Source organism: Rosa chinensis, chromosome 1 (assembly GCF_002994745.2).
Source record: "Rosa chinensis cultivar Old Blush chromosome 1, RchiOBHm-V2, whole genome shotgun sequence".
NCBI classification, from domain to species: domain Eukaryota; kingdom Viridiplantae; phylum Streptophyta; class Magnoliopsida; order Rosales; family Rosaceae; genus Rosa; species Rosa chinensis.
The window spans coordinates 11,145,209-11,199,815 of record NC_037088.1 but is presented as its reverse complement, the minus strand read 5'-3'; the positions used below and the strand labels follow the sequence as shown (position 1 = coordinate 11,199,815).

Sequence of the window (54,607 nt, the reverse complement as noted above, 5' to 3'; positions counted from 1 at the left end):
CTTAGGAGAAAAGAAAATCTTCTTTACCCTCGATGAAGTTGATTTTCTAGGGATAAACATCAAAAATGGAGTGATAAAACTCCAACCTCACATCCTTGAGAAAATCTGGAAATTCCCAGATAGAATTCCTGATGCTAAGAGTCTAGATAGATTCTTAGGAGTCATTAATTATGGGAGGGATTTTATTCCCAAAATCTCAGGACTAACAGCAATGATATCTCCTAAAACAAGTTCCAAGAGAAAATGGAACTTCACAGAAGATGATGAGAAAATTGTGAAGCAAATAAAAAATCTCTGCAAAAATCTCCATCCTCTACAACAACTAGAGGAAAATGATGAAATTATCCTCCAAATAGATGCGAGTGATAATTATTGGTCCGGTGTGTTCTGGCAAAAACGCCTGGAACTAACATTGAAAAGATTTGCAAATTTTGTAGCGGCAAGTTCAGCCCTGCAGAACAAAATTATCCCCGGGGGAAAAAGAAATTTTGGCTGTCAAGAAAATAATTTTGAATTCTCCAACTTTTCTTGGAAAACCCTTTACTGTACGCACCGATTGTGCTAGAGTAAAGAATTTCAAAAATTTTAAACTTGATAAACTTGCTGATAGAGTAAGATTAGCAAATTGGCAATTTTTTCTTAACCAATATGATTATAATGTTGAGTTAATTGCAGGAAACAAGAACTATCTTCCAGACTCATTAACCAGAGAAAGGACAATGTTTAGCAGAAAAGATGACGACGAAGGTCGCAACCCCAGAAGCAGAAGAACTGGGAAAGAACATGAAATTAATGAGGATCCCAAAGAAAAAATCCTTAGAAGGTTTCTGCTAGGTCCAAAAGGCTTAGCTTCAACTGATCAATCCCAGGGTAAAGAATTGGCTAGCCCGTCTCAAACTGCAGACGGTAAAGGCTCAACAAGACCGTTGACCGCTGTTGCTTTGCCAAAAAGAAATCCAACTCCAACTGGAGTTATAAATGTTTTTAATTATGAATTAAGAACCTTTGCGGATCCTGTGTTCAGAACTGGCAGGAGGCTAGCTTACCACCATAAGGCAATCTTGGATAACCTCTTACTTGCCTTTCAGGAAAGAAACAGTGGTATAATGTTCCCAGCTCTGTTCGCATTAGCTGAAGAACTCCATGAAAATGCTAGACCACAGCATGAAGAAGTTTATGTACAGCAGAGTGATGTTCGAAGTGAAAAAATTCACTATCTTGAAGATCCAGAAAGTGCTAGAGTCCCTATCATAGCACTAAAAGAATCAGATTGGTTTGAATTCCATAATCTGATTGGAAGTCATAATTCTTAGGCATGTATTCCTCCAACTCTCTTCATTATTGTAGGACCCTATGTTGGAAGATACCTAGTTAATGTTCAGAGTGAGCATCGTCAAGAACACAAGCTTTGGCTTGTTGAAAACGGTTTTGTCCATACTCTATGGACTAAAACTAATGATGATCTCAAAGGCCTGCCCCTTATCATTGTCAACACAGTCAAAAACAGTAGAAGAAATGACTGCACCTTAAGACTAAAATTCAGATCTACTCCATTAGAATGGATTCAGAAAACAAACGGTGAAGTTGAATACATTTCTCCTTATCACTATGTGAGAATTGTTCAAAAAAGATATCTTCAGCCCGCCTGTGTTGGGTACAATGGCCAGCCAAATTCAAGCATTCCATGGATAAAGGCCATGTCTCTCGAATATATCAAAAAGATCATCTAAGAAGATACAAGAAATACATTCCTGGCAGCAGGAGAGAAAACAATAATCACTGCTTACAATCATCCTGACGTAATGAGCAGTGACCTCTTCCTATCTCTCACGAGAAAGGAAATAGACTCGACACTGGCATGCTTACAGTGGGTGGAAAAGCTTGAAAATGACAACCACTACAAAATGTATGTAGATACAGATGTCGAAGAAAATGCAACTATTGCCAGAATGGCCCGGATGGATAACAACTCGTTTGTCATTGGCCACAATTTAGAAACAGACGAGAACATGTGAAGCAGCTGGTGTTGAAAGCACCGAAATCACCTTCGAACTTTTCCCAAAAGCTGCTTTTGCTTTTCAAAAAGAAGAAGGTGAAAAACTTTTCACCTAAAGGAATCTGTTTTCTCCAACCGACCTCCATCATCAGGAGCACTCACGAAAGCAGAAAATCACGGAGTTGTGCTGTACATTTAGTTATTTTGAATTCTAGTTTGAGGGTTTAGGTATCGGAAAAATTCTCGGATAAAAGATAGAGCAGGAGAAAAGTTTCCTCCAGCAAAACTCATAATAGATCCGAAAATTAGATCAAAAAATTGAGCAGAAGAGTCTTCTCTCAAGAAAGTTATAGTAGCAAGGTGCTCTTTCCTTTCTGTCTAAGTGTGGAGTACTTTCACTACAAGTAAGTATCTGTAATCATTCTTATGGATAGCTAAACAGTTTTTTAGCTGTTTACCTGAGAATGAGGCTCTGAATTCTTAGCTTGTAATTATGTTTATATAAATAATTTCAGTGTGTTCAACCACTTCATCAAGTCTTTTAATTATTCAAGTTTTATGTTGTTATATTATATATGTGTTGTGTTCAGCCTTAAATCCTGTATTACTATATATTAAGTTCAGAATTTCGGTTTCTTAGGAAGATTTGCCTCAGCTTAGGATAGAAACAAGTAGCAGTGATTCTGCCTTTAAAAGTAACCGCTAGACAGGGAGCCGTTAGGTGAAAAACTTGGGCATGTTAAAGGCTAGTTTTGTTTTTCTCAAAAGTTGGAACAAGTTTTTCCAGAAAAAGGAAGTCTTGAACCCAAAAGTCAGCATAGGATGCATTAGGCACTACTTTAGAAAGGACTACCCTTATGAGTCTTTTCCCCTAAAGTTTGTGTAATTGGGCAAAATACCAACTTGGTTGATTGATTGGGCAAAATACCTCATGATTTTGGGCAAACGGGCAAAACCCCTATTAATAAACCTAAGTATAGAAAGGCAATTAGATCATATCCAGACATCATGCAGAAGAGAGTAAGGCCACGTTTGGTTCGCGGAAAGGAAGCATTAGGAAATGAAACTTGTTCCTTTCCTACGTTTGGGATGCAAAAGGAAAGGAAATCATTTTCTGAAGGAAGGGAAAATAAGGGGGAAAGTGGTTCCTTCCAAATCTCAAATGAATCACTTTCTCCCCTTCTTTCCTTGCATTTATTACTCACAACATATTATTTTATTGTATTATTTACAAAATTTTTAACAACTTTCCTGATAACTTTCCTTACGTTACCAAACATTGGAATAGAAAGTTGTTAGTAAATTTCATTTCCCTTTCCATGGGAAAGACAAAGGAATTACTTTATTTTCCGTGAACCAAACGAGGCCTTAGAATTTCATAATTCCTGCAAGAATCCTAATTCAATAGAATTTTCAAGTTCCTAAATAACATATTATCATCTTGATTAGCATTTGATCTAGAGCTAAAATAATTTTCAACAAATTAAGTGTGAGTTGAGGTTTCAAATTCGCCATCTCTGCCCTTTTTGAAAAAAAAGAAAAAGGAAAAAAGGACACATCAAGATTTCACTGATAAATTGTAAAGTAATATTATTGGACTTTTATTCAATAATATACATAAATGATGCATTCCCACTGAACAAGAGAGAATTAGTTACCAAATAAAATTGATAAGCTAATTTGAGAATTAATCGCCTGTTGTCCACTTTCTAGCTAAAAGGCCTCACATTCTACCCTGAATATAATATTCAACATAGCCTATATCTTTGACAATCTTCAATTATCTATCTCATTTGGAGCTAACCCATTTGACATGCGTGGGTTTACAGTTATGAAAGCTTGTCATGGTTTTTGCATCTTTGAAATACAGTCATGTCTTTTTAATTTGTCCTCATTTTAGTGGTCTTCATTAGAATGGCTCCCTAATATATAATATTACAATCATTATTAATTAAAAAAAATTTACAATCATTTTGAAGCTTATAACAATCTCTTCAAATTCATATAAAGACGTCAATCAAGGCAATAACTAATATCTCTAAAATGACTTAACTTATTACCACCAGTAATGGCACCAAGGTAATAAAACTCACTCAATTCCTCTAAAGCAATCCATTTAATACATGTATTCAACTCAAGCAGCAACCAGTTTTTCCACATGACAAAGCACCATTAACAAAAGTCTCTCCTCGAACAACAACCTTGACAAAAAACAAACACCCGTCCAACATCTTGTATCATACAAAGCGATACCTGGATCCGAAAATAGCCCAACCACATAGCGATCCAATTTCTCAAATTAAACACCGTAGAAATATGTCACTGTATAGACAAACTGCATTACGTTTTACCCAATATATAACAAGAATTCTGGTTAAGCCTTCATTAGAAATATTCTTGGAGCCAACTGGAAAACTCGTTTCCTTAAAATTATTCCACTAACCACTCTCAAAAGATCACAACCTATCTGTCTAGCAAAAGCTCAACCAAGAACCTACCACAAATTAATCTCCAAGGCTCCACGACCCAAGACCCGAATCATACTCCATATCACATAGTAATTTCGTTTGAACTTCTAAGGACATCCAACGATGTTACTACCGCTACTCTTCGACTTATATACAGCCATTTCACCCAAAAACGTATAACCAAGGACACATCAGTACCACATCGAGTACAAAAGTTATTTCAAATCCCCCTAGTTATATACCGACAAGGCTCGTAACTCCATTGCAAAACTTTAAGCATCCAGCCAAAATACTCGAGCTTCAAACATAAACCTATTTCAAAAACCCAACCATGTCCATCTCCTTACTCATTACAATCCAAACTTTAAGAAGACCAATTATAAGTCAAAATATCTTGAATCAATTCCTTTCAGTCAGAACAAAACTAAATTCAAATATCATGGTCAAGTCAACAATCCAAGATGTTCAGTCCTATGATTCCAAGTAATCCCCAACGACTATCAATAATATCCCAAATGTCGCTTACATAACATATCACATCATGTAACACAACTCCTGAAACTTGGTTCAACGTCAGAACCACTAATATTAATTACTAGTTCCATCCATCAACAATTCTGATCCCAAAATAATTTATAGCAGTCGGAGACAGCTCAAAGCTATACCCACTCATCTCTAACAATCAAACACAAAATCAAACTCCAGTCTTGCACCTTAAACCTTGCCCCAACAAACTTGTTGACATCGAGGGAGAGATAACCACCACATTCCCTCGAATCACATTTCGTAGCATAACTCAAACCTGTAGAGTAATCTAACATTACCATCACCAGAAAAAGGTGCAAGACACGTAAACAATCTGATACGCAGAGAAATCCCTATGAGGTCGGCGTATAAGAGGCATAGCACCTAAAGGAAAATCAACTAACCATGTACCTTACACACTTGATGAGTTCTTCAGCACCGAAGAGTAAATGATGGGGAACCGCTGCAGTGGGGCCATCGCTCGAGAGGTACTGAGTAACATCAAGCATATAAGGTGACTAGATTGAAACAAGTCTACAAAATCTTACAACCTAACGCTCTGATACCAAGTTGACAGGACTCGCCCCAGATTTCCTCCTGAAATCTGAAGTGGCCCTGCTGGGTCCATCTTAGAAGAAATTCTACCAAAAAATAGGCGGAACCTCTTCTAAAACGGACTACCCAAAAACCTGTAGAAAAACAAAACACATCCAAACGATCCAACCTTATTCTTCTGGAGCCACCCTGCTCTCTAAATCACAACATCTCCTATTTCACAAAACAATTCTAAGCTTAAGAATATTAATCTCATGGGTTATCAGAGCAATCTAATGCACAGGGTGTACAAGAGGATAGAATACAAGATAAAGGACTGATACTTTTTATAATGCGGAAGCTATGACAGCTATGCCTTAACCCCATGTACGCTCGACCTCAAGCTAATCTGGCCTGCAAACTGGGCATTTGAAACCGAAGGGCCCAGCGGAAAAACATTTAAAAACCGTTAGAGTGAGTGGATGAAAAAAAATAACTAATCTCAAAGGAAGACAAATATAAGATTTAATGCTTTCCCAGATTATTCTCTTCAAAACGAAACATGCAGTAAAAATCTTGAAAATACTCTTACTCATCATCTTTACTGATATCTTAATCACGTAAAGTAGAACATCTCGAAATCTCTTTAAAATCTCAAATCGCTCAAATATATAATGATATTTCAAAAATCTCGTTAAATTACTCATATCTCAAAATAGACGATGACTAGAGGGGACTGCCGACTAGTCATCTCATGCCACCTGGAGGGGACTGCCGACCAATGACGCATCGGAGGGGACTGCCGACCGGACAAGGAGGTGATGGTTAGAGGGGACTGCCGACTAACCATAGATAGTTAGAGGGGACTGTCGACTAACTACCTCATGCCACCTGGAGGGGACTGCTGACCGGAATATTCTGGAGGGGACTGCCGACCAGAATATTGTCTCGAGGGGACTGCCGACTAGACTATTACCTAGAGGGGACTGTTGACCAAGAAATGCATGCATGCGCTGACTTATTTACCTCCTCAATAAACTGGAAATAATCTCTTTAAAACAATTGCTTTCGGAAAGAACCCGATATTAATTCAATAATTCAACAATAAATCCCCGAAAACATAACTCCAAAACATCTTGCTAACTCGAAGGCTCATAAAACTCAATATCTCAATAATAGAATTATGCTCAAATACTTGATAAATCATTCGTACTCGAATACTCGAAAATTCTTAATTCTCACAATATTTCCTCAATCAATCACTTTCCGAAAACCACTTCTCAATACTTCTCATAACTCAAAATCAATAAATGCTTCCGAAAAATAAAACTCAATATTAATTCCGTAAATCCTCAATAATCACCGGAAGCATATTTCAGTAAATCTCGATAAATCAAATACTCAAATATTATCAGCATGCCACTAAATATAATTTAGGAGTTTCTGATAAATCAACAATTAAAGGAAATCATTATATCATAAAATCATATATTAAATCTCAACCGGAACATAGTAAAATAAATCAAATACTGCATGCATAATTATTTAAAATCAAATATCCACTTACTGTACTGTTTGGACGACCACGCATACGGTTTTCTTCGTCGAGCAGTAACTCGATACGTGGCCCTGTACACAATTATATTTCATAAACTACAATTCACAAAATAAATACGACTCTAAAATCAATCCTCACAAAACAACATCTCCATTTTTTTTTCCCTCAGACTCAACCCAAGTTTCACCATTAACACCAATTCAATAATTTAAAGATTCTAGTGTAAAATCGAGAGAAATCCAAAGGTCGGATTCTCGTAAATCGATAACCAAACTATCGAACTTCGGAAATTCAAAATTAATACTATACTTCTCCGATTTCCACCAAAACCATATCTGCATGTTCTTTAATTCACAATTGAATTATTTATCCAAAAACAGAGTTTCAAAACTGACCCAACGCGCCTCCACGCGCCTCCACGCGCCACCAGCAGTGGCGGCGTGTGAACCCCACGTGTTGCCGGCCAACTCCAATTCCAGTCACCAAAATTCAACAGCATGATCATCTCAACATTCTAAACATCTTTCATACCTGCAACAAACTCAAATCACAAACAATTGGACAGAAATTGCCTCGACAGTAGCAAATCCGATGATGTCCACTGTTCACCATCCAATCTTCCTCCTCCGATCGATTCAAGCTGCAAGAAGGTTATCACGGTGCTTAACATCTCCCCAGCAACCAAAGCCCCCAAGATTTCCAACCGGAAATTGCCGGAAATTGGAGATCGAACAAGAAATTCCAATGAGACAAACCTGGGAATTTCTCTTCGATTCTCTCGATTCAGAGTTACCCAATGTGAAAAAATTACATGGATTGCAAGAGGAAGGCGAGGCGGTCCGAGAAAGTCAGGTTCCACGGCAAGAGGTGGCCAGAATCGCTGCCGGTGAGGTAGGGAAGCACAGCGCCATCTGCCCCCTCTCTCTCTCTCTCTCTCTCTCTCTCTCTCTCTCTCTCTCTCTCTCTCTCTCTCTTCGACTTCCCAAAATGGAAGCCCCGAAAATAGTAACTTCCCCTTTGGGAAACACCCCAATATACCACATAATCTCCTAAATTTACAAAATTGCCATTGTGTTTCAACCCTCATAACTCGTTCGTTACAACTCTGATTTTAACGTGCCACATGTCCACGAACTCGGTTTAACGTCCTCTACAACTCCCATGAAGAAAGTTTCCTCAAAAACTAACCCGAACAAAAAGTCACTTTTTAGGGCCATCTAAAAGATCGAAATAGAGTTAAAAGTACAAATTTATGTCGTTTACTGTCCGAAAGACTAGTAAACCGGTAACTTTAGGTTCTGGACGTTACAAATCGCCAATGGGGACAATGTCTGAATTAATATTAGAGAAGTTGAATTCTCTATTAAAATCTTTTGATGAGAAACTTTAGAATCTGATAAAAGAATTATCTAGATGTCAGAATCATCTAGAAAAAGTATAAGATATAATCTCCCAATTAGAAAAATTAGAATACAAAATAGAATATATCAAAGAACTTCCTAAAAGGGAAAAAGAACAACGAACAAGTGTTGGCAGAAAAATCAGTGAACATGAAGAAATGCTGGATTCTATGAAAAATTTACTGAAGGATAAGAAAAAGCCTCCAGTTTATTCCAAGAAATCTAATGGATTTAAACCATTACAAAAACGTGAGAAGAATCTTACTCCTAGCATGATTTTTCTAGAACCTTCTACTAGCATGACTAGTGTCAGGTATGAAAAATCGAAGCACTTGGTAGTGTCAAGATGTTGAGCATCTTTGGGAAAAAGAAAGGAGTACAGCTTCTAAATGCCGAAGAATTTGAATACGATGAAATAGAATAGGAGGTAAAAAACGCCGCAATTCTAAAATTAGATTTCAAACAAATCTATAAAAGAGGAAAATTTGAACTGATGGACAGTCATCATTTCAAATTATTAGAATTTACAACTCCCTCTACAATAGGAGAAACAGATCTCTTAATGATCACTCCTCAAGAAGTTGCCAAGGCAAAGGCAAAAAATTATCAATTCATGCACATTGGAGAAGTCCAAGTTGGCATAAAACTACTTGCCCGAGAAGGCATAAACTGTTCAATTCTATGTGTCTTACAAGACAATAGACTAACGGATTTTCAAGGTAGTTTGTTGGGAACACTTGAAGCATCTTTATGCAATCAAGTAGTGTATTTCAACTGTTTCCCAAATTTCTCAACGAGCTTGAAAGATGCTGCTCACTATCTAAGACTAAGAGTCAAGACAGATGGCATAACCATGAAAGAAAATATGCAAGAACTTGCAATAGTATACAGAATATACTATAAACTGATGAGTACCACAATAGAACCCAAGACAAGGATATCAAATATCCCTGGCCTTACTACTGGATTTCTCACCAGCCAAAAGATCCATTCATAACAAATTCATAAAGTTACTTGGAATGAAGTGACTTTTCCTATCGAATGAAAATTATCTGGTCCAAAGAAACCACCAGAAAGCGCTAAAGCAGGGATCTATGAAAGCAGAAAAACTAGAGATATCAGTCTAAAATTCGATGATCACAGAAAAAGTGATGTCGGTCATGAGAATATTAGGATAAATAGAAATTTCAGAAGATGCAACAGTACTAGAGAAGCAAGTACTAGTGGCACTAAATTTGTTATAGAAGAACCAACAGATCCTATTACAGAAGAAGAATAAGAAGCTGATCTAAATTGACCAGTAAATATGCTTAAAGCAAAAGAGCTATATGAACTCTATAATGAAGCTTGCAAAAATATTGAACGATTAGAACAATTAATCGAAGAAATGAAAATTTTCAAAGTAGGAAAGGTAAGAAAAATCCTTCCTTATCAAGATATAGAAATGGAAGATGGAGAAAGTTCCAATTCCAAAACTTTCATCATAAGAGAAAAGGGAAAACTGAAAGTCCCTATACAGAAAGCTTCTACGTACAGGCAAAAAAGAAGAAAGAAATTCTCAAAGATTTGTCCCAGAAGACAATATGCCTAGGGTGTCTATCACAAATTATGGTATATGGCTAAATCTAGACAAAGCTCTAGATAAAAGAAAAGCTATTGACCAATGGGTAGATAGCCTCATGATGGTTGCTGCTCTCACCCTTGAAAAATTTGAAGCACCAGATCTCCAAGTATATTTTGAAACTATCCTTACAGGAGTAGCTAAGAAATATTACTGGTCTTTCAAAGAAACTGCCAAAGGAAGAGACTGGTTAGAAGAAATAAAAAACTCGAAATCACCATATGATTTTGCAGTACCCCTGTACGATCAATTCTGCGGAGATCTCTCAAACCTTAGTGAAAAGGCCAAAGAAGCGGCCAAATCAAACATTTATGCTCTCAAAATCTGTGACATGAGATATTTTGAAGAGTACCTAAATGAATTCCAAGAATACTACTGTACAATAGGTGAACTAGAAAACACTCATCTAGTCAACCTGTTACACATGAAACTTCCTGAACCTTGGAGAACAGCTGTGAAAGAAAGTGTAGCCGAAAAACCAATTGAAAGATTTTCAGTTGGAGGAATTGCCAATAGAATTAGGTAATTACTAAAAGAATAATGCAAAGCAAATCTTAGAGCCAAAATGGCCAAGAAACTCAAAGTAGTTGAAAACTTCTGTTATGGAATATTGGATATGCCTACCAACTGTGGATGTCATGAATCTAAATTCCGTAAGAAAATAAAAGAAAAATATTACTCAAAACAGTTCAGAAAGATTGAAAACAAAAAGGATTGGAAGTTTAAGAAAAGCTTCAACTTCAAGAAACCAGAAGGAGATAAAAAAAAAAAGAAATTCTTCAAGAAAAAGAAGAATCACCAAAATAACCATTAGAATAAACCACAAAAGAAAGCATGCAGATGCTGGTTGTGTAAAGCTGAAGGACATTATACCAATGAATGTCCAGAAAAAAAATAAAAGATCTACAAAAGCTCTATTTGAAGAATATCAGCCTATAGTAGCAACAGCAAATATGAATGACTATGAAAGAGCTTATTCTGATGAAGAAGATGATGACAGGTCAGTATACTCTGCCTGGTCTGAAGAAGAAATTTCATCTACTCTTAAATAGAATACTTAGAATCTAGACAGATGAATGTTCTTAAAGTCCAAAACTGGGAAGAAAGCAAGACAGAAAAAATAATATCTTCATATCAGGTTAACCCTAGTACATTCATTTGTGACTATTGTCTCTGTCATGAAAAGGTTGGACTTCCTATGTTTTGTGAAGAGTAAAAGAAGACTTATCACAAAGAATGCTTCATAGCATAAGCAAGAAGAAAAACAAAGAATGGCCTTATCAGCCAATTAGTAGAACAAGAATATGAAGAATATTTCTGTGAAAAGAAAGATTCAAAAGTTCTAGATCTAGCATCAACTGTTCTTTCATCTATAAAAGATGAAAAGGAAGAAGAACAGGTAGATGAAAACATAGAACTTATTGAACTAGAAAACAATCCAGAAGAATGTAAACCATTCATACCAAAATAACAAGCTAAAAAAAATGAGCTTCGACAACAATCGAAAATCATCTCTACTAGTAAATACAGCAATTACATAGAGATTGGATTAAAATTCCCTGATCACAGAAAATATCATCTATATGCATTTGTAGATAATGGATCATGATTTACAATTGCAAAAAGATTTGCAATTCCAGAAGAACTCTGGAAAGAAGATAATAAAAGAATAGCTACTGGTGTCCAGTTTGATGAAAGCCATTTAACCATGAAAAAGGTAGCTAGAGATGTTCACATCACTATTAGTGGAGGAACATTTATCATCAACACTATTTGGCAATCAGAAGGCCAAGGGTCAGATTTCTAGTTGGGAAATGATTTCCTTCTCCAATAGAGATTTGTTCAAGATGAAGAAGCTATGGGCTTCAGAAAAGGAGACAGAATGTTTTGGGCCGAAAGACTTACCCAAGCAAAAAGTGTATTAGGTCCAAACTTTACTACTCAATATCAGAGATCGCAATGAAATAGTGGTGATCATAAGCCTTATAAGCCCAGATTTGAACCTGTGCTTCAAATTAAGCAACAAAAAGAATTGTTGATCGAAGATTCTTCTTCTTCTGAAGAAGAAGGATCTAGTGAAGATGAAGAATCTAGAAGCTCATAAAATCCTTGAGCATAACCTCAAGCACTTTCACAATAAGCTTGAAGCTCAGAAAATCCCTACTCTTGAGAAAATCAAGAAAATGCTCGAACATAATATAGATGTAGACCCTCAGAAATTTTGGGAAAAAGACCTAGTGGTCTGTGAATTAAAATTACATGATATAATTGCTATATGTCATGTCAAAGCCATTCCTCAATACAAAGAGGAAGATCAAAAAGAATTCAGAAAAGATATAGAAGATCTCATGAACAGGAGATTAATCCGACCATCTACTAGCCCTCATCATGCTCCAGCTTTCTACGTGAGGAACCATGCAAAAATGTTAGAGGAAAAGCTAGAATGGTGATTGACTACTGAGATGTCAATAAAAAGACCATTAAAGACGGTTATCAAATAGCTAAAGCGAGAGTCTTGATCAATCAGCTCAAATGAGCTAAAGTCTTTTCAAAATTCGATGCAAAGTCGGGTTTTTGGCAAGTCAAGATGCATCCAGATAGTGTTCCTCTCACTACATTTGGAACACCACAAGGTCATTACGAATGGTTAGTCATGCCCTTTGGCCTAAAACAAGCCCCCTCAATCTTCCAAAGAAAGATGGATGACATCTTCAAACATGTTGCTGAATTCTGTGTTGTTTATATCGATGACATTCTTGTCTTCTCCAAAAACAGAGAAGAACACATGAAACACCTTTATGAGGTTGTTAAATTGATAATTCAGCATGGAATTATCCTAGGAGAAAAGAAAGTCTTTTTTATCATCGATGAAGTTGATTTTCTTGGTATAAATATCAAGAATGGAGTGATAAAGCTCCAGCCACACATCCTTGAGAAAATCTAGAAATTCCCAGATAAAATTCCTGATGCCAAGAGTCTAGAAAGATTCTTGGGAGTCATCAACTATGGAAGGGATTTCATTCCCAAAATCTTAGGGTTAACAGCAATGTTATCCCCTAAAACAAGTTCCAAAAGAAAATGGAACTTCACAGATGATGATGGAAATATTATGAAGCAGATAAAATCCCTCTGCAAGAATCTCCCTCATCTACAACAACTAGAAGAGAATGATGAAATTATACTTCAAACTGATGCTAGTGATAATTACTGGTCTACTGTTGTTCTGGAAAAAACGTCTGGAACTAACATTGAAAAGAATTGTAAATTTTGTGGTGTCAAGTTCAGCCCTGCAGAACAAAATTATCCTACAGGAGAAAAGGAAATCTTGGCAGTCAAGAAAACAATTTTAAATTCTCCAGCTATTTTAGGAAAACCCTTTACTGTATGCACCGATTGTGCTAGAGTAAAAAATTTTAAAAATTTTAAACTTGATAAAGCTGCTGATAGGGGAAGATTAGCAAATTGGCAATTATTTCTTAACCAATATGATTATAATGTTGAATTAATTGCAGGAAACAATAACTATCTTCCAGACGCTCTAACAAGAGAAATGGCAATGTTCAGCCAAAGAGAAGGCGATGAAGGTCGCAATCTCAGAATCAGAAGAACAGAAAAAGAACCTGAAAATGCTGAGGAACCCAAAGAAAAAAAATCCTTAAAAGATTTTTGGTAGGTCCAAAAAGACTAGCCACAACTGATCAATTTCAGGGTAAAGGATTGGCTAGCCAGTCTCAAACGGTAGACGGCAAAGGCTCATCAAGACCGTTTAAGGCTGTTGCTTTGCCAAAAAGCAAATTAACTCCATCTGGGGTTATAAATGTGTTTAATTATGAATTGAAAACCTTCGAAGGCCCTGTGTTTCGAACTGATAGAAGACTAGCATATCACCAGAAGGCTATTTTGGATAACCTTTTATATGCATTTCAGGAAAGAAATAGTGGACTCATGTTCCCAGCTATCTGCCTCTGAACATCCCTCGACCTCTTCCTGTTCTTGTTCTGTCTTCATAAGCAACCTTTAGAACTTGCTCCTCTCCACCATGGCCATTCATCCTTTGTTCATGAACAAGCAAACTACTATGCAGCTCATCAATGGTCAGCTTATCCAAGTCATTGGATTCTTCGATGGAACAAATAACATAGTCAAATTTCGAAGTCATAGACCTAAAATTTTCTCATTGATGATGGTTTCACTCATTTTCTCACCGTGAGCCTTCATTTTGTTGGCTATAGTGAGAGTACGAGCAAAATACTAATCTATAGTCTCTCCTTCCTTCATGTGGAGAGTCTCAAACTCCCTTCGAAGAGCTTGCAGCTGTGCACGCTTGACCTTGGGCGGAACCTTGATATTTCTGCTTCATTGAGTCCTAAATGTACTTTGTTGTATCCCATTTAAGAATGGTCTCCATGATACTGCGATCCATAGCTTGAAAAAGGTAATTCTTTATCTTTAAATCTTTCAGCTCCGCATCCTTAATTGCTTTGAGTTGTGCTTTTGTAATTTAGCACCCTCTGCTGCTGCAAGTATCCCATTCTCCACAAAACCCCAAAACTTCTTTGAATGAAGGAAATTCTCCATTAACATCGACCAGTGGTCATAGTGACCATCAAATTTTGGAATTGCAGGCTATACGAAGTTGCTCTCTGCTGCCATCCCTTTGAACACCACACTCCCAAGAAACTGCTGTTCCTCTCACTCACACACAACCAGGCCCCTGTGATGGGGCTCTGATACCAAATGTTAAGAACACTCTGATAAACTGTATTGCAAGAGCTTGAATAAATGTTCTAATTGAATTGAAAGCAAACAGCCAGCTTATAAAGCCACTACAAGAAGATAGAATCAAAATAACAACTCACGTTTTGAACCCCTAGAACGTGGTAACTGACTAAGATGAAACAGTAAAAAAATCCTAACAACTAGTCCCTAATAAATAGGGGTTATTAACAGACTAATAAAAGCTAAACCCTAACTTGTCATAAAAGCTGTAAATCCTAACAACCAACAGACCAGATTGCGATATCGGCAATTGAAAACGAATGATGGAAAAAGAAGGATCTGCATCCCAAATACTCATCTGAATGCTTGCAAACAACTGAAAGCGCTGGAGCGTACTCAAGCCACTGAACAATCTCAACATCTTGAACCCCACGCCTAAAAATATAATTAAATCGTAAATTTAAAACCTTGAAACGAAAGCAAAGGAATGGGGAATGGTTAGTGTTTAGGTTTACCGATCAGACAAGTGAAGAACCAGAGGAGAATCAGGAGCCTGAGAGCTGAGTATAGCTCCATCAAAAATCTAAGCTTTCAGATTTTGGTAGTGGAGGTGTTTGGCTTTCTAGTGGCCTAAGTTTATTATTGGAGAAAACTAGTCCTGGACGCAATAGTGAAACCTTGTAAAGTAAGGAAAAAGAAAAATTAATACGCAATTTTAAACACAAATATGTTTTTGAAAGTATGGCTTTATGAATGTGTAAAAATCTCATACAAAATCTTATATGTTGTTTATTTCCTTAGAAATTAAGCAACAAGTTATGCACCTAAGAGCGGTGGAGCTAACTCAAGGATACCGCCCAATTCTAAATAGAATCAGACCTACTCAAGTGACCAACCCTGATGCCAACCTGCCACAAGCGGACGATCTGACATCTTAATCTTATTTGAGCCGAATGCTATTAGAATTTGTTTTAGACTAAAATGAACTTGGACATCAGATCGAGCAGCCAAATTCAGGCTAATGCAACAACTTTAAAAATTTGTAACAATTTATTAACATACATCAATATGTAGGTTAACAGTCTGCTAGCTATTCCAAAGATACATGAATCAAGTAAGGAAAGAAAATTTGGTGAACATGAGAATTTGGGTCGCCGTTCCAAGTATAAGTGCAAGGGGGTTGATCCTCTTGAATGTGGTGAATCTTTTGAGACAGAACCATTTTAATTTTAGATATATTCCTTCTAACAACTATTTTCTCTTACTAAATTTTTTTTTTTTTTTTTAAAAAACACTATTTTCTTAGTCCAAATTTTGAACATCAAATTAATGCAATCTTTAAGCACTTAGAATGAAATGATGACTAGATTAATGTCAAATAGAAATTAATCAGAAACTTAAAGGAAAGAAAATTTGTAGCCTTAATGCACATGATATGATTTCCTGTCCTTCAGGTTAATATAAATTACTCTTCATTGGCAACGTTTTTGAGTATAAAAAACAATGGAGCTCTCTTGTTTTCTTGTGCTATCCCCATTCTCATACTAGCTATGAGCTTCTTCATGTCCAATCCATCCTCAACCTCTGCTCCCAAGGCCAACTCTCCCGAGCAGTTTCCTCCCTCGACCTCTTATTCCGAAAAGGGGTTCGCTTGCCCACCAAGACTCTCGCTTTTCTACTGCAGCACTGTGGAGACGCTCGGTCCTCAGAGAAGGCAAATGGGTTCACTTGTATTTGAGGCTCACCGGATTCAAACGCCCACCTTTGCTTTTGGCTAACCATTTGATTGGGATGTACTTCAAATGCGGTGATGAGGTTGAAGCACGCAAGGTGTTTGATAAAATGTCTGTGAGGCATTTGTACTCGTGGAACAATATGTTATCTGCTGGTGTTTTGACTGTGAGTGTGAAGATGAGGGACTGATGTTTTGGTTGCTGGGTGTTTGTCGAATGTGGTGCTTTCGAGTTCGGTGGTGGATGCTTATGCCAAGTGTGGGGAGATGGCGGATACCAGGAGATTGTTCGATGAGATGGCTGTGAGGGATGTTCTTGCTTGGAATGGATTGGGGCATGAAGATCTTGCATTGTTTGCAGAAATGATGCTGTTTCAAGTCAGGCCTGATCAGTTTAGTACGAAGTAATTTAAGACCCAACACGATTGTTGTGAGTTCTCTTATCGACATGTATTCCAAATGCGGCAATTTGGGGGCCGGAAGGCAGGTATTCAAGCTCATGGGTGATAAGCAAGACACCGTGTTATGGAACACAATGATGTCTGCCTCAGCACAGCATGGTCATGGTATAGAGGCATTGCAGATGTTTGAAGACATGGTCAGTTCAGGTGTAAAGCCGGTTTCGACCACCTTGGTTGTCATTCTCAATGCTTGTAGTCATTCTGGTCTAGTGCAGGGACATGTGAGGAAAGAGCGAGCCATTAGTTGGGTAGAAGTTGGAAGTAGAGTGCATGCTTTCACTGTATCAGACCGGTTGCATCCTCTGAAAGAGGAAATATACTCAGTTTTGAAACAGTTAGCTGACCAGATGGAAGAAGATGCTTCAGTAACTAACGCTGAGAATTAGAAGTTTGATGACTTGTTATTTTGCAGGGTGGTAAGGAGAGCAAGTGACAGTATTTATCCATTCAAGTTTCAAAATTTTGTAACATGATATTCTTAAGCTACAATTTCCGATTCTTTAGATTTGAACCTTTAGAATGAAATACATGTGATGTTTTCCCAATAATAAAACAAAAAAGAGAAGCACATTGTACTGTGGATATCAAAATTAACAGTTCATGAATAGATAAATGTATATTGTTGTTGAAAGGCAGTCTTCCTAATCTGAGTTCGTGACGGCATGGGGAGTCCTGTCTCGGTCAGGAAGGGATCTTTTTGAATTTGGCCAAAAGTACTCTGCTAGCCAAAGATGAATTGATCAAGAAGATAACTTGAAGACAAGTCCGTATTGCACAAAGAATTAAAGAAAATGGTACACTACACCTTTCTGATGATGAGGTTTACACTGAGCCAAGTACATTATTTCATGGATTGCTCAGCTAGGACTTCTATCATCACCATCGATCTTCATATATTCAAATGAGTTTCTGGATTATTAATTGGATTGGGTACAGAAAGATATTAAGCAGCTTTCAAATGTGATCAAGAAAAACACTTCTAACCTTCTCTTTTTCTTTTCCGCTTCATGGATTTGCTTTGCCATGGTATAAAACAAAATGATTATCCCAATGGATGTGAGCCTTGTTCTTGACGAACTTCATTGGCCGAGTGGGGAGAGTTGGCTGAGTTGCATCAAAGTTGTTTTTTCAGACTTTTATGCTTGTCATGTGTTAACGCCAGGCAGGTTTTGAACTTTTGGGGATTTAAACAAAATCAGCTGACGCAGGTAACTCTTTTTTCAATTTCAATTTCAACTTTTCTTTTTCTTTCATCTACAAGCATACAATTCAATTCATTTCCATATTTACCATATTTTTCAAAAAAAAGTCTTGCCAAATATTAGGCCAAATTCCTTGTTTCTCTAGGACGTTACAATGTGCCCAATGATCAGTACTGATGTACACCATGAGGGTCTTAGGCAGATCACAGATGTATTGATTTTTTGGTGTTGTAGCTTCTTAGTGTTCAAGGCGCAGTAGTCTAGGCTAGTAGTCATTTTTAATGTGCAGTCAGTGCACTACTTGAGCACTGATTGTAATATAAGGGGTGTTTGTACTCTTCATGCTTGACCGAGTGAGGTCGTATGATTTCATATCAATGGATTAGTCTTCCGTTTCCCTCAAAAAAAAAAAAAATAGTAGGCCCAATGATATTACATATATATGACGGAATCATGAGCTAGGTACAATAATTGAAGTTCAGGTTTGGTCATACAACATAGCATGTGAGATTTTCCAATAAAATTTGAATGATATAGAGACCCACCGTACCCTTCTAATCAATGATCCAGTATATGCTTTGTCAAATATATGATGGTTCTCCGTCCATTTACACAGCTCTAGATTTGACAAAACATGAATTGCAAGCCATCCTTGGACCAGAGATATCAATGGAAGCCAAAAGCCAAACAAATGTTTACTTCAACTTGGCGAAGCTTGAAACTTAGCAGGTCTACCAACATGGTCCTTATATTTGCAAAGCCTTGTCAACTACCAGATTTAAAGGCATAGCTGGAGTGCAGCCTTATTGGTGGTCAACTTCAATCACCAACTTTTCAGATAGTAAATGATAAATCGTGGTAGCTGGAGTGTATCCATTAATTCCAGGTGCAACCTTGGACTTAGAGATTCAGAGTCTGTCCCCAGGGCATGGGAGAACACAACAAATGGTAAAAAGTTGAGAACAGGGTGAAGGTGCTTTCAACGATTTGGTTAAGGTAATGAAAGATCAGATTACAAATAAAAACTGTTGTCACTGGATTTAGTATTGATGTGTTTACAGCTACGGTGAAAATCTTTCTGTATGCTCGTCCTAATGAATTCATGCCCTTCGCAAAGTCTGATGGGATCAGTGCTGGCACTTACAGTGATTTGGTCTATCAAAGATATCTTGGGGCAGATTTACAGACGAAGGTAAAAGTCGAAAATTTTTGTTGAGGAAAAATATATGAACCGGCAGGTGTCTTTTAGAATTTCTCACAGAAATATCTTCATCATATACACTGAACATCAATTCTTTCTATCTTCCCTGAGCCTACTATTTTAGATGGACCAGAGATAGACATTTTATTCAGAAAAATCCAGTGCCATTGGTTATTTAGATCCACGCACCAGGACGTTGGTGCAATCAGTGCATTTTTATGGACTCTAGAATCGATGGCTAATGGCAACATAAGATGGCACAACCCTGTACCAGCAAATTGCAAAAATGTGTCCAATGGTACAAGGATGGACTTCCAAAGAAAATTTAGCATCCCTAAATTTTGTTGGTTTACTGTATAAAAAGGCCCAGTCATCATTTCAAGGGGAGCTACATAATTTAATGCAAGGTTACTTAAAATTCTCTGTAACAGCACATCACTCTACATGAGTACACGGTATAAAAGTATAATCTTAATGGTGCAAGCCTACAAGTGTACTGATAGCTTATAGACTATAATCAATATGAGAAGCTTTATATGCTTTTCCTATCAAACTAACTACAGAGAGGCAATTCAGTTTATTGTAAAACTACTTCAATAATATCGGTTATGCAAGTAAGATTATAGTGTCATTTGGAAATAACTTGGGGAGTCAACTAATAACTAGGCAAACTATCAAATCTACGAGAGATCAAGACTCACCTGACTGCAAAAGATGAAGGCAAGGGAGCTCCAGAATGTAATCACTGCAGAAATTCAAATGAGAGAAGAGGAGACATTGGCCATTCATGTTCTGCAACTCATTTCCAACAATGGGATCAGAAAGCCCTCAATTGTAGTGGCCAATGGTGGATCCCCTATATTTCTGCCAGTCCTACAATTCTTCTAGCGTGCAAGTTCTGCTACCAGTGCAACTGGTTTCCCCTGCAACTGGAATGTCAAAACCAATCAATATATCCTCATAAGAAGACATCCTACTGCTTGATTGAGTGGTTGTTTGGTGCAAGAATTGCACATCTTGCTCATATATCAGATGGACTCCACACTTCTTCACCATCAGACCCGGCCCTCTGGTTTCAAATAAGAACTCAACCTGACTGGAACTGTTAGGCCACCACTCTATACCAAAGTATTTATCACGAGATACATAGAATAGCCACAGATGATCCGACTCAACCTGGCAAAATTTTTCACTAAAGCGAAATGCAGGCTGTCTGCCATATACATCCAATTCTCTTCCATCGAGCTTCGGGCAACATACAAGATGATGTGTTGCATTAAAAGTCTTAAATTCATATGTATAAAGCTCATCCACCCGTTGGTGCTCATGGAGTACAAAAACCGAACACAAAGCAAATCCCATAAACCGACTGTTATTCCAATGTGCAGGTAGAGATATACTTAATGAACACCCAAAACTCCAATGGTTGAACCAGTCAGGAATATAACTTCCAGGAATTACAATTTGAAAAGTTTCCCTCTTAGAGCAAGTCCACCCGTAGTCACACTACTAAAAACAATTGCTTTTGCGACGCCTATTTTGCGACGGCAAATTGAGCATTTGCGACGGCAAAAACTTTTCGCGACGGCAAATTGGACCTTTTGCGACGGAAATGTTAGCGTTGCAATAGGTGGCGTTACAAGATCCATTTGCGACGGTAAATTTCCATTGCAAAAAGTATTTGCGACGGAAAACTGATGTTGTCGCAATGGCTAAATATTTGCGACGGGTACTTTGCCGTCGCAAAAAGATATGTCATTTTATAAAAAAAAAAAAAAAAAAAAAAAAAAAGGGTGAATTAGTTGCGACGGATACTTTGCCGTCGCAAAAGAATATTTCATTTATAAAAAATAAATAAATAAATAAGGTGTGGATTGCACACCAAAGCTAGTATAATCCACCAAATATCATAAATTGAAAAATATTATGAAACCCATCATCTATAACCAACCAACAATCACAATTCTAAGACCAGCCAAAGATTGTTTAAAAACAAAGATGAGCCAAAGCAACCCATGCCAACACTGCAGCACCTTCATTAGAAGTCAAAAAAATGGCCAGATTATCAACCACAGCTGCTACTAAACATACTTTCAAATTTATATTAGAATCCACGCCAAAACACTTCTAGCTGGAGCAGCCCCATTCTTATCGAGTACCTGTAAGGATGAGAATTTTGATCAGTTAGCTAAAAATAAACTAGTGGATCATGAACAATCTATTCTCGATCAGCTGATATCATTGAAAGAATCATGAATTATATAATTCTGCACTTTTGAGAGAACAAAGCACTAGTATATTTGAGATTCTGAAACCACTGATTCTTATCTACAGTTTGCATTAAACCCCAATCCTATAATTTCAACTTAGAAAGAAAAACTTAAGCTCACCTATATACCAGTAATATGTTCATCAATTTCCTAAATTTCAATCAAGGCTCATGTATACATATACGACTTGAGTATTTGTTCATCATCCAAAAAGGACTTATTTGTAAGAATTTTCCTCTATTCATTTTGAATTCGTAAGTAATCATATATGGAACAACATAGGCAGATACAATAACAGATAGATGAATCTCCTACGTATGAAAACATCTATACAGATAATGTCAGTAATTTCCATGTTCTAGGCTTCTAGCAATATCCAAAGTAATTTTCACAAAACACCTAATCAACTACAAAATACCTTATTTAACACTTGGCAGTGTTTCAGGACTTCTATTTGTGGGTCGACCAAATCAAAAACCATTTGAATACATAATGTACTTAGCAGGTTAATCTGTAACAAACAAATTAAAATAGACACTGTCACTCTGTTTCTACTATGAACGCTTTCATTATGTTGAACTAACACCTTGACAAGGAAGATCTTTTGTTCACCAAGAGTAGTAGTTCATTAAGTGTTTTATTAAAGAATGATGGAACTGCTTGCCTATTTCTAGTGAATGTGACCACTGGTAGGCCGATGGACAGACAGTTGCATGGGAATATAAACTGCCAATAGATAAACATTAAATGACATGTGACATTCAATGATTTCAACATATTCTAGTTAATCATTCATGTAGATTCAGATGCACCATTTTCATATCCACAGCTCACATGTTCATTTTGTATTTTAAGTCCTTGACTACAAAGGAGGGGGGAAAAACAAGGAAAAAGAAAAAAAAATGCAAGTCTCTGGTACCTGTAATGACAACATCTGTGAGACCATCCCCATGAATAAGGCTTATATGCCTTCCTCCTAACCTCTCTCTCCCTCTTCCATAAGAAGGCACTGGCTCAATAATAGGCCATTCCTTTGGATCCTACGAATAAAGCAGAAAATAACCTCATTAAGCAAAAACTGCACAATACATTAGGGTTTTGAGAAGTAAATATGAATATGATCCGAGGCATGGAGATGGAACTATAGTCAGTAAGAATTTATTATTACTATTAACTTATCCACCACAGAAATTGCTCTTCACTTGAAAGCAAAGTTGTTAGAATATCAGAGAAACAGAATCATACCCAACTACAATTCAAGAAACCTTTATGTGGCCGTGACAATATAGCACCCACAATAAAAACAAATAATATACTTTGATGGATTTTAACAAAGAATAAGAATAATAGTTTAATCTGTAAAATTGATATACTCATTACCAGATATACGATTAGTAAAAATGAGACCTTGGCAACCAGATATACCTTCATTTTTACTGGTGTTAATCCTTTTTTCTTCTTTGAAAAATACATAAAACCAACAACAATAGAATCAAAAGTACTCCACCACCAACAACAATCCCCACAATCAGCCCCGTCCTATTCTTCCTACTAGTTGGATGGTTCGGAACGATAGTAGGTGGGAAATCTGCAAGTATAAAAGCATTGCAGTCAACAAACAGCATAGAAGCACTTTGTAATAACATCCATCAGAACCTGAATGTATATGCTTAGTTTGCAACTGAAATTTGAGCGCTATATTGTTATTAGCCGGTGTAGCACTGATGGCTGAAATAACAGGTCCATAAGTACCAACCTCAGGTACGTAGCAAGTCCCCTTTCCAGCCCAAAAGAGATTAATTTCAAGGTAGTTGTGTGAGCTAGGGCCTTGTATTCCTTCTGAACGGCTTGCAAAGATTTCCCACCTGCCTCCTTTCGTATATCAAAATCCTTCGAAACTAGAATTCCCTGAAAACAAAATAAATAGAGAAGCTATGATATATATCAAATACACGTCTCCCAAGATTTTTCCTTGGAGTATCTAGGATTTGTTGTTCTGCAAACTGGAGTTTGACTGTGTAGACACCATTTTCCAGCCCCAAGCCATAGTATCTAAGTGAATGTGTTGAATGACCAAGAATGACGGGCTTACTCAAAGCCACAACAAGCTCAAAACAATATAAGATTACTACTATAAATAAGATTTACAGAATGTTTTAGGCTTTTAGCTGTAAGCCTGGAACTCATATTACTCTTACTATTTCTTTCATCAAAATGTCATCAAGTAGCCCAATTAAGATTATTCTAGTGGTGAGAAATATCTACTTACTCCTAAATTTAGATTAACAAATATGAACTTGTACCTTTGTAAAGTTATTTTTTGTAGTTGTAAGCATTTAGTATCCAGAGTTAACTAGAAAAAGAAAAGTGAGATATTCAAAATCCTTTTAAGTTATTGTAAAAGCAGATACTGTACAATCCAGATAAACCAAGAGCATGTACAGCCTGTTCATCAGCACAGAGATGGAAATATAAACATACATTATTAGCAAACTCCATTGTGCATTACAGTGATGCTTATCAGTAAATACTGATCCACTTACACATTGAGAAGGGACGAGCTTTTATTTTCAGGAGGGCTACCATTCAACTTGTTGTTTTGAAGAAACCTAAATATGATGGCAGAAAAACACGCCTCAGTACTTGGAGCGTAAGCTGGGGAGGAATTCAAAGCAGTAATCGTGAAATTGAGACAATCAACGACTAAAATGCCCACAAAATATAGAAACCTAACAACTTCCACATGAAATCTGAAAGAGCATGCTTACTAAATCGAGCTAAGGTTTAATCCCGAAGCTCTTCCAAGCTTCGCGCTTCAGCCTCTGAAAGTTTACCAACCTCAAGAACCTAGAATCGAGAAAGAGGAATAGAATAACAGAGAGAATAGTTGAAAATTAAATCAGAGCTCAAATCAAAGACACTCGCGCATCAATTTCATTGTGCAACATAATATTTTACCTTTGAAATTCGGAATTGCTTGCAGAGCACCGACTCAGAGATTTGGTACTACTCAAAGGCTTGGTTTTCAGATCCGGAAAAAGAGTGACGGCGGCGGTGATGATGATGCCGACGCCGGCGATGGCGCGGTGCTTCTTGGGCATTATAGTCAACTCCGTCAGCCATCACAGTGATTCCACGACCACCATATCTATAGAGTGATTGAGAGAGGAAATAAGAGAGGGGGTTCTGTTCGGGGTGGCCATCCAAGAGGAGACGAAAAAGAGCAGAGAGAGAGAGAGGAGGAGAAGAAGATCGAAAAGAGAGCGGCCACACGTCTAGATGACTCGGTTTTTCTTTTCTTTTTTCCTAATAATTCACGCTACGGCGTGGCTAAAGTGTTGCAATTAGTTTTAATTATACGACGGGAATATTATATCCGTCGCAGAAACTCAAATATATACTACGGCAAAATAGGGCGTAGCATGAGCCGTCGCAAAAGGTTAACTTTCGCGCCGGAAAAATACAAATTTCTGAAGCAATTGCAATTCTTTTTAGTAGTGTCAAGAAAAGGTAAAGTCGAGAAGTCAAGAATTCGACCAGTCAAGTTACTATTCATTGCCACTGGACATGGGTTTGCACCCGTTGTTTTTCTTGCCCGGTCAACACTGTTCACCCAAAATTCACTGTTCATTTTACTGTTCAGCGGTTTTTTAAAAAAATTCAAAAAAAAAAAAAATTTGCTGTTAATAATGAATATTTATGGATAATTAATGTCATAATTATGCAATTTACTTTTTTCAAAAAAAATTTTAGGTGGACAAATTATGAGCCACCGACATCGACATTTTATTTTGAAATGAGTGAAAGCACAACCGACAAATTATGAGCCACCAACAATTTATCTTGAAATGAGTGAAGGCACAACAGACAAATTTCCTTGAAATGAGTGAAGGCACAACCGACACTTTTTGAACGGACCAGATCATTTGCATACTATTCAATCTAACGGTTATTGTTGATGTAATCTTATCTAAAATTTCAGATCAGATTACGTCGAACCAGGAGTGGACACGTGTCCTCGAAGTCTGATCACTTTTTATGTGAAAATTGTAAATAAATTGAGCAAGAGGCAGCACACCATTCCTCACAAGCGGATATTCACAAATCTCATTCGTTTTCATATTCTCCAGATCCAACACATTTCCTCTCCTTCCCTCCTTTCAATGAAGAGATTGTGGGCTAAGTATCGACAATCTCGAGATGAAGATCTTGAAGAGCTGTGTACAACTAATGCTCTTGTGGTAGCAGCAGTCGCTGAAGCTGAAGCTTCCTCCGGATCACGATGACGGGGTTCTCAACTGGGGCGTGCACCGAATGAGGAGCGGTTTAGGGAATCAAGAGGGAAAAATATGATGGAAGATTACTTTGTGGAGCGTCCAGTTTTAAGTGAAGAGATATTCCGGACAAGGTACAGGATGAGTCACAATGTGTTCAACAGCATCTCCAGTGATCTTTGTGGTAACGACCCGTACTGGGTCCAGAAATTAGATGCTGCAGGCAAAGTCGGACTACTTCCCCAGCAGAAGCTGACATGTTCCTTAAGAATGCTTGCTTATGGTGCAGGGGCAGATCAATGTGCTGAGTATTGTCGGATGGCGAAATCTATCTCCATTCAGGCTCTGAAATGATTTACAAGAGGAATCGTTAATCTGTACTCAGTAGAATACCTCCGGGCTCCTAATCCGGCCGACCTCAGAAGACTTCTCACCAAAGCTGAGAGAAGGGGCTTTCCTGGGATGATTGGAAGCATCGACTGCATGCACTGGCAATGGAAGAATTGCCTAACAGGTTGGGCTGGAGAATACAGCGGTCGAAAACGTGTGCCCACTATCATCCTCGAAGCAGTCGCTTCTTATGACACATGGATATGGTATGCCTTCTTTGGAATGCCTGGATCATGCAACGACCTCAACGTCCTTGCTAAGTCCCCGTTGTTTGACGAGGTCACTACTGGTCGAGCCCCTCGGGTCCAATTTCAAGCAAATAACAGGATTCACAATTTAGGGTACTATCTCGCTGATGATATCTATCCGCAATGGGCGACTTTCGTAAAATCAATTCCAAGGCCTACACGACCGAAGGATCTGAAGTTTTCCCAGGCTCAAGAGGGGTACAGGAAGGATGTCGAAAGATGTTTCGGCATTTTACAATCACGCTTTAGTATTGTTCGAGGAGCTGCTCGTGGCTGGGAAAGAGATGACCTTCGATATATCATGTTGACGTGTATTATATTACACAACATGATAATCGAGGATGAAAGACCAGATGACAGCGATGAGGATTTGGAGTCTGATGAAGAAGAGGATAACAATATGAGGCCCAGGTTTGGGAAGGACCGACTGCTGATGACTTCGATCCTGTTGGTAGAGATGGTTATTACTTCAACGGATTCATGGATCGATACGATGCCATTAGAAGTGCAAACAGTCACTCAAACCTTCAAGGGGATCTGATAGAGCATTTCTGGAACGTTCAAGGCAACATGGAGATCTAGATCATAAATGAGCATTTTTTGGAATAATTGGCTAATATCTATGTTTTGTTATGTTTGTGTGCTTTGAATTTGGCTTGTATTATGTTTTGGAAAGTTGGTGTGCTTTTAATTTGGCCAATGTATATGTTTTTTATGTCAATGTGATTTGAATTTGGCTTGTATTATGTTTATTATGTGCTATGATTTTTAATATAAAGTGTGTGCTTTAATAAGGGGAATTTCCAAATACAACTTTTATTTCCTTAAATTGTCGCTTACATAAATGAAAAACTATGAATAAGTACAATACAATTACAAACATGCAGATTATGGGCTAATTATTTAAATCATAATCCTCATCCTCTCTAAAAATCCAATTTGTGTTTGAAGGCTCATCATTAAGGTTAGGGTTGGTGGAATCACCCGTAGGGAAAGGTGAAAATTGTGGTTGTATAGGATATCCCCCGGGGTAAGGTGGTTGCGGATAGTATCCACCGGGGTATGGGGGTTGTGGGAAACCACCGGTGAAGGGAGGTGGCGGGAATCCACCGGTTAAGGGAGGTTGTGGGAATGCATCGGGGTAAGGTGGTTGTGGGTATGCACCGGGGTAAGGAGGTTGTGGGTATGCACTACTAAAATTTGGTTGTGAGAATGCACCACCAAAATTGGGTTGCAGATAGTATCCACCCATAGAAGGTGGCGGCTGCTCTTCAAGATCTTCTTTCTCCGCTATCTTCTTTTGTTTTCTTGACCAATAACGCTTTTTATTTAGCGTCATTTTACTTGTATCAATCTCCATAATACGCTATTCCCTCTCTTTATTTCGCTCTTCCCTCTCTTTAATTCGATCTTGCCTTTCTTGAAATAGGAGTTGCTCTTTTCGTATTTCGATTTGCAAGAGGATACATGCTCTTTTCTCTTCCTCTTGGAGACTTCGAGCGAATTCGTCATCGAGTTTTTTCTTGCCCTTGGTTGCCTCTATTTGGTTGTTCGCTATACTCTCGAGACTGTTTGACAAAGGACTTTGATCTTTCGCTGCCTTCTTTCCTTTCCGTATTGCTTCTTTGGCAGCCTTCCTTCCTTGAGGCCTCACATTGGGATTTGCAGTTTCACCTGCAATTACCTCATTTACATCCATGTCCAAGTTGATGGGAGAATTTCCAGGAATTGGTTGTGTAGGCGTATGTTGATTTCCTTCATTTGATGTTCCTCCAGATGTATGACTAGGAATGTCTTTAAATTGTGCAAAGCCCTCCACAACAGCGTAACTAGCAAAACTCGGAAAATTGTGTTTTTTTGGATTCTTTTTTCTCTTCATCCCGGTATACCACAATTTATGTGCTTCATCTCGCTACGAAATAAATAAAAAACACAATTAAAAAAAAGGTGGCGGAAAATTACAATCACTACAAATATAAACCCTATTATGAATGGTCATCTATTATAAAGGTCATAATTTTAATGAAGACATATTTTAATTATAACGAAAAACAATTACTACAATTAAAACGATATTATAATTACTACATTATTTATCAAGACATATTTTACTATAATGTATCAATAAGATTTATCAACAAATATAAAGGTCATAATTTTAATGAAGACATATTTTAATTATAACGAAAAATAATTACTACAATTAAAAAGATATTATAATTACTACATTATTTATCAAGACATATTTTACTATAAAGTATCAATAAGATTTATCAACAAATATAAAGGTCATAATTTTAATGAAGACATATTTTAATTATAACGAAAAACAATTACTACAATTAAAACGATATTATAATTACTACATTATTTATCAAGACATATTTTACTATAATGTATCAATAAGATTTATCAACAAATATAAAGGTCATAATTTTAATGAAGACATATTTTAATTATAACGAAAAACAATTACTACAATTAAAATGATATTATAATTACTACATTATTTATCAAGACATATTTTACTATAATGTATCAATAAGATTTATCAACAAATATAAAGGTCATAATTTTAATGAAGACATATTTTAATTATAACAAAAAACAATTACTACAATTAAAACGATATTATAATTACTACATTATTTATCAAGACATATTTTACAATGTATCAAAAAGATTTATCAACAAATATAAAGGTCATAATTTTAATAAAAAAGTATCTATCCCGTTTTACAATAAAAATCAATTAGTACAAATATAAACATCGTTGTAATTACATCATTATTTATCAACTACATTATTTATCATGTAATATTTTAATTTAATGTATCAACAAATCAAATGATTTATCAAAAAATATATACCTCATCAACCACATTCGAACCGCTCTTATACCAATTTTTCGCTTGCCTTAATGCACAATGCCACTCATAGAGTTCAACCTTCAAAATTTTCCACATTCCTTGCAAAGAGGAAGCTGATCGGCTCTGGGGCCGATTTGCGACAAAGTGTCGCCTCATACGCATCCATAAGTCATTGTTTTTCTGATTTGTGCCCACAGCCGGATCTTGCCCAACAATTTTCCAAGACTTGCACAATTGAACATCTTCCTCATCCGTCCATCTCCTTTTGTCTTGAATATTATCATCTTCATTTTGATCTCCCTCTTGTCCGGCCACTGGACCTGTGTTTCCCCTTTCTTCAGCCATATTGGATATAAATAAATTTGGAAGATGAGAGCTATATGAAGAGGAGGAAGCACAAAATTGGGTTACTATGAAAGATAAATTTTTTGGTGTGAGTTGTAAAATAAATGGTAGGTATTTATAGAGAAATGTTTAGAATTTTTTTAAATTTTTTTAGTTACCGTTTATTAACGTTACAAACATATATATATATATATATATATATACATGTTAATTGTAAGCCATAGGATTGCCCATTTAATTGAAATGAAGGGCTGAGATTTCATGACCGTTGGATCAGAATTCAAAGCATACATATACATGTTAATTGTAAGCGGTAGGATTGCATCTTTAATTGAAATGGAGGGCTGAGATTTCATGACCGTTGGGATCAGAATTCAAAGCCTCCAACGGGTCTCTTCCACGTGCTCTGCAGCTGCCGGCCCAATGCATGTCGCTACGCGACAAGTGCGTTGCTTCAGTCGTTCAACAGTTGCGGCGCCACGCGTCAAGCAGTTGCCCCTCACTTCCCAAGCTGGCGCGTCTCCTTCTCCCCTGTTTTGCTGACGTCGCCCACGTTCCCTTGCAGCTTTCCTTCTCCCCGAGCTGGCCTCTTTGTTGCCTGGGTCATGAAAATAGTCATGGGAATGACTAATTTCTTGGCTGTAGTCAAGAAAGAGTTGGTTTTGCCCGGGCAAAAAACCACCGGTGCAAGTATGAAAATTGCTCTCAAGGTCACCACATAGGATTTTTCTTGACTATGACCAGTCAAGAGCAAACCGCTGCACTTGCTCTTATTAGAGATTGCCTGTGCAAGAAGAGATAGGTTGTTAGTTAATTAATGTCTAAGTATACGAGCAGAAACGCGCGCACACACACACACATACACACACACTCAGAGAGGGAGTACCTGATACATGAATGTCTTCAGCATTTCAAATGCCATGTTATTGCATCCTTGATTGCCATTTAGATTGAAGCAATTGATGAAATTGAAATATGATTTGTTTAATCTGTTCAAATTTGATGCATCAAACAAGTATTTCAGTGAAGTACAACCATCTGCCCTTAAATCCAGTATACTATTTGATGGCAGGTCTGACAACTCTTGAAGTCTCTTGCAATTCTCCAAGTAAAAGTTCTCAAGCTTAGAAAGCAATCCAATGCCTGAAGGAAGACGAACAAAATTGTTTCCACTTAGATTCAAGGTCACCAAAGAGGGAAAGTAATCAAATTCATTGCCAAATGCTCCTTCACCAAGATTGCAATTACTTAGGTTCAGATATGTTAAATTACACAGACCAGATATAGGCAAGCGGAAACTCATTGGCTTTGTATTTACTTTTTGCAGCAATCCAGAAGGCAAGAACTTATTTACAGATCCCCAAACTACTTTGCATCCATGAAAGACTGATCCTCTCACATATTTTATGAGATCATGGGTGGATGACATTTCTATTGCAGAACCACTATTCACATCATTTTCCTCAAAACAGTCCATCTCCCCCACATTTACCTGATGTTTGCCGAGTTTCAAGCATCCAGAAAGATTAAGATTTTTAATAGACTTCAATCTATTGATGGTGGTCGGAAGACAGACAAGATTTCTGCAGTTGCCGTTCAATTGACACAGGCAGTTCCTCAATGGCAGTCTCATCAAGATAAAGCACCGACAAACGTTCCACATTTCCAACAAACTCGGGAATCTTCTTAACTTTTAAACAGCTAGAAATAATTAATGTTTCAAGAGATTCCATTTCAATTCTACTTGGCAGACTCTCGAGACTTTTGCAGTCTTTAAGATTCAGGACAATAAGCTTTTTGAGAAATCCAAGGGATTGATGGACTCTTACCAAATTCTCACATCCTTCAAGATCTAAACTCTCAAGATTCTGAACGCCTACAAGGTCTGGGGTCTCCACAATGTTTTGAGAATGGCAGAGTTTGATAACTTCAACTTCTCAAAATTCTGCACATAAAATTGAAACAGTGAGCCACCATACAGAACAGACAAGTTGCTTCATACAGATAAACAAGAAGACTATTAACTAATAGCCACACCTTTGTTCCCTTCCAAAGCTGTTCAATGTTGCTGTGGCACAAGTTAAGTTCAACAAGTTCATCTGCTTCAAAATTTTGTGGGAGAGATCTTAAGGGATACCCAGTCCATTCGAGGAGTCTCAAGGAATTAGAAAGACAAGTGAGGCCTTTGGGAAGGTCGGCATTAAGAATATGGAGAAGACTCAGTTGAGACAAATTTGAAAAGGCTTCTGGATTCCAATGAGCCACTTGTAATTTAGTCAACTCCATTACCATGCCTTGGATAGAATCTGTTCCCTGATAATGAACAAAAAGAATAATAACTCAAGTGCAGAACACAAACAATACCAAGACCTAAGCAGATTACAAGTAAATCTGCTTTATTTCTTATTTACAGAATAATTGAAGTGCAGAACACAAATAATAATATGCTTAGCTTCTTTTTTTCTCATTATCAAACTCTTACCTTATTTCCCTTCAGCACATTGTTGATGTCTTCATGAGACCATAATCTACTACGTTTGCCTGGCTCTTTAGGAGTCTGTTCCCGAACAATTTCCCAGCCCATTTCTTGTAGCAAATCATGCATCCACAGTTTGTTGTTGGAGATAGTTATGAGAGATCTATCCGCAAGAACACTTAAACCAATGACAGGGTTTAGCTGGCAATAGTCTAGTATTTGTGTCACACGATCCTTATCCTTCCCCTTGTAAAAGCAAGCAATATGTAGGAATATTTCTCTGTCCTTTTCATCCAGTCCATCAGAACTAATCCGAAGCACCTCAATAATGCGTTTATGTGGTGTGTTCTTTAGCCTATCTATTGCACTTGCCTATTCATCAGTGCTTCTACCAAAGAGACAAGAACATAAAACCACGAGAGCCAATGGAAGCCCCTGAGCATACCGTAAAATATGGTAGCACAGATGCAAATAATCTTCTGGTGGGGGAAATTTCTTAAAAGCCTTCAAACTCAAAAGTTGAAGTGCTTCATCACAGTTTAACCCGTCAGCCTTGTATGTAGCATCAACATCATGTGCCTTTAACAACTGAACATCTGTGGTGGTTATGATAATTCTACTCTCTGGACCGATCCAGTTGTGACTTCCAGCCAATTTCTCTAATTGTGTCAATTGATCCACATCATCAATAACAACAAGCACCTTTATTCTACACAACCGCCTTTCTATCATAGCAGCTCCTGTGTATTCATCCTCTATATTTTCAACTTTTGCTATCAGGATTTTGGAAAGAAGTTTTTCTTGTTTGCTATAATTTCCAATTTGAGCTCAAAATTTTCCGTTTGGTGCCGCCCATCTCTTTCATGCATTGAATAATCTTGACGAGTTCATCCAAGCACCATGACGAACGAGCATATCTCCATGAGAGAATGACAATCGCAGATCTAGACTCCTCAATTGCAGCTAATAGTTCGGGCCTAATGGATTTTCCTTTCTCAAGCTCTCGGTCATCCATAAAGGTGAGAATTCCTCTCTGATTTAGTGCAGAATACAGAAGATCGGTAAAACCAGAGCGGGTATCATCCCCCCTCAAACTTAGAAACACATCGTATTTCCATTGACGACGACGAGAAGAGGTTGACGCCATAGATCTCCTAATCGGAATTGAGTCAGAGTCGCCTGTTGTTGACGGAAATACTCTCTTTCTAGTCAATGCCCGGACCTGATTCCACCCTCACATGCAACTTTAGTCTAGATCTTTTTCACAATCTTCAATTATCTATCTGATTTGGACCCTACCCATTTGCCTTTTGACGTCATTGTCTCATGGATGGGTCGGCCATTAAGCAGTAACATGATTGGGTGTACTGTTCTGGATGCTTGTCATGGTTTTTTGAAATACAATCATACATGTCTTTCAACAATGTAAATGCCAGTCCCTTATTTTTACTTTCTATTTCCTATGCTTCCAGTAGAGACTCGTCTTGGCTACACTTTACCTTCGACATTGCATTTCAGTAAATGTTGTGATTTCTTTAACTAACTATTAGTGTTTAGGAGATTAAAAGATGGGTTTTTGTGTTATTCTCACTTGATTAGGAAATAACTGCTGTTTCGTTCGGTTTGTTATGCCCTGAGAAGATTTAATGATGTTTAGGGGGGCACAGGGTATGGTGCTGTGAATTAAGAATCATCTTAGCTGTTTGACTTATTATACACTAGCCTTCCTACACGCGCTACGCGCGTGAGGAAGAACTGCGCTCGCGCGTGCGAGTTTTGTTTTTGGACAACACATTTCGCTTATGCACATTGTCATTCCTCTCTTACTATGCGTGTGTCAGATTTCCTCGGGAGTGCAATATAATTTCCGTATTGCACATTACCTAACTCTCTCAGATGCAAACATTATACTATAGTGGTATTTGGTTTTAGCAATTCATTAGTAAAAAACATTAAACTTCATACAAAAATATGCACCAATATATACAAATGTTTACAATAGAAACATACTTTTTAAAAAGAAACTCCTATATACATATTTTTATACATGTTTGTTTAATAAAGTCACATGCTCCAATCAACTCCATCTCCTATATACATATATTTTTTTATAGAAAATTACATAGTAGCACATGACCAAAGATGTAAACACAAAAAACCCACTTTCAAAAAGATTTATACAAATAAGGACATGAGCCCAGGCCCAAAAGCCAAATTATGCAAGCCCTACTCTCAATTTTAATAGAAAATGACCAAAATGCACCAATTTCATCATAATTTACGAACATTGCCATTGACCCAATATCCAATACCCTAAATTTCTCATCTGTGGCCAGAGCAAAATCCTAACAGGCTCTCTCTCTCTCTCTCTCTCTCTCTGTACTCTCAGTTCTTCTTCTCCGCTGTAAACTCATCATTGATTTTATTTTTATCTCCGATCTGGGGTGATCTGGTGCAGGGTAAGAGGAATGGCGATGGTTCCAGGCAACTGATGTGGGAGATAGTGAAGAAGAACAACTCTTTTCTGGTGAAGGAGTTCGGCAGAAGCCACGCCGGCGTTAGGTTCAGCAAGGAGCCCAGCAACCTCTTGAATCTCCACTCCTACAAGCAATCTGGTAATTCCCCCATTTTCAATTTCATTTTCGATTTGTTTCGCTTTGAAATTTTGGTTTCTAATTGAGGAATTGGTTCATCGATTAGGGTTGGCAAACAAAAAAACTGTGATAATTCAGTCCAGTAAGGACCAATCTGTGTTGCTGGCGACGACTACGACCAGGAAGCATCTGATAGTGAATTGCATGATTGCATATGATAGTTTCCAACTTTACAAAGTGAATTGTAACCAGAGAATGCAGGGCATAGGAAATAGAGTACGTAAGACTTGAATGATTTCAAGTTGTATGCTTGGTAACGTTGCAAGTATTGAGATTAAACTTATAGGATAAGAGGAAGCATTGCCTCTCATTTTATGGCTTGTGATATGTACTTATTCAATGACTAGTTATTTAATGTGAAAGGAAAGGTCAGCGGGTTTTGATAGGTATGTGAAATGTGAAAGGAAAATTCAAAGTCGTTCTGTTTATAGTGGTTCTGGATTACCTGGTATTGAACTGTTATATGGTTATTTAAATTTCTTATGCAAATTGTGATGTTTTTTTGATGTGATATTAGTAGTAAAGTTATGTTTGGACGTTGAAAACTTTGAAGAGCTTGCTTCTGGACTATATGCAGATATATCTTCTTTTTCTTAGAAGTTGAATTTTTTTTCTTTTTACTGCAGTTGGGAATCTCCTCCAAACTATTGCTTCTCAACCACTCTTTTTCTTTCATTCTTTTGTCGTGAATATGCATTTTTTGCTTGATATCTGAAACCTACCTTCCAAATCAAAAGAGAAAATTATTAAGCTTTTGCAACTGAGCATGGGAGCATCTTGTTGTCTCCTGCATACTCTCTGGGATTGGTTGTAGCCAATATTATTTTGTTATATAGCTCTCCTCGTTGTCTTACTTTGTGTGGGGCTTGAATTTCTATCGTTTAGGTGGTATTTTTTTCTGTCATATATGGATTGTTGTTTTCCGGCCTTATTATTTTGTTTTTGTTTTTTTTTTGGATTGATTGTAGCCAATATTATTTTGTAAGTTGATGTTTTAGTTGTGGTGAAATGATGAATCTTGTATTCAAATTTTAGTAACCCGAGATTCAACTAGAGGCTTCAATTTCATTCATGGATTGACAGTTCGAATCGCTTCTGCTACTGCTACTGCTACTGATCCTGCTACTACTACTTCTCCTGCTCCTGCTACTGCTACTTCTCCTGCGACTACTCCTGCTACTACTATTGCTCCTAATACTGCTACTATGACTACTACTATGACGAGTGCAGTAGCAGAACAAGAGTACAAGTGCAGTAGCAGAACTAGACGAGAATGAGTGCAGTAGCAGGATTAAGCGATGACGAGTGCAGTAGCAAAACTAGACGAGTATAAGTGCAGCGAGTGCAGTAGCAGGATTAAGCGATGACGAGTGCAGTAGCAGGATTAAGCGATGACGAGTGCAGTAGCAGGACAAGAGTACAAGTGCAGTAGCAGAACTGGATGAGTATGAGTGCAGCGAGTGCAGTAGTGAGATTGGACGGGTGCAGTAGCAGGATTAGGTGATGACGGGTGCAGTAGCAGAACAGAAGTACAAGAGCAGTAGCAAAACACGAGTATAAGTGCAGTAGCAGAACTGGACGAGTATGAGTGCAGTAGCAAATTGGACGGGTGCAGTAGCAGGATTAGGCGATGACGAGTGCAGTAGCAAGATTAGGCGATAATGAGTGCAGTAGCAGAACATGAGTAGCAAAACTGGACACGAGTACAAGTGCAGTAGCAGAACTTGATGAGTATGAGTGCAGCGAGTGCAGTAGCAGGATTGGACAAGTGCAATAGTAGGATTAGACGATGAGATGAGAGTAGTAGGAGAGTGAGGTCTGAGATTCTTTCTCTTAGCAAAGTGTAGAAGATTTTATTTATTTATTTATTTTTTTGCTTTTGAGAAGTAACATAAATGGATTATTTTCAGAAGAAGAAAAAAAAAGTAATATAAACAGATTATTCTAAAAAAAAAAGTAACATAAAGGGATTATTCTCAGAAAAAGAAAAAAAGTAATATAAAGGGATTAGAAGTCAAAATGAGTAGTTAAGGGGGAAAAAAGTATCATAAACATATTATTCTCGGGGGGGGGGGGGGGGGGGGGGGGAGTAACATAAAGGGATTATTCTCGGAAAAAAAAAAAGTAATATAAAGGGATTAAAAGTCAAAATGAGTAGTTAAAGGTAAAAAAATAAATTAACTCATGACATGTGGCAAGTGGAGAGCAAATTGTCCTTATTTGTAAGATTTAATCTTTATAAAGGGATTACAAGTCAAAATCAATAGTTAAGGGTAAAAAAGTAAATTAACTCATGACATGTGGCAAGTGGAGAGCATATGGTCCTTAAGTGTAAACTTTTGTCCTTAAATATTCAAAACCAAATGTTGTGGAGTTTTTTGTGTTTTGAAATCTTATCAAGGGGGTATATGTAGTTTACTATTTTTTTTTCAAGCGGAAATTAAACGAACAATGTTTGTGTACTACGTGTGATAGTCTTTTGCTTTTACACATTTACTAAAATTATTTTCGCATGATGTTAAGCCAGTAATTGACAAATGTTTTTTGATTAAAGCTTGTACAATTGATGCGATTAGGAAAAAAAAAACAATAATTTATCAAGTTAGCTCTTTTTTTCTTTTACTGCTTTGACCCATATAATAATTTTCGTGTTGTTGAGGATGGCTACTCTCAGAGTGGAATGCTACTTGCACCCACGAAGCTACGGTCAGAGCTTTCTTTAGCTAAAGATGAATGGATCATAAGTCTTAAGTTGAGTTTAGTACTTAACAGAATTTTAACTTGTTAGAGACAAAATCATTCCGCTTTAAATTATGTAATTGTTTTTTTTACTCGAGAAGGAACACTCAAGCCTTTGTACTCTTACAAATGCTGAACACATTACTGAGCCATGGAAGACGCAAATAATCACAGCCCTGAATATATGGTTCTCCCTATCAATGACTTAAATACGTCCCCCTGTGTCTTGTGTCTTCCACCAGTGACCACAACCTTCCCATGATTAAACTGAAGGAATGAAACTGTTTTGAGAAAGATATATATTAAATTCAATGAAAATTACACACCAATTGTGAGAGCCACTTAGACATGAGCAGCATCAAGGACAAAAGAACACACTAAAAAAGAAAAAAAGAAGCCATACAGACTACAGTACATTGCTAGTAGCCACTACTAACTGTTCATACCCAAACCCACTCTTAATGTGGGATATGAAGATGAAAAAAGGTAAGCCAAAGAAAAGAATGAAAAAAGTAAAAAAATTAATGGAAGGGAGCAAACTTTATCACCCAAGTAGTTTATACTCCTTTTCGGTCTTCCACTTTGTTCCATCCTATTCCCTCGTAATCTGTATAGGAATAACAAAAAAACTCTAGAAGCCAAGAACCAAGAGCCAAACCCTCACTTACTAAATAAGTAAATAGTGAATAGAACGTAGAATGCTATAGATAATTCATTTCTACACCTAGAATGACGCAGATATATCTCACATGCTGCAAAAGGTTTAATGAACCTTGGATGCTTGAACAAATTAACCTCAACATCATCCCAACCTGAAGCATAATACTATAATGATCAAACCTAGACATCTGACTATTTTTCAAAGTGAATTGTTCGAGTGCGCCCATAGTATGAAGCAGGAAAGATTTCAAACACACAACATGCAAAATGATGAACCTACCAGCTTTATACTTCTTTCTTCCCCAGTTCTCCGATTTGTTTGACAGGAAATACCATAGAAAAGAAACTACAAAGAAAAAGAGGAGAAAAGAATTCAATTAAGGAAAACCAACCATAGAAAAGATAGTAGAACTATTACAGATTGATTAGAGACCAAGCAGTACAAATGCCATCACTGCAATCCATTTAAAATGAAATGTAACATAAAGTGCATGTTCAAGATTCCCATCTACTTAGCATGGAGAAACAATATTGAACACATTTAAGACTCAAAGCAATAAACACACCTGTGTCTTTGTTTTCCTTCTTCACTGACCCGGTTCAGAGACCATCCAAATGACAGCCATCTTATATCTTTACAAAGACCTACATAAATCAAGGAGACCTCATGAAACACCCAAATCACTGGAAAACAAAATCTCAAAATTACCCAATGACAATTAGGTGAATCTGTAATCAGGTTTTGTAGGAGGAAGATGAGGCGGATAGTAACTGCAATCAGTTTGGGTTTCTCCGGTGTTCAACCGAACGTGGGAGTAACTGTGTTTATCGTTTTCTTTTCCTCTACATAGGTACAATTTTGCCCTTCTTTTATTTAATCCATTTACCATAGAGTTATATATTAGGAGGGGCAATATAGGAAAACAATACCACCGTTCAGAAAACAATTAATCAATATTAGAGTTGTATAAGACTGTCTTCTTATCTTCTTCTATTAGTACAATCAATATTTACGTAGTAAAGTAAACTGATGGGAACTTCACCTGTAGGAACTGTTCCATCAATAAGAACATCAAGTCCCACTGGTGCACCCAGATCTATTCATCGGGATTTGGCAAATTCATAGAAACATTTGTACCTGAAGAATGCAAACAATCAGTTTCTTATATGCAATTGAACAATAATACTTTTTAACTCATCAGCAGTAAAATCAAACAAAGTCCTTATGGCCACAATATACAGATAACAGAGAACACGAAGAGAAGACGGTAAACAAATGTGTAGCATCCGACTGATTTCACTGCAAATCTGGTGAACACTCGATTACTGGAGATGAATTAAAGTAATGTCACAACACTCAGAGCATAGCAAAATTCCTTCGTTTCTATTATGCAAATCACAACATAACAGAGACCAAAACAACAATCAAGCAAAATCTCGAGTTCTGACCCACAAATGATTTAATGGGCCCATTTATGATTCTTCAAATCAATTTCCTACAAAAAAAAATATACAAAATTGTCCGTTGAAGATTTTATAACAATGATCAAACTTCAAATAAACTTCTGAGCAAGAAAAAATCCAGAAAATTCACATGAATTGTACCTAGTTAGGATCAGCAGTATAAGTACACATTTCATACTTATCATTAACATTCACAATTCTCAGAACCTTCTCCCCTTCGTTCCTCCTAATCGCCACAATAGTATATATCCTACCATTGGCAACACCGACAATCCGTCATAGTCTGTATGCTTTCCAATCAAATTCACTCTCCCTACCGCCACCGCCACCGCCGTCCGATCACAAAATCAAAACCAATTCAATCACATAGAACCAAACCACAAAGAGATAGAAAGATAGATAACAAACCTGGAGAGCGAGCGCAGACTTGAGGAAGGTGCCCGAAGACCTTGTGAAACTTGGTCTTGAGGCAGTGTAAGCGGGGAGCTGTGCCTCCTCGAGTTGCGAGGAATCGTCGTAGACTTCGTCGAGAGCGACATGGATTCGGATCGGGAGTTTTTCGTGGCTCATCATTTAAGCCACCCATAACCAACTCTCTCGTTGCAATTGGATAATATAGTCTTTCAATAATTTTAAATGTTAACAGGGTAAACTAAGAAAATGGTAGGGTGACAATAGAGCAGTTTTCCGAAATGATCTTTAATATGTCTACTTCAACTTTTATGAAGACACCAACTTCAAATACCCAACCAAAACGTATAGTTTTCAGTAAAAATGCAATTGGGTCAAAAACTATAGAATACAGACCTCTGTTTTTAGCCTCAAAATTAACCACTGAATCTTAAATGAAATTGTACAAAACTATACAGATTTCAAGCCTAAAGTATAAGCTTTCAACACATGCAAATGGTTTCTAAAATGAAGGTCTGGATCAAAGGTTATGGTTGCTCAAAGTTAACTGAATGATCGTGGTGCAGTAATTTCCCGATTAAATGTTACCTCAATTCCTATCGAGATTGGTTCCTGATCAGTTCTATGGTTGTGTAAAAGATGCATAGAAGTTGGCTCTAATCCTCTGTTTTTAAAATAAAATTAGAATTAGAACCTAACAACAACTTAAGGATTACTCAAGACACCCACCTTTAGAAAGCCAAGTTTCTTATCATCTTAATCTGTTTTCTATTGTTTAGATTCTAATCAAAATCACTCAAAACTCAGCTAATAATAATTAGGGGCCGTGACCACTTACCCAATTTTAACCTAAAAATTGCCCACTTGCTCCACTAAGAGTTTTTTGACCCCATTTACCCAATCTAACTTCTACTGACATAATTACCCTCATTTTAATCTCTCTCTCTCTCTCTCTCTCTCTCTCTCTCTCTCTCTCCCCCTTCCCCCCCCCCCCCCCCCCAACCGGACTGCCAGATGCCTGGCCACGACGCCTTCAGCACCATCTTCTCCGAGATCGGTTCCGGCAAGCATGTCCCAGGCGTAATCTTCGCCGAACTCAAGCCCACCATCTTCTTCTCCGAGATAGGTGCCGGCAAGCATATCCCAGGCGTAATCTTCGCTGACCTCGAGCCCACCGTCAAAGCCCATCGTCCCAGTCGCTGCTGCTCGTGCTGGAAGCACCCGGAGGCGCTGGTCTCGATGTGGGAATTCGGGTCGGGTTTGTTTGATGGTCTACTGGGGGGCAGTAGACACATTATTGGCCCCCAGTAGACTTTGATACGAGGGACAGGGATCACTATAGTGTGTTGTTTTGATAAGTTACATGTTGTTTTCTGTGTATTAAAGTCAAATTATCTGTGAATCCTACAAAAATGTGAATTTTTGGTGGTCTATTGGGAGGCAGTAGAGACATTGGACTTTGTATTGGCAGGCAATAATATGATTACTGGGAGCCAATAATATGATTATAAATTGATCAATTGTGCCTGTAGTGTATTCATTTGGTTTTGGGAGTTCATACAATTCACTGGACGGCAATAATATGATTATTGAGAGGCAATAATATGATTATTGGGGGCAGTAATATGATTACTGGGGTGCAATAATAGCCGGATTCCGGATTCTGGTCATCGGTCGTGGGATTTCGAATAGCCGGATTCCGGATTCCGGTCATCGGTTGCCGGAATCCGGTCACCGTTCGCCGGAGTCCCGTCACCGGTCGCCGGAGACCGCGCCGGCCACTGGTCACCGGAGCACAGCAAGGTGGAGGGTGACTTCTCTCTCTAAGTGAGAAAGAAGGAGAGGGAAAAAAAGTCTCAAAAAGAAAAAGAAAAAGAATTAATTGGGTAAAGGGGAAATAATCTCTTAGAGTGTTTTGGGTAAATGGGGTTAAAAAACAGTTGGTGGAGCAAGTGGGCAATTTTTAGCCTAAAATTGAGTAAATGATCATTTTCCCTAATAATTATACAGAGCTTAATCCAACCCAGACAAGAAGCTAAGCATATGAACAAAGTTAAACAAAAATAGAAATAAATTTTAGGATTGAAACAAATGTTTGAATCCTAAATCTAATTCTCCGAAACTAGTCTTCGTAATCATGCATGCCTTCCCTTCTCTTCTTCTACCCGCTCTATTTTCATTCTCACATATCCTTCTCTTTCTCCCATTTGTTACTGTATCTCTTTTCTTTTGTTTTCTTTCATTTCCTTTCTATTTATTTCTCTCTTTCTATACTACTCCTTCCTCTCTATCTTCCTCACTCACGTTCTATTGTTCTATTGCTCTGTGAGATCTCGAAATTTCGGTTTCCTCTTTTTGAAAGGAAAAATAATTTCAAGCTATTTTTATTTGAATTTATAATATTTTTAAACTCTTTATAACTTTGAAAAATTATTGAAATTTTTGGTTTGTCAAATTTTATCTTTTGAGCCTGTAGGAATTATGAGTTCGTATGAATTTTCGGAGGATTTTTCGGACACCCGAGCTATTATTAATTATTTTTGAAAGTTTGTAATATCCAAAAATATAATTAAAAGTAGAATTTTCTAGTCGGCTACATCTGGACCGTCGATTAGTGTAAATATATTGAATCGGATCAGAACAGGTGGAGACCCAGAACGAATCTCCGCTGACCCGAATGGCCGCGACGGCGACCCGGTCATCTCTCCACCGTCCGGCCATCTCAGGTGGTGGACTACCGGCGTTAGAATCGGCTCGTTGTCCCCTATGTCCCTGTGGTATTTGTTTTTCCAGAAAAGCTATGGTGAGAGAGAATCGAATGAGAGAATAAATGGCGGTTTCCGAGAAGTTCCTCCGGCGTCCGACCAAATCACGGCATATCACCGGTGTCGACAGCTTCGTCTCGATGTCGCCTACCTCCCTGCGCTCTTTTTTTTGTTCAAAAAACGACCGACGACGAAGAAACGAAGCTCGAAGTGTGCAATGGTTTTCCGGCAGTTTTCTGGGTATTTTCCGGCGATGTTTTGTTTCAACTCAGGCATGAAATTTGGTCAGTTCGTCGAGCTCTACATGCTTCTATACTTGAATTCGAGTTTTGATTAAGATCTGGAGAATTGAAAAATTGGGGTTTTGATGCTGCTTTTAGGTGCCGGAGATTTTGATTTTCCTTTGGCCAATTTCTGATCATGATATGAAGCTTTGAACATGAAATGATCAAATTGTTATCCCTCAAATCCGAGAACTTGCACAAGTAGAAATCCCCAGTGATCAAGAGCATAATCCCAAAAAGTGATCAAGGACGCTTCTTTAGTATTTCATTAGAGAATGTTTCACTTGGAGATACTTCCATTGGATACGTCGTATTGGACATCCGATTGATGAGATTTACTGTAAGTACCTTCTCTGATTTTGTTGCTATTGCTTTGTTCTCAACATCTAGATTGCTGTATAGGGGGGGCTGGGGTAGCAATGACTGCAGGTGAAGTGGAATGCCAGGTTTGTTTGCTACTTTTACCATTTTAATATAACTTTGGAGTAGTGACTAAAGAATCTGATAATTCTTGATCTCTTAGATTACAATGGTGATTTTATCATTTATAATGAGTGATTAAATTACAATGGTGATTTAATCCTTTAAAATAAGGCTTATATTGTTATCAAACTAGATAGGTTGTTTTGATAAATTTTTCACTAATGTCATTCTTGGAGTAGCCTTGTGATAGGGAAGTGGTGGATTTAGGAATAATTATTAGCTGTCATATAGTAACTTATCGTTTGGAGCTTTTGTTAAATGATGGTATTATTGTCTTTCAAGAAACTGCTGGTGTTGACATGTTTTCTTAAGTAATTGACAACATACGTCTCATATCTATTACATATACCAGCCTTAAAAGCAAGAATGCAGACAGACTTGGAGATTTCTTTAAGCTGTACTGCACTAGAAATGCAATACAATTATTCTTTTGAACTTATACATAAACCTCTTCTTTTTTTTTTTTTTTTTGAAAGGACCTCTTCTTTATATATATAATTTGTTTCATTGACTGTCACACACATGCAAATAATTGTTTGTTTCAAATCGAGGTCCGTGGCTCTTTTACCACATTTATGTGATAGAACTGTACAGTTGTACGCACCAGCCTTGTGCTCGATCAAGTCAAGTAATATTGTCCTAATCTGATGCACCTTCTTTGCTATTGTGGCTAAAGTCTGCTGTAATCGTCATAGAAACAAGTTGGTCAAGGTTTGGAAAATTAAAAGTTGATAATCATAATAGACACTATAGTTTTAGGAAGGGCATTATACCCCAGCTTTGTAGCTTTTGCTGGTTCATCGTATTTTTGCTGTTGTGGCTAACTAAGCTGGAGAATGAAAAGATGTTTACTCCAACCTAGCTGCATATGTGCAATATTTATATCATATGCAGTCCTTCTGCCTCTTGTTGTATTCCCTTTGTTCAATAACAGATGTAGCTCTGCTACTTGCAGAGTCTGGACCCTCATAATACTCCTATATGTTCACAGATAATTTATATTTTTTATTCATGTCATCATACAAGTTTGTTTTAGCTTATGGTCGTTCACTGTTTGATTTGACAGGTCAAGTCTCTGATTGATGATGCATCGTCAGGCATTTCTATCGGTGCCCAAGGGAACTCTCTTAGTGCAAATGCCGCTGGGATCAACTCACTGCCTTCCATGTTTCAGGCTGGTAGTACACCCCCACTTTCACCAAGCCTAATTTGGTGGATGACAAATCTGTGAAGTGTGAACTCAGTGAAACTATGCAAGATTGGAACAGTTTGGTGGTTGTTATCTGTCACATGCTCTCATTGTAGTGTGGATATGAATCAAGTAGATAGCTGCTCTTTATACTAGTCAGGTTCTTGGCCATCAAGCAAAACAAACATAATTAACTCTCTATAGATATTTTTGTTCATACCTATCATTTTATGACTTGATCACCAAGCATTCAACACATATACTTGCGCTGTTGCAGTAAAAGTGAAAATCTACTATCATAGAAATTGTTCAAATACAAAGTTCATTAGATACAAACAGCCAAAAATACAAATATACTAAAAACTGTCATGCTTCAACAGACATAGAGTGAAAACTGAAGCAAATATAACTGTGATAAAGTGAAACTGTAGGAAATATAAATGCAAACGGACCCATGAGAGAATTTAATGGCAGAGAATATTTAAATGCCAATGAACCATAAGCAAATGTAATTTCAAAATGCTGGGACAACTGATTGAAAGGTTGAAACATAAAGTTCAATTATAGAGATCACGCTTGTGAACAGAACAAAAATCCAAAGCAAATGGAACTGCCTGAAATATTCAGGGTCATTCGGTACATGAACTGAACAATAAGGAAGAAAGAAATGTTCAATGCAAATGGAAGTAGAAAGAACTTTACCTGTGGAATGGATTTCCCAGTGACTTGTATCTATCTGTCCTGCTTATTCCCCTTGTGTGGTCCCTTGGGAACCCCAAAAGCACTTCTACTTCATCAGGCTCAAGTGGGGCCACCTTTTTCTTTCCTACCCAAACAAGATTCCACTTGCTGCATTCATAAAGAAGTTAAAGAACATAGAAACGGACACTTTCTGGTAGGATTTCATCTTCGTCCTAGTCTTTAAGAGCCTTCGTGATCCACTTAGTAATTGTTGCACTAGCAATGCAAGTCTGTAAGCAATTTAGCTTTGTCCGATCATCCCAACTTTTGCTTCACTTTTTATTGTAATTTTTTATTTTTGGAACCTCTTTTCGTATTCTCTTTGATTCATTTTTGTTGTCTTTTCTTTACTTGAGTTGGAAACCCTGTTGAAGTTTGAGACAGTTAATCTGTATCACCAATGGTATAGTCTTGATATTGAGTTTCTCTGCTTTGTTTCTTCTGGGACCTGAATGTCACTCTAAATAGTTGTTTTACATGTAGATCATCGACAATGACTGCCTACGTAGTTGATGGGGATGTATTCTTTGCTGTTGCGAAATTCCCAAATTATGGACAATTATCTAGACAGAAGTCGGAACATATTAGGGCGGGTGAACGAGTTTCTGTTGATTGAAGGAAGCGCAATCCTGCAGATTTTGCATTGTGGAAGTCCTGCAAAGCCTGGGGAGCCAAAATGGGACAGCGACTGGGGACCAGGAGGGCCGGGGTGGCACATTGAGTGCAGTGCCATGAGTCATCATTATCTCAACTATAAGTTTGATATTCATGGTGGTGATATTGACTTGATTTTTCCCACATCATGAAAATGAGATTGCTCAAAAGAGTTGCTGCATGCCATGAGGCTCGTGTCAGTTATTGGTTGCACAACGGTCATGTTACTAATAATAATGAGAAAATGTCAAAATCATTGGGCAACTCTTTCACAATTCGTGAGATTACTGTCAGGTATCATCCACTGTCTTTGAGACACTTCTTGTTAAGCGCACACTTTAGAACTCCTCTCAATTATAGTAACTTCCAGCTGGAAAGTGCATCAGATGCAGTGTATTACGTATATAATACTTTACAAGAATGTGAGGATGCTTCTGTTTGAACCTAAAATAATATTTTTTCTGACAAGGGGGACTCGAAGAAAATCGGGTCAATATCGGTGGCCCAAGTTATATATTTTTGACAAGTTCGAAATATATTGTTTAGAGGCTAAATAAAGCCTACTTGAAGACCAAGTAATCATGAGGCAAATCTGGATATTCCTTGATTTACTAGTAATTATCAAATCTTTGATAATTAATGGTGACTTATTTGCTTGATTACCAAGCATTGTGCAAGAAAGGAGTCATGCAAATATTCATATATTCCCATGCAATTAATGTGTAATGGTATGCACGTGCAAAAATGAAGGCATGCAATCATGCTTGATTGTCATCAACAAGGAACATATATATATATATATGATGTATATATATATATATACATATATATATATATGATGTATATATAATGCTCATGCATGGTTCAATTAAGGAAGGGATATAGTGGACACGTGAAGCATGGCACAAGAAACAAGGCTACATTTATATACTGCAATTAAGTCTTGCTCGCGAAACATCAACATAATACACACACACACACACATATATATATGATGTATATATATATACACACATATATATATGATGTATATATATATATATGTTGTATATATAATGCTCATGCAAGGTTCAATTAAGGAAGGGATATAGTGGACACGTGAAGCATGGCACAAGAAACAAGGCTACATATATATACTGCAATTAAGTCTTGCTCGCAAACAGGGGCGGAACCAGGATTAAGAGTTTGGGGGGGTCCAAATGTAGAAGTAATTTTTTTTTTTTTGTCATCTTAACTATAAGCTTGAAGTATATATTAAAATAAACAAAGAATTAATGATAGTTAATGTCTTTTTACAACTAGATTAAAGGTGTTGCTAGATAAAATTTAATGTTTGATACATATTTCCCTAATGGATGTTTTGAAAATATTAAATATAAACCAGAAGCAAAAGGAAAGACTAAAATTAAGGGTTGAAGTGTAGTATGAAACTATGAAATGAGAAAATGAGAAGGAATGATTAATGCACAGAGGGTTCTAATACAGTATATAACTATATACATAGACAAATAAGGAAGCTATTCAAACTGGCAGGGGTCTGGACCCCCCCAGACCTTAACACAGGTCCGCCACTGCTCGCGAAACATCAACATAATACACACACACACACACACATGTATGCATGCAATTAAGATTGTTGGACTGGGACTATTAGTCCTCGCGAAGATATATATGGACATAGATACGTGCATATCCTACTGTTCGCATCCAAGAAGATTACGTCCAGGCATCCAAGAGGCAATTAATCTTTGCCTACATTCTAGCGGCGATAGAAGAGAATAATTATTAATTATTGCCTACGATAGTTATCAAAACTATTCAGTGTTTTGATTTGATTAAAGACCAATATATGTGGCCTAAAATATAGTATTTCATTCCTATTAGGAAGGAGAATATACAAGCAGCCTATATATAGAGGCTAAAGGGATACAACGAGACACAGCCAATCAACCAATTATTCTCTACAATTACCCAAGTCTCCCCGGAGCAACCTCTCTTACCGGTGACCACACTCCAGTCCCAGTCTCTTCAAGAGCCGACTGTCAGTGCCACCAAACTAACCAGGCGATAGTACTTCCAGCCCCAGTCTCCCCAGGAGCCGACTGCCAATACCACTGCCACCGAGACTATCTCGACCAGCGAAGCAAGGGTAACGCCCTCGCAACCCAGCGAAGCTAAAGTCACGCTTTAGCAAAACCCGTGCTTTCTCCAACTTCCCAGTGATTGCTATGCTTAGTCTACAACACTAAGTATCGATTCGGTGAACGCAAGAGATCACAACCAAAGTCCTTACCACTAAGGCGAGAAGTCCTTTTCCGAAAGGCAAGAAAAGAACATTGTGACGAGATTGGTGCTCTCTTCGTCCACATCGTTTGATCAAGAAGTCAGGTCAAGGGACTCCCCGACAACTGCACCCCACGGTGCTGGCACGCCTGCGCAATCACATCAGCAAATTAAAGAGACAGTTTACATCCATACTGGTTTTTGGAGCCAAACAGCTTCATCTCCATTTCGAGAAGGGGCCAACAAGGAAGGTGCAGAACAAAATGGAATTACTCAAGAAGAAGGAAAAGCCCAAGTACTATTTATCAGTGAGCAGTGAAAGAATGAGTTTGGGACTAAAGAAGCACCAGTATTGATCAGCAAGTTAAAGAATGAATTGTCTGATGACTTGAACACTGCAAACATATTGATGGGTGCTCTTCAAGATGCCTTGAGATTTATAAACACTTCTTTGAAACCATTCAAGATGAATCCTGTTGAAATGAAAAAGAAAAAAAATCACAAATTCAATAAAGGCCTTACGACGTGTCGCTTGTTGGGAGGAAATAGCATAACAAACTCAGATGTTTGTCCAAAAGATGGAGTATTGGAGATCGAAATACAGAGCCAGTTCAAATTAATATGATGGCTTTTAGTTCCATCCTTATCTCCAACAGAACAACAAATGAATGTAGCACGGCCTTATCTTTCAAATTGGAGTGAAAATAGCTAACTAGATATTTGCAGTACAATTCAAATTCAAAATCATCAGTTGCAGCAAAACAAGTGGATAATTGTTGGAAAATGGAGGCATGCATGCAAATCAACGTCCAAGATGTTTAGTTGGACTTTTCAATTATGATAAGATCAAAGCCAAGCTATCGTCAATTCAAATCCCAGCAGCTTGTGAGAATGCACCGAACACCTACAAACTTGGTCAAACTGATTTTGAATATCAAATCATTTCAAATTCAAACTGAAGTCATCCTCAAATCTACCTCATCCATTACTCTCCTATAAAAGGAGCTACCACACCGATGGGAGGGGGAGAAGAGGAGGAAGGCACTGAAGGGTTAAAAAAAAAAATATATATATATATATATAGAGTGAAGAGCAGAAGCAAAAAGAGACGGAGAAGGACTGGGGGGCAGGAGAAAGACTGGAGAGCAGCAAAACAAAAAGAGAGGGCGGAGAGGCAACGAAAGAAGGAAAAAGAGAGAGAGAGAGAGCAGAGGGGAAAAACGCAGGAGCAGAGAAAGAAGAGGAAGGGAAGAAGAGAAGAATAATTCGAAGCTAAGAAGAGACCACGAGAAGCTACAAACATAGAGCAGTGGGTATAATTTCTTCTATATGCTGTCAATTATCATTTTTCACTCAAGTGTTCTCTTTGTTCTACATTATATGATTACAGAAAGCTAAATAGGTGATCATGTAAGACTATGAGCACTCCAAACAAGAAGTTGATGGTCTATCCTCTCTCCAAGAGTCCCTCGTTGCTGTCACCCTCACAAATCTCACCAACGGCTTCCGGGCAAGACACAAAGTCGACATCAAGCCCTCATTCACAGCCGTAGTGTCACTCCATGCTGCACTTGCTTTCGATGCCTATACTGCGGTGCGTCCTGCGTATAGGTGGCGGAAGCAAGCTTCAAGTTCAAGGGGGTTCACCATACTTGTTTTTGATGCCTGTATCGCGGTGCGTCCTGCATATGGGTGGCAAAAATGGGTATGTCAGGCGAATGCTTGGTGGCTGCCAGTTCACGTCAAGTACGGTCCTGCAAAGTTCCCGAGTTCACAACAGTGGGGAAGTTGCTCCAAAGTGATCCCTGTGCAGGGTTTCAACGCCAAGCTACGGCTCCACCTGCATCAGCAAATTCATCATCAGAATCATGCCCCTGAAAGCAAAGTGTTTACCTTTCTAGGGAAGGGTGTTTACCTTCAACCACAAGACTGCAGGGTGTTCGGCTTAACTCACCTTCAATCACAAAGACTACAGCGTGTTATACTCGACTCACTTACGAGCACTACACTGCAGAAAACAAGGTGGAGGAGCTATGGGAATTGTCTTATACTTGAGGCAAGCACACAAATGCGGAACGCATCACGAATGCTAGAGCTGTTCCTTGTGGGCTACTCCAGCATGCATCGAGGATTGTTCTCGTGCAATCAATCCTAGGACTATCTGAAGGCCACCTGACAGACCGGAATGAAACTTGGATGTTTCCTGCAAAATGAAGAACAAGCCACAGAGATATGTGAATCGTCTGCAAAGAAAGTAGTAGGCATACTCCTGTGGTTAGATTCTCTTACCTCGAAGTCACAAGCACCAAATACTGGGGTGGTTATGTTTTCTTCAAATGATGTGGTACCTTCAACACACAAGTCCAATACGTGACTAAGCCATGGTGCTACGATAGCTTCGATTGAGAATTAAAGACAAAGAGCATTAAATTGCTTCGGCTTTGAACATGAGTCAAGCAACAAAGACCAAATGGCTTTAATTATGCTTTCTTTCTTATCTCTCACTGTGACCATAAAGCGGTGAGATAATGGTTTAATAATACAAGAAGACTAAAGAAAGACCATGCCAGAGTAATGATCACGTCTTCCATTAAAGGTCTGGCTGTGGGAAACTTGTTATCACACTTGAAGACAAAATGCATAATTATCAAACCATGGTGCTGTTGTAGTTTTATTCTGAAATGGGGATCAAATGGCAAGATGACAGAGAGCTACTGTCCAGGTCTTCGAAAAAGAGATAAATTATGCAATTGAATCGGTGGCATAAATAAAAAATAAAAGGGCTAATTGAAGCGGTGCCGTACTCGTGCAATTCCAATGGAAGTCTACTGCGGGTCTTTGAGTTTCTGTTTGTCGAAGACGAAAATTGGGCTCAAGTTGGGTGCATATGTAAAATTAATGGGTGTCCATATCACTCTATGCCTTGCAAGCTTTTGGGTTGTTTCGGTGCACTACAGAGCCTACTTCAAACCATTATCACGCTCAATAAACTTCAAAGCAGCCCAAATCCTGTTTCAAGTCCCAAGGCCTGTTAAAAGCTCCCAAATCAAATCAGCGGACGCTCCATAAAAATCGGGTGTCCACCAAAAAAATGTGTTCTTTTGACGGATTCGAAAGTAATACACACACATCCGTCGAACACAAAAGTTGGTACAAAACCGAAAACCCAATAGGATGAACTACATTGGTTTGATCCCTTTACAGGGTATGTAGGCAGTCTAGCTATCCACTAGATGCAACCCCAACTCCAAACAGAATCCCTGACTCCACTAGTCAAATTCAGCCAGTCCCAAATGAATCACTGACTCCAGTCAAATTCTCCCAACACCAGAAAAATCAAATTCATTCCCAAATCACACAAATAAAGTCCAAACCAAATTCAAGGACTTTAAAAACTTTCCCAAACACAAATTCAAAATAAATGGGTCATCTACCCATTTAAATCTCAAATGTCGGAACTGCATGTGGTTTGATCCCGCAAAGGGTATGTAGGCAATCTAGAACCAAATTCATCTAGATGCAACCGCGTCCTAAACACAAAATCGAATCCCTGGTTCACTTCAACCAAATTCACCTAAACATTACTCTAATCCCAAAAAATCAAAGCCCTCTAATGAGTCATCCACTCATTGGAACTCTTGAACTACGAGTGGCTTGATCCCTCTCCAAGGATACGTAGGCAACCCATTCAAATATCCGGGTGCAGCTGCAAAAACAAACAAACACACACATCCCTACAATTGGTTTCTTCATAAATGGAATCAAAGGGTGTCTCCCTGTAATAAGGGATTGTAATTAAGAGACACATTCTGTCTTGAATGGGTCGAACCCAAAATAATTAAAACTCTGTTCACTAAATGAATACGAGTGAAATTATGTTGGGTGACATTTACGCTCACTGTGTGCAATTTTCCCTCAACAAATCCCGAGCAACATGAATTATATTTGTCACTAGTTGAAACCATGGAAGCTGTGTTCTATCCATTTTGGGTTTGCTATCCTCCCATAGATACTCCGAGGTAGTGCAGGAATTGAAGGCTAAGGCTTTGGAGAGAGCTGAACTTTCTGAAGATGATGTGCTGGATACGATTGCAGACAGGACATTAGCAAGGAAAAAGAAAGACCATGCAAAAAGTGATCAGATCAGAGTTGAAATGGAGAAAAAGGGTATTCAAATCATGGATGTGGGCAATGAAAGTATCTGGAGACCTCGACCCAAAAGAACCCTATAAACCATATACTCCCTTGATCCACTGCCTTGATCTGTGCTGAATGCGTTTCTCCAAATTCCCTTCTTATTCTCATTGCTTTGTTTGTTTCCAATCTAGAAAGAAAATATATATACGTGCCTTTTTTGATTTTCTTTGATTATCTAGTTCTTGATGTTGTCTATGATTTGAATCATTAATTAAGATTAATGCTAGTTAAACTGTTCAGTCAATTGGTAAATACATTTGATGTAATAGCTTTCAGCTGTTGTGTGGGTATAAATTAGGGTGCTGCTTAAACTACTGAATGAGTTTAAGATTGCTAGTTAGACAATCGATCCATGCAGGACATTGGTAAATTCGTATGTGATTCATATCCTAGCTTCTTTGCATTATTTAGTATGTGTGAACTGTATTGACATTTTTATTAACTAACCACTGCAAAACACAGAACAAGTGAATTCAAGGAACCCGACTGATTACTTGACAACTACATTTCTATTTATTTACCTCTGTGGTGTTGATTTCAAAACAAGAGTGACCAATGTGTGAATCATAAAACTAGGAGGAGGTAGAATATATTCGAGAAAAAAGGGGCACCACATATTGAAGGAAGGCAAGGGTTTCCAAGCATTAGTTGCAGTAGAAAAGAGGATGATGATCTATCTTCATCCCATCACTCCAAGGCCAATTGAGGAAGAAAAGAAGAAGTCAGAAAGTGTAGAAAACAGGAAGACAGAAAAAGAAGAAAAGAAGAGTTTTCTGAAGTGGCTGATTGATCCAGGAGAGTTTGCTACCTGGAGTAGGTCTCAAGCTGGAGACCAAGGCATCGCAAGGGAAGTGAAGGAAATTTGCTACCTTCAGTTCCGGTGCGATGCCCAGTCTCTAGTTTCACCAATCACATTCTCATAAGCAAAATCCCTTGTCATGGGAAATGCATCAAATATAGTTTTTGGTGGAAAGTGAAGGAAAGGAAATCTGTTTTTGATTGGAAGATTGTCAACATAACCCCTTTTACTTGCATGAGCAGCATAAAAACTCTTTGAATCAACAAACTCAGGCTTTACATCATACAAAAAGCGGGATATTGTGCTCCAAACTCCTTTAGGAGTCAATGCCACATTCCCATAATAAAAATAAGGAGGTCCTGCGGCTGCCTCTAGAAGACTTCTGTGGATTTGACAGAGATCAGCTGGAGTGGATTTGGGACATGAATTGCATCAGCATCTTCCCCTATGATCTGGTTTCCATATCCCATAATCCTTTTCCTTTTCAACAATGAAGATTGAAAATACTGGGATGAAACTAAAAAGCTTAGAGGGGGGGGGGGGTGATGAATAGGCTTTTCCTACAGAAACCACAACTTGAAGAACACCCCTAGATTTTATCTGCCTGCCGCTGACACAGCAACTGGAAGAACGCCGCCGAGTCCGACATGTTGCGAGAGTCCAAGTACGAGTCAAACTCAGACCTTCGGTTGTAGTTGGTGACGCCAATGGTGCAAAGCAGGCAGAGATAAGAACAGAGATGGCATACCTGAGAGAAAGAAGAGAGAAGGAAGAGATTGAAACATGAATGGTTAGAGATAATATAGAGAAAGTCAACATGAGTGGAGCGAGAAACATGTGGCAGAGGAACAACGTGAGCGGACCAGGCCTTGGGACTCTTGTAGTAGCGGTGGTGGACACGGAGGAGAGGTTGTAGGAGGCCATTGGTGAGCTGTGGAGGTATTTGGATTCGGTGAGCGAGGTTGGGAGAGAGAGGGAGAATCAAAGAGACAAA

The 54,607-nt window shown here is 37.9% G+C and overlaps 2 protein-coding genes, 4 long non-coding RNA genes, 1 other non-coding gene and 2 pseudogenes across 16 annotated transcripts; 6 read left to right on the top strand and 3 right to left on the bottom strand.

The window, feature by feature from the left end:
• The first annotated feature begins 16,371 nt into the window (after positions 1–16,371).
• Positions 16,372–17,681, top strand: LOC112200890 (annotated as a pseudogene).
• A 3,576-nt stretch (positions 17,682–21,257) lies between these two features.
• On the bottom strand, positions 21,258–25,005 carry LOC112182238. 2 transcript variants are annotated; one of them, XR_002929342.2, is made up of 8 exons: positions 24,646–25,005; positions 24,456–24,534; positions 24,231–24,296; positions 23,444–23,595; positions 23,113–23,275; positions 22,607–22,727; positions 22,106–22,198; positions 21,258–21,576 (listed from the first exon to the last, which is right to left on the bottom strand). It is a non-coding gene; the product is annotated as an uncharacterized LOC112182238 (long non-coding RNA). The 2 variants fall into 2 exon arrangements; XR_005808724.1 differs by lacking the exon at positions 22,106–22,198 and having other exon boundaries at positions 24,646–25,000.
• Positions 25,006–26,423: 1,418 nt separating this feature from the next.
• Positions 26,424–27,140, top strand: LOC112200883. Its single transcript, XM_024341893.1, has one exon. The coding sequence runs from the start codon at positions 26,424–26,426 to the stop codon at positions 27,138–27,140; it is 717 nt and encodes a 238-aa protein (XP_024197661.1).
• Positions 27,141–30,313: 3,173 nt separating this feature from the next.
• Positions 30,314–33,437, bottom strand: LOC112200875 (disease resistance protein RUN1-like). The gene is made up of 9 exons (XM_024341882.1): positions 33,200–33,437; positions 32,705–33,045; positions 32,297–32,662; positions 31,852–32,127; positions 31,695–31,759; positions 31,422–31,515; positions 30,850–31,306; positions 30,701–30,747; positions 30,314–30,598 (listed from the first exon to the last, which is right to left on the bottom strand). The coding sequence occupies exons 1-9, from the start codon at positions 33,435–33,437 to the stop codon at positions 30,314–30,316; spliced, it is 2,169 nt and encodes a 722-aa protein (XP_024197650.1).
• Positions 33,438–34,648: 1,211 nt separating this feature from the next.
• LOC112181845 lies at positions 34,649–35,388 on the top strand. Its single transcript, XR_005808732.1, has 2 exons — positions 34,649–34,905; positions 34,991–35,388. It is a non-coding gene; the product is annotated as an uncharacterized LOC112181845 (transcript).
• Positions 35,389–37,971: 2,583 nt separating this feature from the next.
• Positions 37,972–40,398, bottom strand: LOC112181636. Of its 9 annotated transcripts, none has more exons than XR_002929015.2 (6): positions 40,216–40,398; positions 39,949–40,120; positions 39,793–39,839; positions 39,387–39,481; positions 38,910–38,988; positions 37,972–38,689 (listed from the first exon to the last, which is right to left on the bottom strand). It is a non-coding gene; the product is annotated as an uncharacterized LOC112181636 (long non-coding RNA). The 9 variants fall into 9 exon arrangements; XR_005808729.1 differs by having other exon boundaries at positions 39,949–40,057; XR_005808726.1 differs by having other exon boundaries at positions 39,793–40,120.
• A 2,455-nt stretch (positions 40,399–42,853) lies between these two features.
• LOC112175949 lies at positions 42,854–45,219 on the top strand. The gene is made up of 3 exons (XR_005808733.1): positions 42,854–43,267; positions 43,364–43,607; positions 44,817–45,219. It is a non-coding gene; the product is annotated as an uncharacterized LOC112175949 (long non-coding RNA).
• A 954-nt stretch (positions 45,220–46,173) lies between these two features.
• On the top strand, positions 46,174–54,400 carry LOC112200865 (annotated as a pseudogene).
• On the top strand, positions 49,835–50,307 carry LOC121052328. Its single transcript, XR_005808734.1, has 2 exons — positions 49,835–49,930; positions 50,020–50,307. It is a non-coding gene; the product is annotated as an uncharacterized LOC121052328 (long non-coding RNA).
• Positions 54,401–54,607: the final 207 nt, after the last annotated feature.

Coding starts and splice junctions, on each gene's coding strand:
- LOC112200875 (XM_024341882.1), bottom strand. CDS start 33,437: ATGGCGTCAACCTCTTCTCGTCGTCGTCAATGGAAATACGATGTGTTT. Junction 31,760..31,851: donor AGCTTTGGAAGGGAACAAAG/GTGTGGCTATTA, acceptor TTTTATGTGCAG/AATTTTGAGAAGTTGAAGTT. Junction 31,516..31,694: donor TTGTGGAGACCCCAGACCTT/GTAGGCGTTCAG, acceptor AATTATTTCTAG/CTGTTTAAAAGTTAAGAAGA.
- LOC112200883 (XM_024341893.1), top strand. CDS start 26,424: ATGATTGGAAGCATCGACTGCATGCACTGGCAATGGAAGAATTGCCTA.